Source organism: Mytilus californianus, unplaced genomic scaffold (genome assembly GCF_021869535.1).
Source record: "Mytilus californianus isolate M0D057914Y unplaced genomic scaffold, xbMytCali1.0.p SCAF_4, whole genome shotgun sequence".
Lineage (NCBI taxonomy): Eukaryota > Metazoa > Mollusca > Bivalvia > Mytilida > Mytilidae > Mytilus > Mytilus californianus.
Genome location: NW_026262690.1, coordinates 97,028,944 through 97,082,082, shown reverse-complemented (window position 1 = coordinate 97,082,082; position 53,139 = coordinate 97,028,944). Strand labels below are relative to the sequence as shown.

The 53,139-nt window shown below is 33.9% G+C and overlaps 1 protein-coding gene and 1 long non-coding RNA gene across 3 annotated transcripts; one reads left to right on the top strand and one right to left on the bottom strand.

Moving 5' to 3' along the window:
• Positions 1-14,398: 14,398 nt before the first annotated feature.
• LOC127698976 (uncharacterized) lies at positions 14,399-16,366 on the top strand. Its single transcript, XM_052202763.1, has one exon. It carries the CDS (start codon positions 14,436-14,438, stop codon positions 15,480-15,482), a length of 1,047 nt encoding a protein of 348 aa, XP_052058723.1. The 5' UTR covers positions 14,399-14,435; the 3' UTR covers positions 15,483-16,366.
• A 22,226-nt stretch (positions 16,367-38,592) lies between these two features.
• LOC127699013 (uncharacterized) lies at positions 38,593-41,269 on the bottom strand. 2 transcript variants are annotated; one of them, XR_007981001.1, is made up of 2 exons: positions 41,043-41,269; positions 38,593-40,574 (listed from the first exon to the last, which is right to left on the bottom strand). It is a non-coding gene; the product is annotated as an uncharacterized LOC127699013 (long non-coding RNA). The 2 variants fall into 2 exon arrangements; XR_007981002.1 differs by having other exon boundaries at positions 41,047-41,269.
• Positions 41,270-53,139: the final 11,870 nt, after the last annotated feature.

Below are 53,139 nucleotides of genomic sequence, written 5' to 3'. Positions count from 1 at the left end.
TCGACGCATGGAACTCTGGCCGCCAGTATGGTAAGGTGGAGCGCTTTCCTCAACCCCAATGCCCTGCCAAGACGATTCGAGGCCACCAGTGCACACACCCATGCCGCCCTGGTAAAGACCTATGCCGCAGACACTTTAATCTTGCAAAGAAAAAGGGGGTTGCAGCGGATACGGACGATACCCCTAGCGATTGGGAAAGGCGTCTGAACCTTCCTCCAGGCGCTTGGGAGCGTTTCACCTAACGCTTAGGGGCGTTCACACCAACGCTTAAGGGCGTTCGAACCAACGCTTAGGGGCGTTCGAACCAACGCTTAGGGGCGTTCACACCAACGCTTAAGGGCGTTCGAACCAACGCTTAGGGGCGTTCAACAGCGTTCGATCCTATAAATAAATGACGTTTATCAAGATTACCGACCCTAAGCAGCGTGAGGCACTTGCAAAGGAGTTGCATGAAACTAAGCGGAGCATTCAAGCCAGCAACATGCATCCCGCCTTGACAATATTGGACTCAGCCGAGACCTTTCCAAGGTGTTCAAGCCTGTGGTTGAGGCTCAGCTTCAAAAATCACCAAAACGATCGCAGACCTTCCTGCAGCAGTGCCAGCCCTCCCTCTTCCACCGCCCGAGTTTGCCGATCCACTACCCATCGCACCACCTACAGACACCGTCCTCGGACCTCGAGCACAGCAGTATTTGCAGCTCAGTATGACTCCTTTCGCCGACCACACCTTTGGATTGCGATCTGAAAACGATGGTCTCTTCATCGGAAGCTCACCAGTTACTTTTGACGGTGATGATATTTTCGTAGATGGTGTGAGGTACAAAGGAACCCTTGGCCTCTGGGAACTCATGGTGAAAAAGAATCCAGAAACGTTCGAGCCTGAAGACCTAGAGGACTTTGCACAAATTCTGAAAAGTTCCGGTGCCATGTATCAAGGCAATTCCACCCTCTCAAGAACCCCGAAGGCAAATAAGGGTTACAAGTGGAAGGAAATCGTGTCCCACATCTACAAGAAGGATAAGTTTGATAGTGGGCTGCAAACTATATTTCTTCCTTCCAACTTCAAGCAGCTTCTCGATCGCTTGGAACTGTGCGCCGCAGCATACCGAGCAGGAAATAATGGTGTGCGCAACGAAATTGTGTCGATTATCGATGCTATGAAGAAGGGTTGACATATCAGCATCGATGAATATAAGGCGCTTAATCGTAGCATCCTATAAATAAATGTTGCAAATCAAGAAAGGTTACGCTCGAAAGTACGCCTACGGTGGTAAAGGACTGTTTGACACAATCGCTAGTTTGGCTGGACGCATGTTTACTTCCTCTGCCGCCAAAACCCTAGGAAGTAAGGCCGTGAGTGCTGCCACCAATGCAGCCTTGAAAGGTGTTGATAAAGGGGCCTCCAAAGCCGTCGACCATGTGGTTGATAAAGTGGCCCGCCCCAGGAAACGTAATAAAACTCCTCAACAGCCTAGTGTTCAACGCAAGAAGCCAGAGCAAGTTCGGTTGAACAATCTAATCTCCGGCTCTGGTATCAAAACCATACACGACTTCGTCCAACGCTATAAATAAATACATTATGTCTGACATCTTTACAATCACCGAAGGGTTGACCTTCGACGAAAGTCTCCAGGAATATCAGGTTCGAGAATACGAACCACAAGCCGGTGCCCAGCTGAACAATGCCGGTGCTGAAATCCGAATCAACATCGAAACCCAGGATTTGTTCCTACACCCCGCCGAGAGTTATCTCGTGGTGGAAGGTCGACTTCTCAAGAATGATGACACAGCATATGCCAATGGCGATCCTGTGTCGCTCACCCATAATGGTATCATGTATCTCTTCAAGAGCATCAGTTACAGGCTTTCCGGTCAGCAGATCGAACATATTAACGACCCCGGCATCGCCACCACTATGCTGGGAATGTTAACCTACCCCGACGACTTCTCCAAATCGCAGAGTTCTCAACCAACTGTGGTATAAGGATTCTTCCACCGATGCTGAGGCTGAGAACACTGGATTTGCAGCCCGTCATGGATACATTATCACCAAGCCCACCAACAAAGGATCGTTTTCGTTTGCCATCCCCCTAAAACATATTTTTGGATTCGCAGATGATTACAACAAAATAGTGTACGGGTTCAGGCACGAACTTTCACTCGTTCGCGATTCAAATGCTAATGCCATTCTGATAGCAGCTGCCGTCAACGATCCGACAAAGATCGTCCTGAGTAAACTATCGTGGTTCGTCCCTCACGTCACCCCCTCAGACGAAAATAAGATGAAACTGTACAAAACCATCCAGAGTAAATCCAAGATCCACTGTGGATTTCGCATGAGACAGTGTGATTCCATAGCCTTCCCCAAGCCTCACAGTTTAACTGGCGCCTAGCTGCCAAGAGTGGTCGCGAAAAGCCTAGATATATCATCATTGCCTTCCAAACCAACATAAGTGGTGACCAAACCCATAATGCTTCCGTGTTCGATCACTGTCGATTGCGAAATATCCATGTCACCCTCAACGCTGAACGTTATCCGGCAGTCGACTATAATGCAGCTTTCAACGAAAATAGGATCGCCAGAGTGTTCAAAGAGGCCTCCGACTTCAGAAAGAAATTCCACAACATGGGCAGTCTCCTCAGTAATGGCGGTATTAATCCCTCCGATTACATCGACTTGTACCCCTTGTTTGTGATTGATGTGAGTCATCAGTCTGAGCGTCTCAAAGAATCCACGGTGGATATTCAGATCCGAGCCGAATTCGCCCGCAATGTTCCAGCCAACACCGAAGCGTTTGCACTTGTCATTTCCGACAGAATCCTACAGTTTGAATCCGATGGTCAGAAGATGAACGTCGTGTACTTAAAAGTAAATGGATAAAATTCACCTACAACTCCTCTTTGCCAGTCGCCCCGCCGAAGTCTATGCGATCGTAGTGAAGGCTGGTAAACAACTCAAGAAGCAGTATGACGGTATCGAAGAGTGGAAGCAAAAATATGTGACAATGGTCTACCATAAATAAATGGACAACACATTGTTGCAGCAAATTGTCGTTAACACCGACCCAAAGCATGGGCTTTCCTTCATCGTATCTGGAAACGATAGCCGCATCCTTACCCGATTCAACCCCCCACTGCAACTCAAGGAATCCAAGGCCTACGAGATGGCATTGGTGAACCTGGAAACCTACTACTCCATCCCAAACATTCACGCAGGTAACAATTCCTTCCGCTATTCTCAAGACGAAGGTGTTACCTGGTTTCCCATTGTGTTGAGCACTGGCTCGTACGGTATAGATGAAATTAACAATGAGGTCCAGCGACAGATTCGTCTCAACCAGCACAAAACTAAGATCATCATCGATGCCAACCGCTCGACGCTGAGAGCAACCCTGACCCTAGCCAGACGCTTTCAAGTGGACTTTGATGTTGAAAACAGCCTTAGCACCGTGTTGGGGTTTGAGCGACGACTCTACACGTTTGATAGGGCTACAAATGGTTATACTGAGGGTGAACACATTGTGAATATCATCAGCATTAACAGCATTCTGGTGAATAGTGATATCATCCATGGGAGTTATGTGAAAGGTACCCAGCAGTCTACCATCTACAGCTTCTTTCCCGCAGTCGATCCTGGTATGAAGATCATTCAAACCCCCAAGAATCTAGTATACTTGCCGGTGACCTTGCGAACCATCAATCGCATGCAAACGTATCTCACCGATCAAGACGGTAGTGCCATCGATTTCAGGGGTGAACATCTCACCATCCGCTTTCATCTTCGTGAGACCTGTATAAATAAATGACTTATCTTGAACATGGTTTGAACTTGACAAAAGGTCAAGCTAATAAACTACAAGGGGCTGCCAAGAAAGGTTGTCCGGTGTCCATTCGATTGTCCCACGCAAACCTGCAAGGCGAACACAAGATGAGGCTCACCTCCCGACAGGTTCAAAAGATTACCAAGCTTCTCCAGAAAGGCTCTGGTGGTATGAATCTGGAGCTGAGTGCGACCCAAATAAAGGAAAACATGCAAAAAGTAGGTGGATTCCTACCCATGTTGGCAGGGCTGACAATGAGGGCACTTCCCATGATAGCTAAGATCATTCTACCTGCCTTGGGTGTTGGAGCCTTGAGCGGTCTGGGTGGTGTAGCCGTCAACAAGGCCTTAGGGTCTGGATTGTACCTGAAACGTGGTGGGTGTGTTTGTACCGTGAAACCTAGTGCATGGCAACGGTCTCTACCTCAAACCCTCAAACGCCCGGATCACCTATGGTGATGGACTCTACTTGAAGCGTGGTCAGCAATTCCACAACGGAGCCGGTCTGATCTTAGGTGCTAATAGTCCCTTCAAAAACATTCCCCTCCTTGGTATGCTCCTATACTGTGGATTCATTTTTATTCGTGGTATACCAATTTTCGTGGGTTTCGTGGGTCACAGCGAACCACGAATTTAAGAATTCAACGAAGAATAGTCCCGAGAAATGTGTATGGAGTCGGATATTTATTTCCGGTTATGTTATGCTGTTCTAGTATAGTGTTGACTAGCGATAAACATTGTAACATAACACGTGTTTTTATTGAAAGAAGATACAAGTATTTTGATTAAATCAATAATAAATATATCGAATATAGGTAATAATTTACTTTTTGAAATTGATTAAAAATGTTCATGGAAAATAACTGCAAGATGTTAATTACCGTGTCATAGTTTGGTTTACTGGTGATAAAAAATCAATAGGATTAAGTACGGGGATATTGCCCGTAGGTAATATTGTTTATGACAGGAACATTTATTTTCACACCTTTTACTTATATGACTGTTAATTATATCGTGATTAGGGAAATGAGCTTTCAATCATAGAGTTTTGAATGCCTTATAAAATTCCGACAAGAATTTATAAATTGTAAAACAAACAAATAATTAGTTGTCTCTGTCCATTATTGTGATAGAAGTTTTCAATGAACACTTTAACCTAGAATGACCAAGCGAGGATTTTGACAATTCAAAACTTTTTCAATGAATTCCTTCTTTTTTGTTTGTTTTATTATTGATTAAACCAAGGAGGTTATATGATCTCCAAAATCAAAAAGAAATCCACGAATTACGTATCTGATTTTTTTTTTTGTAATCAGCGATCCACGAATTTACGTATACCACGAAACGTCTTTTTTTCTCTATCCACGAAAATTGATACCCACGAAAATAAATGAATCCACAGTAAATAAATGGATGATTTAGATTCTGGGTACTGGCAGACTAGAGTCGAATGTATGGAGGATCAACTCGATGATTGAAGATCTACAAACGACTCGACAAAGTAGTCTATAGCACAGGGTGTGTGTTCCGTATGCAGTTTGATGTTGACCAGCTGCACCGGTATAGGTATTATAGCCTCCCTTCCCCTAGGATCCCTAACTTGCTTGAGTGCCACTGCCGTGATGGTACTCACACTGATCTCAAGGCGTATAATAAAAAAGAAGAAGAAACACCGCGACACCTTGCGATTGGTACAGTCCACAAAATCCTTGGTCGAACAACGTATCAGTACTGCTTTTGCTGACGATGAACAGATTGATAATGCTGAGTTTTGGAAGATCGTTACCTGCCTCAAGAACTACTACAATGAGAAAGATCAGCTGCGACAACCCCTATCCAGTTTCAGTGAGGAGCTTTCGAAGTGCGCTTCCTAATCCCCAAAAAAGTTAAACCCATAACTTTTAACCGTCAACCCCTCACCTTGAATACTCTTTTCTCGCCGTAAATGTCTCACGCCGTAATACTACTTTCCCGCTATAAAAAGTCTCACGCCGTAATACTACTTTCCCGCTATAAAAAGTCTCACGCTGTAATACTATTTTCCCGCCGTAAAAGTCTCACGCCGTAATACTACTTTCCCGCTATAAAAAGTCTCACGCCGTAATACTACTTTCCCGCTATAAAAAGTCTCACGCTGTTATACTATTTTCCCGCCGTAAAAGTCTCACGCCGTAATACTACTTTCCCGCTATAAAAAGTCTCACGCCGTAATACTACTTTTCCGCCATAAATGTCTCACGCCGTTATACTACTTTCCCGCCGTAAAAGTCTCACGCCGTAATACTACTTTCCCGCTATAAAAAGTCTCACGCCGTAATACTACTTTCCCGCCATAAAAAGTCTCACGCCGTTATACTCTTTTCCCGCCGTAAAAGTCTCACGCCGTAATACTCTTTTCCCGCTATAAAAAGTCTCACGCCGTAATACTCTTTTGTCGCCATAAAAAGTCTCACGCCGTTATACTCTTTTCCCGCCGTAAAAGTCTTACGCCGTAATACTACTTTCCCGCTATAAAAAGTCTCACGCCGTAATACTACTTTCCCGCCATAAAAAGTCTCACACCGTTATACTCTTTTCCCGCCGTAAAAGTCTCACGCCGTAATACTACTTTCCCGCTATAAAAAGTCTCACGCCGTAATACTACTTTCCCGCTATAAAAAGTCTCACGCTGTAATACTATTTTCCCGCCGTAAAAGTCTCACGCCGTAATACTCTTTTCCCGCTATAAAAAGTCTCACGCCGTAATACTCTTTTGCCGCCATAAAAAGTCTCACGCCGTTATACTATTTTCCCGCCGTAAAAGTCTCACGCCGTAATACTACTTTCCCGCTATAAAAAGTCTCACGCCGTAATACTACTTTCCCGCCATAAAAAGTCTCACGCCGTTATACTCTTTTCCCGCCGTAAAAGTCTCACGCCGTAATACTCTTTTCCCGCAATAAAAAGTCTCACGCCGTAATACTCTTTTGTCGCCATAAAAAGTCTCACGCCGTTATACTCTTTTCCCGCCGTAAAAGTCTTACGCCGTAATACTACTTTCCCGCTATAAAAAGTCTCACGCCGTAATACTACTTTCCCGCTATAAAAAGTCTCACGCCGTTATACTCTTTTCCCGCCGTAAAAGTCTCACGCCGTAATACTACTTTCCCGCTATAAAAAGTCTCACGCCGTAATACTACTTTCCCGCTATAAAAAGTCTCACGCTGTAATACTATTTTCCCGCCGTAAAAGTCTCACGCCGTAATACTCTTTTCCTGCTATAAAAAGTCTCACGCCGTAATACTCTTTTGCCGCCATAAAAAGTCTCACGCCGTTATACTATTTTCCCGCCGTAAAAGTCTCACGCCGTAATACTATTTTCCCGCTATAAAAAGTCTCACGCCGTAATACTACTTTCCCGCTATTTAAAATCTCACGCTGTAATACTATTTTCCCGCCGTAAAAGTCTCACGCCGTAATACTACTTTCCCGCTATAAAAAGTCTCACGCCGTAATACTACTTTCCCGCTATAAAAAGTCTCACGCCGTAATACTACTTTCCCGCTATAAAAAGTCTCACGCCGTAATACTACTTTCCCGCCATAAAAAGTCTCACGCCGTTATACTCTTTTCCCGCCGTAAAAGCCTCACGCCGTAATACTCTTTTCCCGCTATAAAAAGTCTCACGCCGTAATACTCTTTTGCCGCCATAAAAAGTCTCACGCCGTTATACTCTTTTCCCGCCGTAAAAGTCTCACGCCGTAATACTACTTTCCCGCTATAAAAAGAATCACACCGTCATACTATTTTCACGCTGTAAAAACCTGTGATACAAGATTTAGACTCTTTTTTAATAATGTGGGTGGTCTCTAAAAGGACCGAGATATTCATGTATTGATTTAATCAAAAGTCACCATTCAAGTTAAATACATATTTCATGTAACATGTCGAGATGTTTGAAAATATCTCTTACTGGTAAGTTACATTTCAATATTTTCTGATGTAGATCAGCAATCTGGTAAAATTTGGCCAGTTTATAAATATAACTAGCAGAATACACAAGTTCGTGCTTTGCGAAGTAGGGACACAACTCATCCTTATGTAGCTTCAATTTTTGTTTCAAAACAAAAACAGTTTCTCCTTGTCCGAACGTATAGAACAGTACATTTCGTCTTGTGTGATCGATTTTCTTCTGTAGATTTTTAATTCTAGTGATACAGTCCTTTTCATTTCGCAAATCAGGCGGTAATTCTGTTAAATCATTATCTTCTTGTTCTTGGTAACTTTCCATCAATTTTCGTTTGAACATTTCCATTTCTTCCTGCTTCGTTCGTTTCTGTGCAATTTTTTTCCTCCCTTTTTTTACATTTCGATATTTTCGCTGATTGATCAGCAAAGCGCTCGAGTTTTGTCCAGTACTCGTTCAATTCCTGATCGCTAGGATAAGCGTTGCATATGTAGTTTCTGAAATCATCCATGATTGTACAAAATACCTTCCAGTCTTCTCCGTTCAGTTGGAAAGCAAGTCCTTGGAAACGTCCGTTGTCGTCAAGCTCTATCAGCAACAATAGCAGGGGGAATTAATTAGGTGGCGCTACAGTCGTCCGTGACGTCAACAAGTCCGCCAAATCAATCGGCTAAAAGATTGACGTTTAAAGTATTTATTTCAACTTGTCATGCTTTTATTATAATTGAATTTTAGAATTTGTAGGTTTTGCGACCAATATAGTTTCAATACGTCATACAAACATTATCAAAAATAGCTTGTTATTGCTATTTCTTTATCCTGTCCATTCTTAAAAATTTCAGCCATCTTTTTTGTTCGCCAAAAACATCGATTTTTCATAACTTCACGTTTGCGTATCCAAATACGGAAAAGAACGGTAATAATCTTAAATGGAACCGGGTAAACTATTTCAAATTTCTACACAATTTTGAAGCCATCATTTTTTACTATTATACATCAATTTTAGTGACCACCAGTCATGTCAATTTGTACCTGGTTTTGGCTGCGTTTCTACTTCAAAACAGTAAAGTTCATTTTCTTTTCATTGTACCTGTTTCCAAAGTATTCTAAAATACTGATTTTATTATATATATAAATGAAATTGTGATTAAAAACTGTTGTTTTTCACAGTTCCATACGATACCTCCATTTTAAAGTAATTTTAAAAAACCCTTTTTGATCCCCTACATAAATTGACGGTGACATTGTTTTCTTTTTCAACATACGTCATATAACGTTTACAAAATATGTGTCATGGTCATGTGCATGGTGAAAATTTACACATTGGACAAGTGAAACAACAAACAAAGTTCTTCTTTATGGCGTTTGCAACTCTGATAGGTCTAAGAAAATTTCATTTATACTGGAAGCAAATATGACAAATTAATGATGGCCTATGGATAAACAAAAGCACAAAAATAGCAATAGAAAATGCATTGCAAAGAAAACTTCTGGAGGATTAAACATATGAAAAAAGGAAATGAAGGTTATTATTTATATTTAACAAGTTAAAAACCTTGCTTATTAATTATCTCTTTACTAAGTAAGCTACATTAATAAGAGCAAACACTAGCTTTTCAAGTCAAACAAGAAATTAATTCATAGAGATGTGTTCTTACAAAATTGAATTTATTCAAATGGCAAATTCTTGTCAAATTTAATCATCATTGATCATTATTTAAGTAAAATGCACAAGATTTCTCATACCAACTTTCATTTCTGAGATTAATATCCAATTATTCAGGTAAAATATACAATACTTTATTTATAAATATGTAAAGCAGCAGATACAGTACAGCAACCTGAAGAGAAGAAGCCCCATTTTTTTTCTTCAAAAAGTTTACTTTCAATTTCATAATCTATAAAATACCCTGAGAAATTGGACAAGGGCTACTGTGCTAGCTAATCTAATAGTTGAATTTTACAATAATAATGATTTTAAAATTCAAAATTGTGTCACTTTCACTTATAATTTTAAGCTTAATATTTTTTACAGAATTTTTGTCATTTTTTTGGTAAACTTTTCCTTTTTCTGTATGATATTTTCTAGACAGTACTGTACTGTTCAACTAAGAAACATAGGCTTGAGTTAAAAGGCTTATTTACTATGAAGAAATTAAATTGTGACTCTTGGTCCCACTTTATTAAAATATAAAATATAAATGGTCAGTACTGTACTATTTTTTTTTTATTTTTTGCTTACAGTTCGTTTTAGATCAACATTAACTGTAAATAAACAATACTAAAAATGTTAATATAAAATATCCATTCTTAATACAAATAGTTTCAATAATGATTTATTTCACAAGTATTTGTATTTCATATTTTTTTAGGCATTTGACATTTCAAGTGCGTACTATAAGGTGACCATTATATTTTTGGAGGGGATAAATCCTGCACGGCAAGAACTCGAGATAAATACAATTGCCCAAGACAGGATATTAAATTGAGATATTCTACCCAAAAAATGCAGGGAATGATTATGTACAAAAGCAAAAATAAATTTTGACGCGTGAAAACGGACTATTTTGTCTGCAGAAAATCCTACTCTCCCTCCCCCCGAAAAAAATCATAATGGTTGTACAATAACCATTTTTCATCAAACGCAAGTTCATAACGATTTTTTCATACATTACAAATGTCTTTAGAATTGACAATACTTGTTTTACTCTGTCATGGCAAGACCAAAAGGGCATGAAACTAATTCCTTTTTATTTGGTCCGCCTAGATGTCTCCAGTACAAGATGAAAATATACAACCCCTGCTCTAATAAGCTACGGCAGATATTATTTTGCTAGCTCCCAAAAATGTCTTGTTTTAATTTCAAAGATTTGAGATATATTTTGTGTTTTAGTGTTTTTGCTTGTTTTTAGCTCACATTGATCTACAAGACCCAGGTGAGTTATAATTGCCATCACTTGGTGTCCGTCTTCGTCGTCGTCGTCACAAACTATTTTCAAAAATATTCTCAATAACGACAATACAAAAATAAGGAGATGTGGTATGATTGCCAATGAGACAACTATCCACCAAAAAAATATGAAACAATTAAATTGAGAAAACTAACGGCCAAATTTATAACAAAACAGTTTACGAAAAACATATGACAGAAATAAACCAACGACAACCACTGAACTACAGGCTCCTTCAGGACCACTTTCAACCAAACTTTGGCTGAATGAACCTTATGATATTTTGTATAAAAAAAAATTCTATTCTTGTCCGTCAAGAAACATGGCTGTTCAGATGGCTAAAAAGAGAACATAAGGGTAAAATGCTTTATTGTCTTATTGTCTTGAAATCAATGATAATAGATGGAGAAAATCCTACGAGACAAACATGCTGAGAATGTCAAGATCTACCTATTTTCTGTTTGCACGAAAATAATCAGATGACTCCTTCAGGAGTTACTGTCCATAAGCTGGGACATAATATATTGTTAGTATAACAGTCCAAGCCATAAGTAACTATTTTTGGCTCATTTTCATGTTTTACCTATTAAGTCAAAACTATATTAATAGGTTGTCACCTTGAACAGCAAAAAAAATCATCAAGAGCAACCGTTGATAAATGGCAATCAGATGACTGAAACCAATGGAGACTCCTTAAGGAGTTATTGCCCTAAAAACGATGATTTTCTTAATATTTTTTTTGTGTGTTTCAGTATTAAACAAAATAAAACACAAACTGTGCACTGCAAACAAAATATCAACAATACAAGATCTACAAAATTAAAATAACTGGTTGCAATAAAGCTTAAAATATACATCTAAATGGCATATATTTACCAGGTGAGCGATTCAGACTCTTATGAGCCTCTTGTTTATCAAACTCTTGTAATTGCTCACTTAAAAAAATCTTCTCATTTAATCAGTACTTTCAAAAAATTAAATAGACATTATTGCTCACTCGCCGCTCGCCGCTCAGTTCAAATGGAAAAATCAGGACAACAAATTAACAAATTAATTTTTTCAAAGCAGACATGCCTGCGCTTCAAACTATTATGGTTTTTGTCACAATCTGACATGAAAAACAAATGACCGCCATAAGCTTGCTATTGACTCAAAGTAAGGTGAAATATACAGACAATTTGTGCCTTCAGTTTTTAAAAGATCTCTGCAGTACTCAATCCATTTAAGTTATAGTTTGAAATCTAAATAAATATTTTAATTGAAATATGTATACAAATGTAAAAAAAAAACCAACCAGAATCAAGGTTTCAAATTTTGGGCATTGAGGTATAGATACAGTAAACCTACGTCTTCACATTGTTGCGGCCTATGTCCCACTGGGGATGAAGAGGATACGTAAAGTAAGTAAGTCTTCACACAAACAGAAGTGTTCAAACTTAAGCACTCTTTATACCAAAATTACAACTATAAATTCATATATATGAATATGAATATATTCTTCAATTCGATGACATATCACAGGTTATTTTATTTGTTATGAGCAACACTAGAGTAGCTGAAAATGTTTACCATCCGTGGCACTTGACCTATGTGATGTTTAATTTTATGTGTGGTGTTTTTTGGACCGATATTAGACTTTTACACCTTTTTCCTTTGACTATTTTGTCTTCTGTCCTTCGTCGAACTATAGGCAACCGTACGACCTTCAACAATGAGAAAAACCCACACGCATAGTCGGCCATAAAGACCTCGGCATGAAAAACATGAATCAATTCAATTGAGAAAACTAACGGCCAAATTTATAACAAAACAATTTACGAAAAACAAATATGACTGACATGAACCAACGACAACCACTGAATAGTCTATGTCAATAAGTTGTTGAATTTAAAACTGTCGATGTATGCTGAGAAAGTTTACGCTAAAAAAATGACAAAAACACACAAAAAAAAGACTGTGCATAGATCCCTTTCAGATATAGGATCACGACAGTAAAGTGTAAACTAGCCAAAATAACAGTTTTAAATAGTTAACGAGAACTAACGTTTAAAACATTTTCCAAGACTTCCCCTTTTTTAATTTGCCTTAGAGTTCGGTATTTTTGTAGCACACTTTTATACTTGAATGGCAATTTGTTTTACATGTTCCGGCAAACAATGTCTCATTGGCAATTATACCACATATTCTTATTTTTTTTAAATTTTTACCAATTTAGTTTTCTTCCCAATTCAAGTGGCCAATCGGATCATTTCTACTCTAAGTATTGCTGGCAGTGATACACTGTTCATGGTCCATTCAAGTTGTGTACTAGTATAAGATTTTCCAAAATGATCAGTGAAACCTCTTTTCAAATTCTTTACGTCTTTTCTAATATAGAGGGTTAAAGAGAATTGCGCCAAACTGGCCTTAATATGATTCAGATTGCATTATATCTTTTATTGTTTGATTTTACCTTAATACTATCATTAAAGGTCAATGGCTACCTGGCCTGTTAAACTTTTTCCCGTTCATCACAAGTGTCAGTTAAGCAACTAACAAGCAACCGAACCACTTTAGATTTTATCTAATAAAATATTTAGCTCAATATCTACTGAACACAGCTAGAAATCTTCCAGTCAATCCAATATATCAAATTTATATAAGCAAGTCATCAAAGGAAATGGTTGGGACAGAATTGCTGAACATTTTAAATGGAGGCAGAAGCATAGGAAGTCAGCAAAACACATCTAAGCAAATCAGAAACTGGAGAATGAGTCGATGAACTGCTGATAAATTATCAGGTATTCAGACACTGATGGAAATGTCAACAGAGAAATGCTAAAACTTTAACGCTAGATGAAGCTACGTGAGTCGCTGCTGAAGAATTCATATTAGATTATGCGATTATTTAATCGATAAGAGTTTCTTATGAAGTTGAGGTTGAACAGTAATCAAAACGCAATACTATAATAAGAATGTCGGACTTCTATACTATCCCCCTAAATAGGCTTTTTAAGTACAATCTACTGAAACGTGGTCTTTTCATGAATTTGAACGTGTTCTTTTGGTTAATATAAACACATTTTCAAAGGAATTTCAAGTCGATTTATTGCTTTTTTCAATGCAGTAATATTACTTTGCAATGAACTAAAATCATTGCATTGATATTATTTGTTCATGAAACGAGCACAATGGAAAAACTTTCGAATTACTGTTAGTCAATAATTTAATAATTAACTTTAGTCTGTATAAAGTAATTTAGTTAATATAAACTTTCCACATCACATGATAAATAATTTCTACCGTTTTACTCTCAATAAAACTGTGCTTTGAAATTTTGAAAACCGTTAATAAATGCTAAAGTTTAACCAGTAAAGTTTACCAGAAGTAAATCTAAGAGTTTATCTGGCTTTGTTTATTGAGGGACATATAACCCTCAAGTATGCAATATATTGCAGATATAGTATAAATATCAGGAGTTTTATGGACTGTTGAAAGATTTACAACTTTAAAAGGAGAAATTAGTTTGTGAAGTAGTAATAATTTATGATCTTATACTGATCCTAAAGGAACGGTCCGAATATCTATGTAATATTTAAGTGTTTTTGCTTCCTCTATGCAATTATTGTATCTTAATGTACTAATAATCAGATTTATAACTGTATTGGACCAGCATTTTAAAGTCATACACTATACTTGAAACACTATTAATTCTTATGTGCCAGTTGACAGTGAAGGTATGTTGTCACATAATTCTCTAGATATTCGGTCCGATTCAGGTTTTCTTGAGGAAGACAGTAATTTGGAAGACCATCCTGCTAACTCGCCAAAAATAAAGAAGATCTGCACCGTAGATGATATAGCGAGTTTAATGAGGAATACACATTTGCAGCAATGTGATAATGACATTCGCTTCTCGCCTTGTTCTCCCAGAAGCACCTGTTCTCTTGTATCATCAGCATCTGATGCACAATCAGAAGAACGGAAGTCAATTCTTAAAAGTGTCTCTTCATACAAACGAAAAAAATGGACGGAATCAAATCATATAGATTTAAACGGAAATTCTCATTTATGTGTTGAGAGTCAAAACAATAATGTCAAAAACAAAAGTCATCAACCCAGAGCTGTGTATGGGAAATTACAGAGATGCCAGTCTTCCCCAATAAAAAGAACAGTTAATATCAAATTTCCTGATGAAGCACAGACATCATGCAGCGATTCCTATCAGAAGAAAATGAAGATTATAAGTAACCTTAACTCTTATTATGACTCACGACTAGAACGGTCCAAGTCATTTCTACATGGACAGAGCAAAGTATTTGCCAAAGCCAGTCAGTATTTAACACCGGCAAAACCGGGACTTCGAAAGCTTCAAGTATGTTATTCAAAAACAAACATGGAATTAAACAAAGGCAAAATTTTTGGAGATTTAGTGAAAACAGCGCATAAACAGAATATGGTGATCTGTGATTCTGTTGACAGCATAGAAAGACGACTTTACAGGAAACGTACTGATCCAACAAAGAAAACTACATACTTTGCAAATATGAATAAACCGGATCCGTTCAGAGTGAAATCAAAGAAAGCACAAACTGTCGCAGAAAAGGAAAAAGAACGAAAAGACAGAATATTAGAAACAACAGAGGAGATTAGACTTGGATTTAAAAGAACAGCAAAAACTGTGAAACTTTTAACACCAGACGAAGTTGAAAAATTAAAACGATGCAGATATTTACGACTTGATCCAGCAATTCAGCTACAATTGGAGGAAAACGATCTTTGTTAACGTGTTTGTTTACTTATTTGTTTACAAGTTTTGATAAATATATGTGTTTTAAGTGTTGGATAAATGATTCGAGTTGTTAATTTTCCCTTAAAGGTCTTTTATATTACTGACGAAAGTAAAAAATCATTCGATTAAGATTTATTTATTGATGTAATGTTATATTAATGTATAGCAGGAGTTGCATACTATTTCAAAATATCAAATCCGTTTTGATTTTGAAGAATTGCCACGAAACGATTAAAACTAACAAAAAAAAAGGTGTTATACTGTACTCAATGCATGAAAACCATTAAACGTGCTAAATAGACGATCATCTCATTAAGAATGAACCATTATATGGAATGGACTCAGCTAGTGCTACAAATGAGGAGCAAGACGAGAACTGACACTAAACCTCAGCTGATATATCTGATATGTCTGAAGAAATTCTAAAAAAGAGATCTTGATAAATATTTGGTACAGCAGTTGTTTTATATACATTGATTAATCTTCATTCACGAGGTCAGTTTTGTTAGATCTTTAAGAAAAGAGTTGAACGTAACGCGTGAATTAAATTCTTCAATATATATGTATTCCCTTTACCAAAATGTTTACATTGCAAGCATAAATCTAAATGATTTGGGTGAAAATTTGATTATTTTAAAATTCGATCACCGAAAAAAGAATTATGTAGTTGTAAATCAGAGACTAAGTATATTGGTAACTAATTTTTCAGGGAACCAAGTTAAGGCATTTTTTTTTAAATTTATTTAGAAACTAAGTTGAATCGTATCTCTTTAGAAACTGAGTTGAATGGTATCTCTAATTGACATTTTTGCAATAAAAATATGTATTATTGTTCAAACGGGGTTTTAATTTGTCATAAAGTAGAGTAGTATACAAGTTTGGCGAGTTCAGACGTCTTCAATGATGTTTATTCTAAATAGAATCAATCCTTCAATTGTTCTTTCAACTTTTATTTTTATCGTAATCCATACTTGGTTATTGAACGACTTCAATAAATTTCCTTCTAGTATTTTTATACTAAATTTTTCATTGAAGAAATATTTAATTGACTCACATTTTTGTTATATTTGCTTTTAAAGAACATTAGAAATGTGCATAAATTACACCCGTTGTTCCTCTTCTTACTGCAAAGTGTAGAAGGGAAAAACTGTTAAAGATCGTTGGATTCTTTCTTCAAAAGGAATCAGTTTGATTATCACATTAAACATTTTGAAAGCAACATTGAACAAAACCGTTCTACTATGAGAATATCACATTGGTTTTCTGTTTGCATCAGTCGTAAAACAAGCTAACAATGCTGTTGTCTGACGAAAGTTCTATATATATCAAAATACAAAAAAAATCAAGTGCTGGTACAATCATTCCACTACTCTGCTTATGGGTTGCAGATGATATCACAAAATGCCTACTCTTTAATGGATTCCTTAATTAAAAAATACCAAAGAATTAAAAGATATCAGAGGGGCAATCAAAAACCATATGTCAAAGATAGACAACACCATGGCCAATGAAAAAAAGACAATATTGATCAACACGAACGAGGATGAACTCCTCGACCGAGGGTGAACTTATGTGCCCCTGAAGGGTAAACAGTTTCTACTCCACTAATGGAACTCGTCGTGTTGCTTATGATGTTTTAATATTTCTGTATCTAGTCCCTATAGTGAGGACAGTTCTTACTAATATTTATATACCTTCCAAGTTTATTTCATCATGGTTTATGCATTAAATTATAACATCTAGAAATTGACAATGACGGTCGGTTGAGAACAAAACTTTACGACAAAAGATATGATTTCAGCTTCCCAATTGTGAACTTTCCATTTTTATGTAGCAGCATTCCAGTAGCGCCTGCATACGGAGTATATATCTCCCAGTTGATACGATATTCCAGGGTTTGTGTTTCCTATCATGATTTCCTTGATAGAGTGTTGCTGCTCACAAGGAAGCTATTAAACCGAGAGTTCCAAATGGTGAAGTTGAAATCGTCCCTTCGATTATTTTACGGACGCCCTCACGAGTTGTTTGACCATCATGGAATATCTGTTTCACAGATGCCGACGGATATGTTCCAATCGGTATAACCACAATCCCTTCCTCTTTTTCCTCGAATGTGATCTAACGAATTAGACTTATCACCACACGAAGTCCACGTGTGGAGCAGGATCTGCTTACCATTCTGGAACACCTGACATCACTCCCGTTTTTTTGTGTGATTCGTGTCGCTCAGTCTTTAGTTTTCTGTAATGCGTTTTGTATACTGTTGTTTGTTTTTTGTTTTTTTTTGTTTTTATTTTGTTTTTGTCTTTTTATTTATTTTTTAATATGGCGTTGTCAGTTTATTTTCGACTTATGAGTTTGAATGTCCCTTTGGTATCTTTCGCCTCTGTTTTACAGCAATTAGGGAGAAAAAATACTTTTAAAAAGGTGTCATGAATGTGAAGGCAAAATAGTGATTTGGTTCAGTTACAAAACGTAAAAAAATGAGGACGTCTGAAGCTGTCAAACTGAATTAATGAATGTTTTTACATAAATTTGTCCATATTTTTAATGGCACTACATAATCAATTCAGAAACGGAGCTCTTTGTTATAGTATTATAGTACGAAGCTTAAAGATATGATGCATCTTTTTGAATTAAAGACAAATAGTAACAACAACTTATTTAATTAGGTGCAAATCATTGTTGATTTTAAAATTCCTATTCATAAATTCCATTGACAAAAAAATCCAAGAATAGATAAAAGATTGGTCTGATAAAATTCAAACAAATCATTCCTAACTAATCTGCCTTTAAAAAGGAGGGAGTAATTGATATGATAGAACTCTGGTTTGAGCTTAAATACACTCGACGTTGAGATAAAAACGTCAATGATTTGGGAAGTAGAGACATTTTTTTTACCAACCGAATTGTCTTCAATACATTGAAAACAAAGTTCTCAATGTCGACTTTAATAAAATCCGTTGGATGTGTACGGATTGAGACTTAAGTCATGGAGAACATAATTTATTAATTAGCTGATATTAATTTTGAACTTGCTTTCAGTAAATGCATATACTCTTAGATCGGTACTCTTTGTGTTTATATTAGTTGTTTTGTTCTTCGTGCTAATCTGATGAGTCAAGCAATTTCCAAGTGATATTTACTGAAATCGTCATGTGACTATTTATTGGGGTTATTGCTCTTCAATGACGATTTTTACCCATTTTTATTGTCTTTGCCTATTAACTTGAAAACTATGATAGATAGACACTTTTAATGGCAAAAATGATCAGCAAGACAAAGATCTACAAATAAGTCAAATTTTCCCGAAATCGTTATTAAGACCCCATATTGGAGTGCTTGCTCTTTAATAGATAGCTAGACACTTTAAATATCAAAACAATGATCAATGTCATCAAGACAAGATCTTCAAATAAGTAAAATGAACAAAATCGTCATTTGACTATTTATTGGAGTTATTGCTCTTTAATGACGATGTTTATACATTTTAAGTGTATTTGCCTATTATCTTAAAAACTATGATAGATAGACACTTTTGATAACAAAAATTATCAGTAAGACCTACAAATAAGTCAAATTTTGACGAAATCGTTAATTATCTCCATATTGGAGTGCTTGCTCTTTAAGGTGACCTATAGTTTCTTAACTCTACGTCATTTTGACTCTATTAGATCGTTGTCTCATTTGCAATCATGCCACATCTTAGATTGTATTAGAGATAATATATACGTGCAACGTTCCTCAAGAACATGGGTTTCACCAATGCTGAAGGCTATTATCTGTAGTTACCCAAGAACATGGGTTTCACTATTGCTGAAGGTCATTATCTGCAGTTACCCAAGAACATGGATTTCAACATTGCTGAAGGTCATTATCTGTAGTTATCCAGAACATGGGTTTCACCATTGCCGAATTATCTGTAGTTACTCAAGAACATGTGTTTTACCATTGTTGAAGGTCATTATCTGTAGTTACTCAAGAACATGGGTTTCACCATTGCTGAAGGTCATTTTCTGTACTTATTCAAGAACATGGGTTTCACCATTGCTGAATGTCATTATCTGTAGTTATCCAAGAACATGGGTTTCACCATTGTTGAAGGCCATTATCTATAGTTATCCAAGAACATGGGTTTCACCATTACTGAAGGCTATTATCTGTAGTTATCCAAGAACATGGGTTTTACCATTGCTGAAGGTCATTATCTGTAGTTATCTATATCCTTGTCCTTTGGTCTTTGGTGGATAGTTGTCATCACACCACATCTCCTTTTTTATATTTAATCTCATTATCATGAATTGCTTGATAAATGATTTAACTTTTTTCGTGTGCATGTGAAAAATAATATATTATAATTTATATAATGTAACTTTATTCTTATACGATTAGGTTTTTGACGTTTTTAGTGTATTCTATATTAAGGAATTGTTCCATCTCTTACAACTATATTTAACACTTATTTACATGATATCAAATACTTAAAGTATCACGAGAAGAAGATTTTTATCATTCCGTGACATTTCTTTAAAGAATGATAAATATGGATTGATTTTCACCAACAACTCAAACGTGTTTTAATTATAAAATTACAAAAGATTGAAAAAAACCTATGTGTGTTATCCTTCATCTATATACAGTATTATTAATGCAGATGCTTTAAACTTCATCTTAAAATATACCTTAATCGTATTACAGTATAGTTTTATTTTCTTGTGACATATTTTCTTCTAAAAGACATTGTTTGCAAAATATAAGAAAATGCGATACTTCACAGGAGGGAAGTAATATGACATTCCTCTTAAGAAAAATATTTCTCTGACTTTTCAATATAAATAGATAAATGAATGGCGCTATGAAATAATTATTGTGGTTGTCTGAATGTAATAGAATTGTATTTGCATCAATACATATACGTTCAAAGGGTTTTTAAATAAATAAAACTTTTTGTCCAATCATGGTTAATTAATATTAATAAGGCCTTATGCAAGTGAAATATTTAAAGGTTATAGAAGTGTATGTTTATTAGATCATTATAAGATTATTCATATTTTTGAATATTTTAATTTCTTTATAAGTTTTTTTTTAATTTTTGACAAAGTTTATTTTTTGGAAATCTTTTGAGTCTGAATCATACCGTCAATGAATTCCTTCATTTGATTTTTAATTTTTTTAAACTTATACAAATGTGCATTTCAAATAAAATAACCAGTCAAGCAGCAAATTGTGTTTTGAATTTTTAAACGCCTGGATAACAGTAACAGGTTTGATTATATTCTAAACAAAGAGATAACATTGTACAAAGAGATAACATTGTACTTTGCACCCATCCGAACATGATCATCGATGGAGACTATTTTTTCTTATATCATTAATTTATCAAATACCATTTCTTAGTAAACTTTTGTATTATTTGTAAACTGTTACTGTGGTTAGTTTAAAGAACAATCAAATTAATACTTCTGTCTTGAAATTTTATTCGAAAAAAAAACCTTATTTGTAGAAAAAGAGATCTTGTATAACCTTATATTTAATAATATGCATGTACAAAGGTGTGCAGTTGGAATAATCTATCAAATCTTTCATAATAGATAATATAATATCTGCAATAATTGCTTTAATGACCCCAAAAATTACAGTGTAAGACATTTAAATTGATAAAAGAAACAGCGTAACCAAAGCCAGTTAATTATACCAAGAACTTAACACACAAAGATCTTAATGAAATAACCAAAACAGAATAATTTTAAACAATCGTAATGCTCGATGTTGTCAAACCATAAGCATTGTACTTATATTTACGTGCCGTTTAATGGTAGGAGCGCAGGTATTTCCCTTTTCCGTTGGAGTGAGATGAGTTCATTGTTATGAATTCTTCAACTGCTGTTGACATGAAGAATAACAATAAAAAAGCTGTTCCTCTAAATATTTGGTTATTTCTCAGTATTTCGGGAGACTCTGCATGGTCTCATATTTATCGAACCCGTATTCTTTCTTTTATCAAAATTAGGACGAGAAAATGTAACCCCATAGAAAACCTGGTAGAGAACAGTATAATATTCAAACAAACCGATAATTATGAACAAAAGCAGGATTTATTCTACAATTATATAGAGACTTGACTTGTATACATATAGAGACAAAATTACTTGGAGTTTAGAGAATTGTTACGTGGTGCATTCTTTGCATGCTCGTGTTATCGATTGTTTTTCATTGCTTCAATTTATAGATATTTGGTATTTAGTTGGATTTTAAAGGTTGAAAATTCAGCTATTTTCCCAATCGGCAATCCTCGGGTGAATCCGCTACTCTCCTTCTATCCTTAGATGAAGGTACGGAATCGGCCGAGTTGTGACGAATGCTATTTTCCATCATTTTAATTTTTAAAAATCTACAACCCTTCGTAGATTTATACAATACTTTGTCATTAGAGGATATATTCCCAGTTGACTTTCATCAATGTTTCTCATATTCCATATTCGCATATGCCATCGAACATTAGGAACTGACAAAATTCTGTTTTTCTCTTTGGTAACTGATGCCGTTCTCTACTTCGGTCCTTGTAAGAAGGAAAATCATCAAGTCGATTGATTTTTCATTGGAAATTTAATTATCTTTTTAATAAAGCCTTAACTGTTTTGAGGGGAAAAACAAGGGGTGATTCGGTGTGGAAACATAATTGTATTTGATAAGTTTGTTCTTTTTAAGCATCTAATTAACGAATGAAGTTGTAAGTCGGAAGTTGTTAAATGTCCTTATATCTTAGATACTAAAGTATGTCTGTCTTATAACTTATTCACCACAACCAGTGTTCATTTCATCTGTGAAATGACTATACAAAATGGTTTCCATGTTCTGCGATCGTTATTTTAACATAAACCTTACCAGATTTATTCATATATATTCATCTTTGCATTTTGATCATGATGTTGGAAGGGAATAACAAGGACGCGATGAAATATTCATTAAAATCCAATTAATCCGGTATAGTCTTCTGATTAACAACAAGTTAAATCGATAACTTTCCGTTGTACGTACTATTAACGGCTAATGCATCTTTATAAAACTCTTTTGAAAGGGAAACTTGTCAATATTGTGATAATTTACATCAATTTTATTTGCATTTCACTTTAAATGAGCTTTAGTATGGTTCTGGTCTTTGGATGATTGTACAAAATGAGTTTGTATTTAAGTGAGAAAATATTTGAACGTCTTTCTGCTGTATATATGACGTCCCTTTCCCTAATTTCTGGTTTGTTTGTGAATCTGAAAAGTTAAAAGTTAAACCTTTATCAAGACATCAAAAATCTGGTTTGAATAACCACCGTTACAGCTTAACTTGGTGACTGACGTCTGAAATGCAATAAAACCATGGTACCAAAGTGTATAACATTAATTCGAAATTTTACCAGACAAGTCAATGATATAAAATACGGGGTAGTTTTATACAAAACAATTGAAATCCCTATCAATATTAATAAGACCACGGGCGTAAGAAGAACTTCAGAAACATTTGTATCCTATTGATTGGTAGATGGGGAGATAGTCTGTATGTTTATTTATTTGTAAATGTAAATTTCAAATTTTAAAATTTGCACTTAGATGTAATGAATGAGTGGATCGAAGATTAATTATTCAAAAATCAATGTTTTGCTATTTAATTCTCACGACATATACAATGAAATTTCTTACATCCTTGATGAATTTGATGTTCAACTGGTGTTCCGTTTAGATGAACAGATAATATTTGTTTGTTTGATATGTTTACATAAAATTAAACTCTAATGTGTTTATTATACATCATCTTTTTGTTAAAATGAAAACAGAATAAAAGTTAGAAAGGGTCTTCAAAAACGACATCTATTTAAAGATCAAGGTATTTTATGATTTATCAAATAAGACTAAGAAAAGTGGAAGATTGCCAGAGAGAGACAAATATTAGAATTTGGTATGTATATGCCAAAATCAATCTAACTAGAATATATTAAATCCCCGATTTCGTAATGCTCATGTGATACAAGTGGGCGAGTTACGATAAATCTGAATTTTTATCAGATTGATGCCATATGAAAAAAACAATAGCATAGCTAATGGTAAAAGTTTTCGAAAAGTGTGGAATTTTCTGATTTTCAGATATCTCTAAATTTACACTCATTAATTATTCAAAACAACAAAATAGAAAATATCACTTTTAAATTTCGTGCGTCCGAAGCACTTTTGTTGGTTTACCTTTATCAGGAAAGCTAAAACCAATATTAGGGTAACAACATTTACTTGTATCGATAGTTAATGAATTAGGTCACGGTGTTTGATGTCTAAGGGTTAGACAAGATACATTTACCAACCCGCTATTACATATGGTGCTTTGATATATTTTTAATATAGAAGAGGTTTATATATAATGGAGCTCGAAAATGAAACAGTTTACCGAAATTAAATAAAGTTGTGGAATACTCTTGCTTCTTTAAAAAAAAAGTTTTATTATTCATGAAATAAGCAGATTAATAGTTTATTTCATTGTTAAAATATTTCTCGGTCGTTATTTGAGATCTCCTGACCACACTAAGGCAGATCTCAATCAACAGACTAATACGCTGCATTTTTATGCACCTGTCCTAAGTCAGGAGCCTGTTGTTCAGTGGTTGTCGTTTATTGGTGTGGTTCATAAGTGTTTCTCGTTTCTCGTTTTTTATATAGATAAGACCGTTGGTTTTCCTGTTTAAATTGTTTTACACTAGTCATTTTGGGGCCCTTTATAGCTTGCTGTTCGGTGTGAGCCAAGGCTCCGTGTTGAAGGTCGTACTTTGACCTATAATTTTTTACTTTTTACACATTGTGACATGGATGGATAGTTGTCTCATTGGCACTCATACCACATCTTCTTATTTATATATAACCACAGCACAGCTTGGTCCCAAGGAGAAGGGGGGATCACTTGATAAAGATTTTGGATAAGATAATTAAAAACGTTGGCACCAAATGTGATCAATGAAAAGGGTTGGTTCAAATTGTACAGTGACCACAGAAGCTGTATGTTTTATTTCATTTGGGATGTAGACATAGGTATTCTTCTCTATTGTAAATTCGGGCGACCTACATTTGCGCGAATTTGCACGATTTTCATGTGTGTTTTAAAACTGCAAATATTCTGTACTGGGTTGCACAAACGTCATTTAACTTTAAGTATTAGTTAAATATATTTTAAACCTCAATTAAAATTAAGTGAACGTTATTTCTGTTGCACAAATGTTTATTAGAGTTAAATAATGTTTAAATGCCGTTTTTCTTGGAATTTGTGATTGAATTAGTCAATTTGCTCCGTAAAACAGTAATATTGTCATTGACCAACTGTTGCAGCATGGTCATCTCCGCTGAATCCCAGTTTAAAGATCTTTTTTTCTTATCAATGTCGTCTGGAAACTCGGCCATTTTGTTCTTGATAAAAATCGCGAAAATCGCGAAAATGCACGTGAAGGAATGAATATTGCAAAATTGGAATTTAAACAAGGTTTAAGTACGAGTTCTCATTTTAATTTACATTTAGTTAAAAGTGGGACTAATTACGCTTTGTGCAACGGTTTTTAAAGTCTTCTTTAACTTATTGAGAGTCTAATTTTAATTACTGTTTAACTTTAAACCACGTTTAGATTTAAAAGACCTTTGTGCAACCCAGTCCTGAACTTTACGAGAGAAAAAAAATAATGATATTGATAAATATATAAAATGAGAAGTCTTTCTTCGTCTATATAAACTTAAAAATAAGAACTTATTGTTTGTAAAAGAAAAGACTTCGATATCGTACATTTGGTATTTTCTATTAAGGTGAATTGGGGTCTTAATTAAAATCCATAGAATTTTTTGATAATTTGTCAAAATGTAGTTTTTATCATGCCTTTTTCCAAAATATAATAAAAAGTATGGGTCACCGGACTTATTTTCACACTACAGTTTGTGCAAAATTGTCAGATTTTGTATAGATTATGCATGGAAAATCCAATTTTGTGTGATAAAAAGAAAACTACACCATAGAATTTTAAGACAAAATGTGAGCAGATAGCTCTTATAACATGCTTTCAGATAAGAAAAAGAAAAAATGGGGTCACCGGACTTGTTTTCTTGCTACATATTAAAATAGGTAAATTCAAAACACTTTCTATTATAAAAATTACGTTACTACTATCTGAGTTATCTCCCCTTATGTGGCAAAGTTGAAAAAAAAATGAATCAAACAAAAATATTGTGTTTTTTAGAAAATACAGCCGTAAATATGATAAAACACATAATTTTCTATGTTATCATGAAAAGTCTTATACATGAATTACATACTTCTCTCAAAATTTGCACATTTCATTAAAGATCTAGACCAATTGTTATCTGCTACTTCAAAATCCAAGATGGAGGAAGACACCCAGACACCTCAACCGACCGTGCGAGGGCTTTATAGCCAGTCAAGGTCGTTAAAAAAACCCATAAGTAAACCACCTCAAGGTCGTAAAATACCACCCTCATCATCAGCAACCTCAACCGACCGTGCGAGGGCTTTATAGCCAGTCAAGGTCGTTAAAAACCCAATCTAACAGTCAGTTGTACATCGTGATTTAAGATAACATGGGCTTGAAATTTCCCAAATTTGAAATCCAAAAAAATAGTCAAAGTTGAACTGAATTTTGTCCTCCAAAAGGAAAACGAATGGTAGACAAACACCAGTCCACAAAACACTGCACAGCAAAACTAAAGATCGAGCAACACGAACCCAACCCCCCAAAAAAACGGGGGTAAACCCAGTTGCTCCCAAGCGAGGAGCAGATCCTGTTCCGCTAGTGACACCAGCCGTTTTCCTTGTATTAAAATCCATTGAGGGGTCATACCCGGTGATAAAACATCATACAATATAGCGGATTTATAAATGTATAATCATAAACTACCATATTTATAAACCATACATGTAAATTCTCTAACCCTAATATATGTTTGAGCAACACTTATCCCAGCAAGTATTGGGGTAAACTCGTGTGTACCGGAAGGACCAGCAGTTCCTGGAATCGGTTTCACAAAAAACTTACGACTGAGATTGATCGTAAGTCATGAACAATTCAGTAAACTTACGATCAATCTTAGTCGTAAGTTTTTTGTTAAACCGACTCCTGCTCCACTAGTAATTCATGATGTATTACTATTGTTAAAATTTTGGTGATCAGTATGAACAGCCTAATTTAAAATTGTGTCATAGTCTCGTATATTGTTATATTGAAATTAAATAACTCTAGTTGATATCAAGCGATATCAAATTCTCATCATCGTTTAAACCTATAAATATATATAAATAGTAAATATCCGGAGTTTTATAGTATGCTTAGAATATCAGGTTAATGGAGTTTTTTGCAAAGATTTAACGCAACTATTTTATTCGCTTCCACACAAACATTCAAGAGTGATGCGTTTTTTTTCTGTCAATTTTCATAGTATTTAATTGAAAGAGGAAAAGTCAGAGATACCATATTTTGAAAAACTACAATTTGATATACTGACTATATACCAGCTGAGGCATAAGGAAGGCTAGCAGAAATAATCGATTACTGAATCAAATATTAAGGTGCTGTGAATAATGCTGTACTTGCTGAATTAGGTTTATTCCCACTTACATTGTCAGCCCTTAAAAATACAATTAATTTCTGGATTCATATCATTAATATGAATAGCGAGAGTATGGTGAAGAAAGCATACAGTGAAAACTTTAACATGTCTAATGGTTTTTGTAGTAAAATAAAAGTATTATTAGGTAAACTTGGTTTTTCAGCATGTTTGGGAAAATCAAAATACCATGTAAAAGACAAAATTACTTTTTTCAGTTCAAAAGAAATTAGAGGAGGAATTCATAAAATCCTGGAAACAAGCTCTTTTTGTGACTCTAATAAAGATAGTCATGGTAATAAACTAAGAACGTATCGCAAACTTAAAAATAATTACGAATTAGAAAAATATCTCCTACTGGACCTTAACAAAAATGTTATTTCTAAAATGGTAAAAATTAGAATTAGTAATAGCAAATTACTAATAGGAGTTGGTAGATATACTAGAACGCCTTTAGAACAGAGAATTTGTCCACTTTGCAAGGATGGAATTGAAGATGAATTCCATTTCCTCATTAAATGTAAAGCGTTAGAATTTAATAGAAATATACTCTTTTGTAATTTAAGTGATATAGTTCCATCTTTTGTTAATATGTCTGAACAAGTTCATTTTGAAAAGTAATGATGCTGACATTTGTACTGTATATGTAGCTGGAATAAGCGATATGTATAATTTGAACATTCATTTAAAGCAAACATAATGTTGTTAAGAACTGTTGTAGTATTAAAGCTTATTGTAATAGCTTGAAGTGATAATATAGTATGAATAACACCTCCACGCAATGTAGATATAAAATATGTGTCTCTTATCATTGAGAAAATATATCTCTGTATATTTGTTTTTTGTTTATTTTTGTCTGTTTTTGTATTTGTATTTTGTAAATGTCAGCTGGTATCATTCCTGTATTGGAATTTACACCAATAAAATTATTTGATTTGATTTGATTATTACACAATTTCAAAGCCGCCGTTTCTCTCGTACATCAAAAAAATTAAATACAAATACAATATTTTTCAAATTGTTTTCCTGACAAGTTTAAAATGAAATCCATTCAATACTTATTCAGAATATTCCAACATTTTGATACGACCCCTCTATATTTATTCACGGTAGGTTATTGAGTTTCAGTATATATAGACGACTTTCTGCACATGTCTAATAGCAAACATAGGACTACCATATTTAAGTGTAAGAAATTGTAAATTATGAAAATTAAAACAGAATATACTTCAACGGTATGTATATAGAACTTACGGACGGACCAAAATCGAAAATCTAGAATTCCTTAGAGCTATTTTCCTAATGCTTGTAGTTTAAAGGTTTGGTTGGCTTGCTTGCTTTGTTTGTATAAATGTTTGATCATGCATTGTAATTAAGATTGACATCTGCAATCAATAGATAGGCGGGGCCGTAAATATTTATGCAAACAAAGCAAGTAAGCCAACCAAACCTTTAAACTACAAGCATTAGGAAAATAGATCTAAGAGCTAACTGACATATGGCTTTACTTAAAATTGACGCATCATATGAAGTGTATAATGCATCTTATTACTTTCCATGACGTAAACGCAACAAAGGGATACTTAAATTTAAGATTTGAAACACAATTCAGTGACCATTGCATACCTGTTTCAGTAGAAAAAGCTGTTACAATCCCCATGTCTTCAACTGTTTTATCTAAGAGACTAAAGCACAAGTAATATAAACAAACCGCATGCAATGTCAGATGTATTCAAAAACAAGTTCAAAAATGTTACTACTAAAAATATTTATTGTGATTAAGTTGCTGTCACATTGACGTACACCCCACATTGCTTTTGAATGGAATATATTCATGACAAAACATATCAACGGTCTTTAATAATACACACTTACGAATGTCGTTTGAAGCATGAGAATATTGAATATACTGGTAAATTTTTTAAACGGAAATTAAGAGGAAATAAAAAATTCCTTTTTCTTATTCATCTGTCAAAGAGTTCTTCGTATCCGAATAATTACATTACATGTATGTTTCATTATGATACGTTATTTTGATTGGCTAACAGCAATCTCGCGTCATTCTGAAATTAACCTTCATTTCAAAATGAAATATAACATTCATGATGACACGAGCTTCCATAATAAAGTGCACAGGTAAATACAAGAAAAACTTGATAGAAATTGTGTTTTCATGATCCTAGCAAAAAAATGTAATTATAAGTATTGAATGCTTCCTTTAGTAATTTAATAGCGTTGTAAATGCGTTGACCATGCGCACATTTTTAGAATGAAGCGGCAAAATGTACTTCGGTCAACGCTTTTACACCCCCAATAAATTTACAAAAAGAAGAATTCATGCAATTCTTAAATAGTGCGTGTTAACTTCTCGGATAATTCTAAATTGCTTGAAGCATAAATTAATCCAGTGTATGTCTATGCATGTAGTTGAATTTTGACTTGTGTTGTTGCATGATGGGTGGTTACTCTTGAATTATGAAATGTCGATTGTTTGCTGTGTTTCATTATGAATATCTATATTGAGCTGATATTTCGGGTGAAGTTGTTTATGTATTCTCTTATAACCAGTTGAATTTGACTGTATTTTAATAGTTGTGCAATAGAATAATCACTCCAAACATTCTTTTCTTCATTCAGCCTGGAATCCTGGCCTTGCAGTGAACCTAGATCTCAGACTATAACTTTACTTCATTGACACTGGTTTCTCTACCAGCCTTGCTTAGGGTAAATGATATGGGGCATGTTTTATAGTATGAGACATCCGAATATTTATCTTTAATTATTTTAGGGATATCGAGTATTGCAATCATTTTTAATTTATGATAATTTATTTATCAAATGATATTTGATTTAAAAATGGAAGATCCACCTATGTTATCTCGAAGTATCTAGTTATTTTACTTTTCAAATTAAAACAGAAAAAAGATACACCCAAGTTAGCACGGTTTCGGATGTTCATTTTAAATATCAGTTTGCGTCAGTATGATAAGGTCAAATCCTTCCACTTAAGGAACATATAAACATGGCATTTTTTAGTCATATTAGTTTTTTGTTTGTTTTTTTAAGTATAAATATTTTGAAAATATAAACATGTTTACATATTGAAATTGAAAGCTTATATTACATCAAAGAAAAGTGTTGTTAATGTTTACTATTAAAGCGCATAGATATTAATAATGTGGTTTGCTATCTTAAAGAGCTCATCTTTTCATAACACTGGGTAATTTCTGTAAGGTAGTAAAATGTCGCATAGGAAAATAATATTTTATGTATATCTTTAACGATGCATCCGAATAAATATTATTCCTTGTTTTCTTCAACGCATAAAACACACAACTAACCAAAGTATGCACCCATTGTCAAACTATTAGTTTTCAAGCTATGTATGCATGTACGTATGGATGTATGTGGGTATATGTGTTTTTGTCTGTTTACACTCTTTATTTCTCGTGATGATTTTATTTCGCCTCTAATGATGAAATATAAGTCTAGTGTAAAAAAAAAGTTTAAAAGACATCCACATGGTAAATTCAAAGGGTATCACCAGGTTATTAACAAACACCATTTTGTTATGCGTAATTTCGTATTATGTAATACACATCTAAAATAAATAATAATGATCGTAGATATGAAATAATATTGAACCAACACAAAAACGAATAGATTAACGAAGAACTAAACGGTGTATACTTCAGGTTAATTTGATCATGAATGTATTATATATTGACTCGATATTACTTCCAAGATTTGATTAGCGACGTTTTGTCACCTTTAATGATTTTGTATGTGATAACCTTGCTGTGACTTATTCTATACAAGTAATAAGGAATAGGATATGATTAATTTGGCTTCTTTTTATTGATTATAAATTGATAAAAGCATTAAATAAATGCATATGTGTCATAAATCAATGTACAAATGTACTTATTAGGGTTTATAAGAAATGCATGTATGTATAAAATAAGTAACAAGACGGAAAAGACAATGACACCGTAACCTAACAGTACAAGTTACTATAGTTACCAAAATTAATAAGCGCTACATCTCAATTCATCTTCAATAAATAAAAAAAGATGCTGCAAAATGCTTATCTTGTCATGCTAATAGCTACGTGGGTAACCAGTTTATTCCGTCTGAGGGGTACGACTCCCTCGCATGGGGCGTCCATTTGTTTTTTAAGAGATGGATAAATACTCAGCTAAGTCCATTCGGAATGGGGACGTTAAATCCGATGCCCCGTTTATGTAGAGTGCCTGACAACTCTTTGAGGGGTCCTTGGGTAGCCAGTTGTAAGATAAAGCTTATTCTCCTGGCAGTCCAAAACCTCCGCCCTTCATCCCGGTCAACCAAATTTGCAAAATCTACCTATTGTTAATTTGTTCTCGTATGACAAAATACATGTCATATTTGCCATAGAACGTTAAAAAGCAACAATTACTCAATGCAGCATGATAATTATGTAGTAAGCCATTCAACAATATTTGTTTGATCTGCAAATCACATTTCATACAACAACGATCCATTCGGTTTTTTTTTTCGATTATTATACACCCTTGGCTATCAAATATTCTGCTTTGATCGTCCCTGATGAAGGTACATTCAGAAAGGCGAATCGGGACGCATGGAATTTAAAAGTGTTGTTTTCTTTCTTTTTTTTTATGCAAATGAAACAACTGTCATAAGAATATTGTTCGGGCATTATCTGCGGAAACAACAAGATATTTGTCATGGTGGTAGAACAGGTGCTTAGGAACAGTTGGGGCTTTTAAAATAGATGTGGCTTGAGTGTTCATATACCGATTCAGATTTTTAATTCCAATTTGTATAAGTTTAATTAGTTGATGTTTTTTTTTTCAAATGCACAAAAACAAGTAACAAAAGACAAAAAATATATCAAAGACTCAAATGGCAGGGTTGCACAGAGTGTTTCTTAAACAATGGAAAATGCCCAATATTAAACATTTAAATATTTAAAAAATGACTAAGACTGGAAAAAGAGAAAAAAAAATCCTCAAACACTTCCATACTAGCAGGTGCACAACTTTAACACATCTGCAATCTTCTTGATAAGTTGTTTCAGGGATCTGGGTTGGAAACTGTAGGACTTAATTACACGAATTCGGTACCCACTTTTCCCAACCCGTACGACCATCCGCTCGCCCTTTTTGCCCGAAAACACATACTATGAGCCGGTGAAAAATACAGAATACCGATCTATTAATGAGAACTGGAAGTTACTGGAAGCTAGTTTAAAGACACTAACAACAAATAACTAAAGCATGTTCTCCCAGACTAAAGTATCATTCAGTACACATCCACCGGAAGTTCAAATATCACTGCTGCATTTGGGTTTGTTAGTGCAACCAAGTTTATGTTTGCTAATTTTTTCTCAAATGGTAAACCTGAATATTTTTTTTAAATACATTAATTACTTATATTTTGAGGATATATAATTAAACATCCTACATACTTCCTTATTTACATACTGCCATATAATAAATTAGGTTCCACAAATATAATTAGGTTCCAGTGTGATAAAAATACTAATACTTGTTTTCAAGTTAGGATTGATTGATAAAAAGTATAATAAGCTTTTAATTTGATTTGATTTTTGGTGTTTTAACGCAACTTTTAAGCACCGCTTTTGGGCTATTTCGTGGCGGCCAGGTTTTTTTTGGTGGAGGAAGCCGGAGTGCCCGGAGAAAACCATAATAAGCTTTAAATGATGTCTAGTACAATTCACTTTGAGCATCACTAAATGAGCGAATATAAAAGTTATATAATTCTATAATCTTGAACTATATACAAATTAAGTATCTACAATAGATGGAAAGTCTGATTTGTATTATTCTATATATAATCTTGTGAACTAGATTTACAAGTACAAGTTTTTACAACTGACGGGAGTGCGTTATAATAAATCCAAAATAAAACAACACTTCTAGGTGTTTAATGTGTATAATCGTGGATGTCAGTATAATACTTCCACGGTATAATTTTCAAGATTTTTTAAAAAAAATATCATAGCTTATGACGCCATTTTACATCAGGCTGGTCATACTGATGAAGGGTATTTGTTATCTGAAATATTCTATTTGTATTTATTAGGTCTTTCCACTCTTCTGTTCTGTTCTTGATAAAAAAAAATTTCTGTCACTTTTTTTCTTGTCGCTTAGATGTTTGGTATATGATATCGCACAGTTTATGCGCCTTTGAAAATTACCCCACTTAACCGAATACTTTTCTTTGTAAGAGTTATCTCCCCAAACACTGTTTTCCTTGCGGTTGCATCTCCTCCGTAACCGTAAAAGAAATTGACAAATTTATTTTACCAAATTGCTCGTTATATCCTCAGGATGTTTTGTCCAATAATGACCAAAGCGATACGAAGAATGCATATGAGAGTAATATTAATGTATCACATGAATGAAAAGTGATAGAGACCCAAGGTATTTTGATTTGAGGTCCTTGGTTCACAAAAATAAATTTGATGTCAGGTCAAAGGTCAAGGTCATGTTCTCAATTTTGATTTTTTTTTTCTTCTTTTATGATCTTCTCTGACACTATATATAAAAGAACTAGAGCAAAATATTTGTTTTATTGAGTTGAAGATATGATACATTTGGTCTGAAACAATCCAATGACATCTTATAGGAGTTAATGCCCCTGAAATGTTTTAATTTAAGGTTAATTGACTATAACTTCAACTTGGTACACGATAAAGCCATATAGTCTTTTGCTGGATGACATATGACCTTGAAAAATATCAACCGAAAGTGACCTTGACTAAACTGGAAGTAGCTATTTTTGCACTTATTTTATGGAAAAGTACCGAGAAACCATATATTTTTTAAATAGCCATTCACAAACCTATCATTTTAGACCGAAAATGACCATCAATAATCGGAAGTAGCTAATTATCTCCCTTATTACAGGCAAAAGTATATAGAAACCATATATTTTTGGAATCAGTGTAAAAACAGCTATCATATTAGACCGGAAGTGGTATTTTATAAACCGGAAGTTGGCAAATATCTCACTTATTTCAGGCAAAAGTATATAGAAACCATATATTTTTGGAATCAGTGTGAATAATGCTATCATATGAGACCGGAAGTGGCATTTTCTAAACCGGATGTAGCAAATTATACTCCTTATTTCAGACAAAAGTATATAGAAACCATATATTGATTGAATCAGTATGAAGAAATCTATGAATGGGCGCCAAAAATAACTTCGAATAAACCGAAAGTAGCTCCTTATCAGTTTCCCTTTCGATTGTGAGTAGAACTTCCTATATACCACCTAAAGTTTATGTGTGACTCGACAGTCTCAACTTTTAATTCCACTGCATTAATTCTGTGTCCTTTTAAACTAAGGTGGAAAGTTTTACACTAAATATAAAGAGATAATAATCTGGAATAATAGGATTCAAATCTTAATCTCTGTTGCTTATTGTTAACGTAAATTAGTATAAATAATCATAATTGGTTTATAACTAAGCTAAAGAAACGTTAATAGACTTGAATTCTACATTAATAAGAACGCAGGTCATATAGGTAAATAACTATAACGAGAACACAATTTTACATTTCTTTTTTTTGCTGACCATTTTAGCATAGGATGTTTGCATATAAAGAACACATCTTTTTTGTAATTGAAAATAAAAGATTTAATCAGAGACATATATACATAGAGTATATAAGTATGTCTCTGATATAATTTTGAAATATTTTAAACGTTTCTTCAACCATAGTTTTCGAATTATTAAAATAGTATAAATATAGACAACTAGAGCATATGTAGTGGTAGGAAACTAGAGTGAACTAATTCCCCTACAACCTAATTAAAATTCATATCTATATTAACTCGCATGCTTGTATATATAAGTATGAGAATAACGAAATCAGAGATATATATTTTAATTAGTGATTCCTCTAGTTCATTTCATTTAAAATTGTACAATTTTGAATATATGTTTTACATATTCAAGCATAGTTGAATATATATAAAATAGTTAAAATGTATTAGGGAAGATACATTTTCAGTAATTATTAATGTTAACTTATTTCACGTTACATGCTTTATTTTCTCTATTTTATACCTTCAAAAATTGTTTTGATATGTTTGTTTTATCCACTGTTAGTAATCTATTATAGAATTGAGAATGGAAACGGGGAATGTGTCAAGGGCAACAACCCGACCAAAGAGCAGAAAACAGCACAAGGCCACCAATTGGTCTTCAACGCAGCGAGATAATCCCGCACCCGGAGGCGGGCTTCAGCTGGCCCCTAAACAATAATGTATACTAGTTCAGCATGTTCTTCACTGTCTACATGTGTATTGTATTATGTCGTATGCGGTTCGTCTTGTAACACACATGGAGTGACATAGTGTACAATAAAATCTTAAATCTTGAAATACGGTTTATAATATTAACTATGATTAAGCGATCTAGGGATCACAAATGCCCCCGCTTGCAGAACAACTCTAAAACGATAAATGCCGGACAAAAATTCAAATGCAATATGACATGTATTCTATGTTTCATAGCATTGTGTTAAAATCTAAAAAGATTTTGTGATATGGGACTTTCAATACACCTTGCCGACTAGGCAGTTCAAAGAGCAGAATAGCTGAACAAACTGTCAAAAACAAACAGGTTGCCATGGACCTGCTAGGAGACAGCATACTCAACAGTAGTTGCATTCACAGATGGATATTGTCAGGGAAACGGCCAGGACCATGTTGGGTAGGAGACGTAGTATATTCTGGAAATAGCCAAGGGGTCGGCTTAAAGAGGCCAGTAGAGGATCAATACTACTGGCTGTACTGTTAATACTATTTGTTATCATCTGCAAAAAAAAAATGCAAGCACTTAACCCCAATAGGAACTAAGACCAAATGACACAGAAATTAACAACTATAGGTCACCGTACGGCCTTCAACAATGAGCAAAGCCCATACCGCACAGTCAGCTATAAAAAGCCCCGAAATGACAATGTAAAACAATTCAAACGAGAAAACTAACGGCCTAATTTATGTACAAAAAATGAACGGAAAACAAATATGTAACACATAAACAAACGACAACCACTGAATTACAGGCTCCTGACTTGGGACAGGCACATACATAAAGAATGTGGCTGGGTTAAACATGTTAGCGGGATCCCAACCCTCCCCCTAACCTGGGACAGTGGTGTAACAGTACAACATAAGAACGAACTATAAAAATCAGTTGAAAGAGGCTTAACTCATCAGATGGATAAAAATACAAATACTACAAATACAAGTGGACAAGGCCGGGTACTTGTACATCCAAACAACAATAAATATTGAGAATGGAAATGGGAAATGTGTCAAAGAGACAACAACCCGACCATAGAGCAGACAACAGCCGAAGGCCATCAATGGGTCTTCAATGTAGCGAGAAACTCCCGCACCCGAAGGCGTCCTTCAGCTGGCCCCTAAACAAATATGTATACTAGTTCAGTGATAATGGACGTCATACTAAACTCCAAATTATACACAGGAAACTAAAATTAAAAATGATACAAGACTAACAAAGGCCAGAGGCTCCTGACTTGGGACAGGCGCAAAAATGCGGCGGGGTTAAACTAAGTACAGATCTGAGAGTACTCGCAGTTACTGACAGCTAGTTCAAAGCCACTAACAACTAATAAAAAAGTCAATCCCTCACGCAATACTGTGAAACTGAAGAAGAAACATCCGAACATTTTGTTTTATATTGCCTAAGACACCAACCGGTACCACGTTAAGACAGGTGGGAACAATGAAAAACAGACATGAAATCAATATTGTCACCACCAAAGAAAGAAATTTACAAAGTAGAATCACAAATTGTAGGTGAATACATAGTAAGAATAGGACGATTTCAAGAGCTTAGTCCGATCCTGCGCATTCTCAAGTATCTAAGTACCACGAAAAATTACTTGGAGAAACAGTGTACTATATGAGGAAACCAAGAAATACCAAGAAAAAAGTTGTGTCAAGTTTTATCTTAGGATCAGGATCAATATTGAAATCTAAAAAATCAAAGTGGAGAATAACTCTTGATCGATAAATTTTAAAATAAAAAATCAAACGTGATCTTTTTTTTTTATTGTTAATGACATTGTATTCGATTTTTAAAAGATTTGGTAAAGTAGTACTCTTATCATCATCCAAGAATAAAAAAGATATTTTCATTACTTTGGAGCAGTAAATTCATCAAAATCAAACATGACCTGTATTTTATGGTTCATGACATGATGTTTAAGTCTAAATATATTGTCATGCGTTATTATCATTATCATCCTGAAATCAAAGAAAAAACAATTTCTACGGTTAGTAAGGGAAATAACTTAGTTAGCGATACTTTATACTTATTTGGAAATTACACTTTAGTCGAACGAACGGAAGGACGGACATGTGCACCACAATATACATCCTTCATCGAGGCGGTAAAATTATAAAAAAAAGAAGCGAGACAGACAACAACCATACGACATTAAAAAGGCGAAAGATCAATATACAGTCTTCAACAATAGACAATTGTCTATATACAATAAGTAAAGATGTGCATTGCCCAGAGTCTAGACAGGTAAACTGGTCCGCCATTCCATATAAAGCTCCGCCCCGAAGAAATAGTGATGCCATACCATGAATAAGTGAGTTTATGGTCATTTTATAACAAAAATTAGAAAAACTGACCGCGAGATTTAGGGCGTACCTGTTGTTAGTGTAGCGATAAGCGAATACAACAGGGGTTCAGTTAACTGTTTAAGACAGGTTGTGAATATTTATACGAGATAATCAAAGATCTGATATCAACATTAGATTCCCTAAACAGGAAAAAAATTAATTAAAATGCTACATTTGAAACCACTTACACGGTTTCTGAACAGGCACATGAACCTGTGATGTGTTAAACTATTTTTTGTTCTCTCGATATGAACCCTCTCCCTATTCTATCTCGATCAGTGGAATAACAAAAGGAGCATGACAAATGTACAATCAAAATCAGAACAGAAGCGCTCTCAACTCTATGACACGGATGTAATCCATACTTGTAAAACAATGACAGGTAAAAGCAAACATTAATTTTAAAACTTTATATCGTCGGCTGTAAATTAATTAAGATTTCACAATTCAACAGCAATGTCTATAATCATGCAGGGAGAATGATACTACACTGTAAAGAGCATTTTTTTCTATCCATTATTTTTTTTTTTGGGGGGATATATGTTGCATTTTTGTAAATTCATATCTACTCTTTGGTATTTATTTGTGTTTTCACTCATTCATTCAGTTTATTTACTTTACGAAAGATATGGGTTATGTCTCTGCACAATGGTAAATAGAAACAACGTGCAAATAGCTGAAAGGGAACCCCAAATGACTTACGCACAATTGACATTAAGTTCTTAAGTTTTTTTTCCTGTTTAAAGACTGATAAAAAGAAACACATAAAACATAGTAAGCACTTTAATTCTTTTATACAAAATAAATAAAATTGGCATGTCTGGTAAAATAATGCACTAGCTCAGTAAATTGAGAACATGCAGACTTTGTAAGCATACTCCCATTTAATCATATAATACACAGCTCATACGCTCGCTCCATGATCACAACTTCAACATTTCTTTTATTTCTGTAATAATATAAATAAACAAAACGAGAATAATTAGGTAAACATTAATGATACAGTAACCAAAACCATGAAGGCACCAACTCGCTTAAACAGAACACAGTAATGTTTTTAAAAAATGATTCGCAGTGTACATAATAAATATTTGAAATGTAAAATTTTAACTTACACGAGAAATATCTAACAGGATCAATAAAGATGAATAAGGGTGAATCCACATGTAGAACTACCAAAGTAAATAATCGGCAACGACTTTTTGTCTTATTTTTAGTCTTTAGTTCAAAATGGCGAATATTGGATTCAAGTTTACCCAAAAAAATATGGACCAATATTAATGCTCATTCTTAAAGTAAAAATATTCCATTTTAGTTATCTCCTTTTCATATATATCATCAAACTGTATTTTAGAATCTTGCCACGAGCTAGTTGTCCTTTTCTTGTCCCATCTTAGCACTTATAACACTCTTTTAATACATATATATTAATATAATATATATAGGAATCGAAAACCCCCCATTTTGTAAATTTTGCTAAGAAATTTTTGAAACGAACAACAGTGACGATTGACAACAATAACACTGGTCACCCACCCTTAAATATTTCCAAAATGCTTCCGGTACTTTTTAAAGTTGGTGATTTGCATGGCATGGGTAAAATTCGATCATTACAATAGCTGTATGATGCTATATTGACTTGGTATAGCTTGAATTTAAATAACGATATTCAATAGATAATTATCAATTTAATAACATGATGCAGAAAGCCTTTGGCTGGAAAGAAGTAATCTTCATTTATTGGTAAGAACTTTCTGATCTAGGCTGAATTTAAAAAGAAAAAAAAGAAATCTACAACAGTACACCGAGTTTAGATATACATTTTGTACACTTGAAAGTAAATTAGCTATCCTGTAATCTTGGTTTCTCGTACTAAAGGAAAGTTCAAATGAGTTTATTTGGTTTGTAATTAACGACATGAAATAGAGCTAGATTTGCTAATTTGTAATCGTATAATGAACGTTCAACGGTATCTGTAAAAAAGTTTAAAAAAAAAGGGAGGGTTTGACTGTCGAGTAGTGTATAATCCAATATTCGAATTTTAAAAACATAACATGTTAAAATTGCATTAAAACAATTACTCTTAAACTGGTGATGGGGATAACAAGAAATTTGCAGACATATCCATAGAAGGCGAGGAAAAACTTCGTGTTCTACTTTCAGCATTAATCTCATCTTCCCTAAATGACACACACTTCCTTAGTTTTCCTGTGCCCGAACTTTTCGGTAATCTATATGAACACTTTACATCAGATGATTGTTTCTCTTCCGATACTGATGATTCCGTTTCTGATGAATGAACAGAAGAACTACACACTGAACTTACTCCAGATTTCAATATAGATCTCACTTCGGATTGTTTATTTGAAGTATAATTTTCCTTTGCCTTGTCACTTTCAAGTTTAGTAGTACACAGAGAAAATCGCCTCTGAGTAAAACGTCTGTCGCTTGCACCTTCATGCCCATTTTTATTGTTGTGATTTACAATAGGCTTTGAGCTTACGATATCAACACTATATCGTCTAGGACGACTCACAACTCCATTGTCTTTCAGTTTAGGTTTTAATGTTGTTCCCGTTATATGCTTACTGGTATGCTGTTTGGTAGTTTTCGGTAGTGTATCCATTAATTGAATGGTTTTAACACTCCCTATCACATTATCTCTTCTCATGGCTCCTTTCTACATTGGAATAATAGTTCTTCTTTTTCTCTCCTTGCATTAAAACATGCCCATGAAAAGTTGTCTTAAATCTGAAAGAAAATTGTTTTAAAATCAATTGCTGGAGATGACATTTTTTAAAGCTGTTGTAAAATTTTACATTTAAAAATGATAAAAACAGACAGTTTCAATGTGTTCTTTTAGGACACAAAAATGCTTGTGAATATGGACACATCAAAATTCGAATAAAGACCTAATACACAGAATAAATATAACATAAAACATAGATTAAGGTAAACATGTATGGTTCAAATTGTTCTTTTTGAAAGCTACATCAATTTAAATTCATTTTCAATCGAACTTTATATGATATGGGAAAACATCTACCAAAATCTATGAAAAATATCTTCTCAAAATAAAAACGAACTCATTTCTATACAGATTTTAAATTGAAATGTTTTGTTCAATACACATCCAATTAAATTTTAAATAGCTGAAAACAATTACACCTTGCTTTCAAATGGACCGAATAACTTTACAAAAAATCAGTAAGTGCTTACCTACCATTTTCTACCGTCTTCTCGCAAAATACCTTTCCAACTGATGGAAGATGAAGGAGCAAACCAATATCTATAGTCCGACACGCCTCAACCTACTGTTCAAATTAATCACTAACATATGAAATCAGTGCATTGTTGATGTTTAAATATTCATGGATCTATTTAGGTGTATTTGTGATCGGATTAGCTATACCCAATACACATGACGGGCGGTGTTTATGTTAAAATAATTACCTGTCGTCTGAAAGGTCGTTCAACATAGTGAAAAATCCATTACTGATATGTTTAAAGTACTTTTTGTGGTGCGACAAGAGCCTAAGATACCATTCACGATAGATTTTTATAAGCTATCACAATTTCTTTTAAATCACTTTAAATGGTCATCCAACATGTCAGAAAATCTTTAAACTAACAACACTTTTGTAAATGTTTCCGATAAAACATACATTTCTACCTAACCTTTTGAACATTCGGTGATTTGCATTTCGAGGTTTGACGTCCTTCCAATTACGTGAACTTTGTCACAATATAAAGCTTAGTTTACATGTCTGCACAATTACCCACTGACGTGTAATAATCGGAAATATTAGAAGTAACAATAACATTTAATTATTTTAAAGGGTTCAAACACGGAACAATGAAAACAAAAAAACGAAACTAATTAAATTCGTGAGTTAAAAACGTTAATTGATATACAACAGTTATTTAATACAGTATGGGTCAAACGCAGCTTTCTTAACTTTCAGACCTAATCACCAGTAATTTAATTTTCATTTCGTCTTCTATAGTTTAAAGAAATGTGATCAACTAGCGCAAATTGATTTGAATACTTAACATTATTTATGTGTATTCGCACTAAGGAAACAACGGATCTTAAAACTACGGCCTATAACAATATTCATAAACATTTATTAAAATATTCCTGATTGAAAATATACATTATAACCATATTTTATTTTACATCTCTTAAATGAAGTCTACATTTGATGTTGCGAGCTTTCATCACATCAACACAGACTCAAAAAGTCAAATTCAGACTTTCATAAAGCCAAGACTGGAGATATCTATAGAATATCTCTATTAAAATGTTTTAAAATAGCACTCACTGTGACAGTAATACATATAGCCCTAAATTGCATTTCGGTTTTATTGATATATGTAAAGTAGTTGAAAAATCTTAAAAGTATTCAAACTGTTTTAGGTTTTGGCAAATTTCTAGTTTTTATCGTCTGTGTGAAATATAATTGGTGTTTGTTAAATTTTTAATAAGAAATGTGTCGTCATTTTGATGAATAAATACCGGCAAAAATATCCATTAGACATGAAGATATACAAAAAAGCTGACAACGTACAGGGATAACATTATAGGTACGCTGCATTTTAATGTAATATTCATATCTGCATGTAAACATTATGTTACAAACATAGTTGAGCACTTTTTGACACCTTAAACTCGAAAATCAAAGAGTATTATAAATCTTATAAATAACATCCTCCAGATGTTCATCAGATATTAGTCTTTCGGATATCAAAAAATCCCAGGTATAAAACGAAGGACGACATGACGTACTGTGATTTTATCACTCGACTGTTTAATTAGGCGATACCATTGGTACTTTTTAATTTTCAGTTCCTATAGATCACAGCTTACACTTCTTATATTCTAAAACGATTGTTATCCTTTGTAAAACGGTTTCATTACAAATTGAATTCATTTTGCGTATACTATTGCACCCACTGTCGACCTATTGTGTAGAATATTAGTAAGATGCCGTAAAACTTACAAGCACATAACTTTAAAATTTGCTATGCGTATCACATAAAACCCTTTCTTCTTGTATAACATTTGAAAAAATCAGACAGCAACAATAAATCAGTGCTTGTTATAAGTATTTTTTTTTAACAGATCACTCCAAAGATATGTATATGTATAGTGGCATCCTTTACGACAGACAAAACAGCTAATCTGAAAGGTACACCATCTACTTGCCACTATACATCATGTACTGTGTTGCAACCCTAGATAAAGCTGACGAGGAAAGGCATTACTCTTATAAAGCATAACATTGTTGGGCTAAATTTGAGACGAATTATATATATTTATGGTGTTAGACTTGCTTAACCACAGCTTACCCGATGGAGAATGTCTTTCAAAAAGTTGTTACATGTATAAACATGTCTAGCGCCCTAGAACATTCGACCAATTATGCTATATAAGAAGATAGCAATCGTTAGTCGAGTAATGCCTTTCCTCGTCAGCTTAATCTAGGATTGTTACACAGTACATGATTTATACAAGAGGAAAGGGTTAGATCTGCAAAGGAGTAGACCCGGTAAGAACCCTTTTTGGCCCTAAAATATAGCAGTTTTACAAATTTGTTGAAATATAAACTTTTGGCTATTCATTGGAAAGTAAAATTGAGAATGGAAATGGGGAATATGTCAAAGAGACAACAACCCGACCAAAGAGCAGATAACAGCCGAAGGCCACCAATGGGTCTTCAACGCAGCGAGAAAATCCCACACCCGGAGGCGGGCTTCAGCTGGCCCCTAAATAAAAATGTGTACTAGTTCAGTGAAAATGGACGTCATACTAAACTCCAAAACATATAAATGAACTAAAATTAAAAAAATTGCCAACAACTGGTTTTAGAATAAATGTACTTTTGTTCCATAAATATGGGCTGCTTTTTGGCAAAACAATGCACATTCATCAGGGTTCTAGCAAATTAAATTCATGCAAAATTACTGAAATCTTCACAATTTTAGCATTTGTGCTAATTTTAAGACTTTTTTTGTCTAAATTGGAAGTGGCCGCATTTGTATTCAGTCTTAATATTCAAATATATGTTGTATTTGATGATAGTACATAACATGCATAAAGATTGAGACTGAACACGAATGCGGCCACTTACATTTTAGACAAAAACTATCTGAAAAGTGACGTTTTATGGCATATTTGATAGATTTTTCTTATTTAAGCTTGAATTTGAGCGTCTTTAATGACCAAATCAATTCAAATCTTTTACATATACTAATTGAATCGACTGAAGTAAACACTTAAGTGTTTAAAAAATGTCAAAAAACTTTCATCGAATGTACTTCGAATTTTAGGCCAAAACCCGCTGCATTTGTTTGCACCTGTCCTAAATCAGGAACCTGATGTTCAGTGGTTGTCGTTTGTTGATGTGGTTCATAAGTGTTTCTCGTTTCTCGTTTTTCATATAGATTAGACCGTTGGTTTTCCTGTTTGAATGGTTTTACACTAGTCATGTTTTGGGCCCTTTATAGCTTGCTGTTCGGTGTGAGCCAAGGCTCCGTGTTGAAGGCCGTACTTTGACCTATAATGGTTTACTTTTACAAATTGTGACTTGGATGGAGAGTTGTCTCATTGACACTCATACCACATCTTCTTATATCTACTTACCGGACCTTCTCCTTTGCGTTATCAAGTTTTTGTTCTTCCCTCAGCGGGATTCGAACCCTTGCTTCTGTGACACCGTGGCAAATCCACCTGAATTGTGTCCAGTGCATTTTTTAAAACTCTATAAGGACCTCTCGACCAACAAGGCTATAAAAGTATAGTTTTCGTTAGTTGAGTAATGACTTTTTTCGTCGGTTTCATCTAGGGTTGTAACACAGTACATGATGTGTAGTGGCAAGTGGTGTACCTTTTAGATCAGCTTTGTTTTGTCTGTCGTAAAGGAAAATAATGTTACTAACCATGTCGCCACATCAAATTTTAATTTTATCGCATTCGTCTAAACATGACAGACATTCTCCAATTAAATATACTAGTATAGCATTTGCATGGTCGAAAGGTAGATACCTCTATTGACTGTGACGGGATTGATTTTTGTTTAAGCCCTTTTGGATTTATACTCTAAAATGTTTTATGTTATTGGCATTCCTGACTTTTGATTTCGAGTCTACCTGGTAAAGGATATTCCCTAAACACTTGTCGTACTCACGGACTACTGTGGCAATCAGTGATATACTCTTTCTTCAAGTGTAAATGTTTTCGAAGAAGGCACCTATTCCCAATACAATTCACAACGAACAAATGGGATCATCTTTGATTTGAAAATTACTGAAAAACATTTGCACAGATTTATCAGTCAGAGCGTGGCAAATTTGATTTCTAGTAGAAACCCAAATTGAAAAAAAAACAACAACCAAACCATTATCCAGCTTTACTACAAGCCAGAACCATGCGTTTTGGGATTTTGTCTTCAGGTTTAATAGACTGCTTTTCAAACAAAGTAACGAAGTGTAATATCTTATCGTTCTAAAATGGTTTTTGTGTTTTATTTAAAAATCAGAATTAATCAAATATTTGTCTGTTTGTATAGTACCTTACAAGGAATTTATATCAAACATTTTCAAGAGGATTATTTAAATTTTGTCGAAACATGTTTACTCTCAGATTAAAATAATATACAAATCTATCTTTACAAGCAAGACCATTTGTTTTTCTTGTTTTGGATTTTCTTTTTTAAACTCAATTGCCTGTGTTATAAAGATAGGTAGTCATCTTTACCAATATATTTGCAGTTTTCTGGTGAAGGAGTCTGACATTACAACTTTTTAAAGGTTTATTTGTGAACTTTGAGGTTTTAACAACATATTATAACCATTCCTTTTTTAAAGTCTACAGATAAAAGTGATAATATTCTACAACCAAACTTACTCACTCCGTACTTACTGCTCAAAATGGATAAAACGAGAAAAAGCTGACAAAAAATCCTTAGATTCTTTTTTTAATTCAGTAATAAACATAGTTGATATTCGTATTAAACATTTTAAAGAACATTTTACTCCTAACAACAACCATAATAGCCCTATTTCTCGTATCAAACATATGCTAAAAAAACTTGCCAAGGAATTTGTTTTTGTTCCGGCTGATAAGGCTGCTAATAATATCATTATTGTATGACGTAAATTTTACACTGAGGTTCTGCAAAAGGAAATCACAAATTCACCAACATTCCAACTGACTCCATTTTCGGAAAATGACATCTGTAACAAACATAAACTTTTAGCTACCTCTTTACAAGCAGAACCAAATACAATGAAAGTTCCAACTATGTACTGGCTTCCGAAGCAGCACAAAACACCTTACAAATATAGATTTATTTCGTCTTCAAGCCATTGCTCCACTACTAAACTGTCTAATCTACTTACTAGTACACTTGGTACAACAAAAACCTGGTAATAAATTGTTCAAATAAGGCCTTTGAAAATAGTTGAATTAATTACTTTTGGAGTGTCAAAAATTCGTTGGAAGTACTAGATAAATTGCAAGCTTATATTGGTGATTTCGAATCTGTTCAAAGTTTTGATTTTTCTACCCTATATACCACTTTGCCTCCTAATCTTATTAAGAAAAAATTCACACACCTATTTAAATGGGCATTTAAAAAGTGAGAATGCGAATATATATGTTCAAACTCTTTTAGGTCATTTTTTAGTAACAACAAACAAAAGAACTATGTCAATTGGACCTGCTTTGATACGATAACTGCCCTTGAATTTTTACTAGATAATATTTTTGTTCATTATGGAGATTCCGTATATCGTCAAGTTATCGGAATTCCAATGGGGACTAACTGTGTACCACTTATTGCGGACCTGCTTCTGTATTGTTATGAGTTACAATTTATGACTAAAATCAGAAACGACCCATCGAAACAACATCTGATACATAAATTTAATAACAGTTTTAGATATTTGGATGATATATTGGCTCTCAATAATGATGACTTCAGTATGTACACTGAAGAGATTTATCCTGCTAAACTGACTTTAAATAAAGCTAATACTAACAATGAACACTGCCCTTTCCTGGATCTTGATATCTATATCTTAAACGGAAAGCCTAATACCAACATTTATGATAAAAGAGATGATTTTACATTTCCTATTGTTAATTATCCATTTTTAGATGGTGACGTTCCCTTGTCACCATCTTATGGTGTTTATATTTTTCAACTTGTTCGATTCGCTCGTGTATGTAACAACGTATTTGATTTTAACGAACGAAATCTCTGTATTACTGAAAAATTATTACACCAGGGTTTTCGATATCACAAACTAGTCAAAACATTTACTAAATTTTATCATCGGTACAAGGATATCATTCGTAAATATAAATCAATATGCAGACATCTTATACGTTGGGGTATTTCACATCCAATCTTTTATGGTAATATTCTATACAAAGCACAAAAATGTCGACATTCACCACAAAAGCTAAACAAACCTTTAAACAGACTTATTCAGAAGGGATATAGTTACGATACTGTTGTAAGGTCATTAAAGATACCATATTTTGGTATTAATATTGATTCACTCATAGGGTCTTTGCATCGGAAATAAACACATTTATTCTAAAACCAGTCGTTAGCATGATACGGGTTATGTTCTTCTCATATATTTATTTGGCATGCCATGAAACCAGGTTCAACCCACCATTTTTTCTTAAAATGTCCTGTACCAAGTCAGGAATATGGCAGTTGTTATCAAATAGTTCGTTTCTATGTGTGTTGGCGTTTGTTTTTGTTGCACTTCGGTGTTCCTTTTGTTCCTTTGTTTTCCTCTTATAGTTGATGTGTTTCCCTCGGTTTTGGTTTGTAACCCGGATTTGTTTTCTCTTAATCGATTTATAACTTTTGAACACCGGTATACTACTGTTGCTTTTATTTATGATGGTATGATACTAAACCCCTAACGGGAGGGATTATGCTTGATTTTCATATGATGAAGACATAATCTTTCAATCAGTTTGATTGAGGTCTGGAGCTGGCATGTCAGTAACTGCTAGTAGTCCTTTGTTAATTTATGTATCATTATCATTTTGCTAAGTTTCTTTTGTTACCTATTCTGACATCGGACTAGGACTTCTTTTAAACTGAGTTTTACTGTGCGTATTGCTGTGTGTTTGTTTATTCTACATTGGCTAGAGGTATTGGGGGAGGGTTGAGATCTCACAAAACATGTTTAACCCCGCCGCATTTTTGCGCCTGTCCCAAGTCAGGAGCCTCTGGCCTTTGTTAGTCTTGTATGTTTTTAATTTTAGTTCATTTATATGTTTTGGAGTTTAGTGTGTCGTCCATTTTCATTGAACTAGTACACATTTTTGTTTGGGAGCCAGCTGAAGCCCGCCTATGGGTGCGGTATTTCTCGCTGTGTTGAAGACCATAGGTGGCATTCGGTTGTTTTCTGCTCTTTGGTCGGGTTGTTGTCCCTCTGACACATTCCCCATTTCCACTCTCAATTTTATTATATACCCTGCAATCAGCCAATTATTGTACAGATAGAAGATCTACAAATATTGTATTTACCGTATCGTATAAAATATCGTCTCCTGGTATTCTGCAGCTATTTTGGGCAAATGATATCAAAACTAAATTTTACGCAACGGTTGATTTTGGTGTGCTTATCGCAGTCCATGTTAAAGCTATATCTATTTCTTAAAAAAAATAAAAAAACAACGATTGGAAATTCAAACACTAAATTTTGTATAATGTAGTTGCGTTTGTATATTGTTTCACCGCCCACTTTAACGTTGATACTAAACACTGATATACTGATACTGATCATAAGAAACCAAAAGATACTGAACTAACTATGTTAGAACTTAGAAGGCAATCATAGTTCGAGATTCAAAGGATATGACACTAAAGAAACAAATCAAAAGCAAAGCGACAGATGTATAGAAAAATAAAACAGTAAGAACAAAAATCCAAAGCCTTTATACATATGAACTCCAATCAAAGCCTGAAATAGAAAACAAAAGTTACTTGTTTGCTTCATGATGCTATTGGAAACATCCTTTCCTATCAATCATTATATTTGAGATAAAAGTTTTGACCAAATAATGACATCTATACTACTTTATTGGGAAATTTAAATTACGTTCATTGAAATCTAAAACGCCATTTTGCACATGCACGCACATATCGAGCCAACTCTATAAGAGAAACCTAAGAACAAGCATCAGCAAGACCAGAAAGGAGGCAACGATCACTTTTAATGATGGACAGAGTGAGAGGACGTTCAAGTAGATATAGTTCATTTGGTCTTTCATGTAAATCTTAATATTTTCATCCTTATCCCACTTTACTTCATATTTAGTCGCTGAAACCTTTAGGAGCATAAATTCTTTGCAGAATGTTAAAAATTCAGTTAGTGTCAAACAAAGTGATAAAACATAGAATGAATACATTTTTGAAATATCTGAAAAATTAATTCTAAGTACTGCTTTATAAGGGGAAAACATATTTTACTTGATCCTTAGACAAACGATTTGAATATATTTGCTCTTTAAGAAAGATTCATTCAACAGTCTCTATATAAGATAGAACAGATAAATAAGAATTTGTTTACCGATGTTCAAAACTTGCTAGCCATTTTTAATCTTCAAAAAACAAAAAAATACTGAGGAGATTACATGAACTCTAAACAGATCGAGACAGGTGCGTGGACAGGACAAGCATTTCCATCTGTGCAAGCATCTCAGTCAAAATTTCACAATACGGAATACGACACAATAGCTTAGTTTACTGATCAGAAGACTTGTCTTCTATCTTCATATCGAAGACCACGAAAAACTGTATCTAGTGTTGACACATATACACATTGTATCAGTCAACCAATTCATGATGTTAAACGTGCAACTTGTGTGTGTCTATTACAGTTGTCCTTTCTTAAAATCTTGCCAGTGGGCTTAATTTTGCGTTAGGAGCACACTCATCTTGATTATTTTTGTATAATGGAAAAATGCATGTGCGTAACATACAAATTGATATATGTTAACACTATACGATGGAAAATAGTATATAATTCTATTGAGAAATAAGAAGTTGACAATGGGAAAACTGAAATCGTCATGTTTGTCAAATGTCTTGATTGAAGTAACCAGTATGTGTTAATTTCAACAAAGAGAAGACGATATAAAGCAGACCTTTTAGTTTCTATAGCTTCCTGAATATCAGATTCACTTGGATAAATGAGGTGCAAGCACTCGCTGCAATGGGGATTATTGAATATCAGGACATCATCAACATACTAGTATCTGATGTGAAATTCAGTATGCTTTTTATTTTGTCTTTTAGAGGATATTGTTGAATTCGGCTTCATGTTTGTAAGAGAATGTCCACTAAGTATCCATAGGAATAGCTACTGAATTCATCAAACTCGACAATATAAAATAAGGTACGTTTTCCATTAAAAAAAATGTAGCATGGCATCTTCGGGAGTATTTGTTGTATGAATCAGAGTGATTGTTCATGTCAAAGTAACATTTTCCATGACCCAAAAAAATGAAATTTGTATTATTTTTTTCAAAATAATATCTACTACTAGTATCAAATAAGAAAATGTAGTCAATCTTTCTATTTATCATGATTAATAGTAGTTTATGGTGAAGAAATATAAATTTTTGAATTATTAGAACATCACAGTATTTTTAATGCCATCTTTTTATTGTAGAAAGAATTGCAGTAAGAAATTTAGGAAGATGTTTAGTTGAACATCTAGATGAGCGTACTATGTATCGTTCGAAATAAGGATTACTGTAAGGATGTTTGATTAAATATAAAGAGGGGACATTTGATGTTAGTAGAAAAGAAGAGAAGGACAGTTTTATGGCTTCAAAAATCTGCTTTTTCGTTAATGATATAGGTGTATTAGGGGGATTCCCAGAATTGCCTCCAATTCCAAGTTTTGTTGTTAGATATTACAAATAATGATGTTCGCATATAAACAATTTTATTTTTAAGGTTTTTTTTCTGCTGAAACATATACATATTTGTCGTTGGGATAATACAGCCACAACCTAAAGCTACGTCAAAGGATTAGGACCCCGTGTGCTCAATAGCATCGTAGTGTTTAAATGTGCTTTGGTGTTATCATGTATATCTATTATATAGTCATTTTTATAAATTTACTGTTTGCAAAAGTATGAATTATTCTAAATACTAAGGATTTTCTTATCCCAGACATATAACCTTAGCCGTATTTGGCACAACTTTTTGGAACTTTTGGTCCTCAATGCTCTTCAACTTTGTACTTGTTTTGGCTTTCGTACTTTTTTTATCTGAGCGTCACTGGTTAGTCTTGTGTGGACGAAACGCGCGTCTAGCGTATTAAGTTTTAAACCTGGTACTTTTTGTTAGCTAATATTCGTATGTTTCTCTGTCCTATATGTTCTCCCATTTATTTGTATTGTAGTCCTGTCATGTAATGTTGTCATTTTAATGTTATATTTAACATTGCCATAAAAGCGGGAGGTTTGGCTAGCCACACAACCAGGTTCAACCCACCATTTTTTCTTTAAAATGTCCTGTACCAAGTCAGGAAAATGGCCATTGTTATATTATAGTTCGTTTCTGTGTGTGTTACATTTTAATGTTGTGTTTCTGTTGTGTCGTAGTTCTCCTCTTATATTTGATGTGTTTCCCTCAGTTTTAGTTTGTAACCCGGATTTGTTTTGTTTTTTCTCAATCGATTTATGAATTTCGAAGAGCGGTATACTACTGTTGCCTTTATCTAAATATGCTTGACCGAATTACTTTGATCCATTCATTTAATGCATCCAGTTCAGGTTCATATGAATCCGTTTTAAAAAAATCCATTTTCTGACATGGTCCTCGATCCCCTTCATCAGTAACCTGAAGTTTTTTTTTTTCAAATAATGGGCTGTGAAATTTATTAGTTCGCCTCTTAAGCTAAAACTCTGTTGTTGAATATTGTTTACAATGTCAAGGTCGTCGGTAATAACATTACAAGTAAGACTATTTTTATACTTTTTGTCCAGCTTGACCTTGGCGGCGATAAGCAGAGGAAAATAAAAAATTCTCATTCTAGAGGCTAATGGTTTCTTATATCTAAACTATTTAAGTCCTTAGTACAGAAGTTTAGTTATAAGAAGCAATGTTAGAAGATACCTTGGGGGGAAAATCAAAATTAAAAGTCGAAGAAGGACCAATGGCTACAAAAAAGTTATAAAAAACATTTGAGCATATTCATGACAACCAAAGACCTGTCAAAATTCATATACCATGTCAATGTAAAACACCTTTGATGAAGAAGATATTTTCCTTTGCGATAAAAATCTAAAATACGAAATCAAGTCCGTAATTGGAAAATGGACTATGAAAATATGTTGATATAAAATGCTTCAAAGCCACTCTTCTAAGTTCATTTATTACTACGATGTTCAATACTGAACTTTAACTTTCTAAAATAAAATAAAAGTTTATGTATTGAATTTCTTTAAAACTTTAAAGCTAAAACGTAAGACAAATATTAATAGTGACATTGAATTAGATATACAGTTATAGTGTCCCCAAAGGAATCCAACTGAAACCAGGATATGTCCCAAAAACAAACAGAAAAGCATTTTACGCCCTAATATTACATAATATACAGAATGACGCTTTCATTTGCAATAAATTATATCAACATTATTCCTCTTGTTTCATCATTATTTCTGCATAAATCATATTGATAAACAGTACTATGGTTCTGCTTTCAAGTTATGTATGAATTACATAAATTCATACCTACTTAGCATTTTATTTACAATTAATCACGGTACATTAAAAAAGAAATGTTGACATGTATGCATGCCTTATGAATGAGATGATTTCAATGTCAGGTCCATTTTTTGGTGCGATAAGCATGAAATTACAAACCAAGAGCTATTAGTCTCATTTACCTTTCGTCAGTCTATAATTTAAATAAATTTGTATCATAAAGATGTTTTAGGTTATCCGTTTTTAGTGGTAAGCTTCATCTTGCAGGTTCTGTGTTATATATGAATTAAAGTAACGTTTACTGGCATTTCTAATGATGAATTTGGTAAGTTAAAAACATTCTCGGCTATCAATTTTTATTTATTTACAAAAAGTGAGAATGCAAATTCCTTTTGGTAATGTTAACTTAAGAAAGATTGTGTTCATTCATTGTAATATAGATGTTTTATAATGTTTTTGCTTTTCAACTTATTGCAATGAGCAATTGTGGCAGAAATTCAGCCAAGCTTTGCATCGGAGAACAAACTGCGGATATTGTTGTTTAATCCTAGTAGTGG

Coding starts and splice junctions, on each gene's coding strand:
- LOC127698976 (XM_052202763.1), top strand. CDS start 14,436: ATGTTGTCACATAATTCTCTAGATATTCGGTCCGATTCAGGTTTTCTT.